Raw genomic sequence first — 70,044 nt, 5'->3', positions numbered from 1 at the left:
TCCACCAGTGCATTTTAGAAGCTTCCAGGAAGAAATGGAGGATCTTAAGAGAAAGTCATTCATGAGTAGAAGAAAGGGCAATCACTCCCCTGTAATTAGGAGAACACCAGCCTCGTATTTCACACTCTCCTTATTTCACATTCTCTTTCATCTCTGCCCCTGCCCAAGGGAGAGAGGGAGGGGACATTTCCGGGGGTGGGGGGCTTGGAAGTGTAAATGGGGGGCCTCTCTCCAGCACATCCCCAGAGGATGTGCTGAAGAACTAAAGGGTTGACTAATTTAAAAGCAAACTGTACAACTACTAGAAAGCAGGATCATTACCTTCTCTGGAAAGGGAAGGTTTTCAAAGCTGGAAACAGTGGACAGCACCATAAAAGAGAAGGTGGCGAGTATAATACATCCAAATTTCCAAATGTAAAACAAAACAAAACATAATTGAGTGAAAAACAATGTCTCAAAAGCTTTAGAAATGCTTTCACCCTTTGAACCAGTAATTCAGTTTCTGGGAAGTCTGTGCGGATGCATAGCCTTGAAATATGGACTTAGGTTATGCATGAAGTTGTTTATTGCAGAATTATTCAAGACAGTGAAAAAAAACCCCAGAAAATAACCTAAATTTGTAGTGATTCAGAAATGGCTAAGTCCATTTAAAAGAATATTATGAAATCATTGTAAATGCTGTTTCTAAAAATACTCACTGAGAGGCAGTCATACACAGCTTTAGCTATGTATTAGGCTTGTGGCCAGCCAGACCTGGGTTAGACACCCAGTGTCACCTGTATAACCTTGTGACTTAATCTCTCTCTAAATCTTAATTTATACATCTGTAAAATGGGGATGAGAATGGTACAGACCTCCTGGGGTTATTGTGAATATCACATGAGATAATATACGTAAAGTACTCTGCACAAAGTAAGCCCTCAATTGTCACGTATTATGATTAGTACTTATACATAACATAGGAAAATATCTACGTTCATTCTTTCATTAATTTAGCAAATATTTTATTGAGGTCCTATTTGTGCCAAGTACTGCTCTAAGTACCAGAGCTAGAGCAGTAAATAAGTTAATTAATGCTCAATGACAAAAACAGAAGGTATGGTTGCAGCATGAGCACAGATATGTTAAAAATAAAAAGCTGCCCCAGGGTAAAAAGACTAGAAGGACACAGACCAAGATATGAGACGTGGCTGTCTTTGCATGGTGAGGCCATTGGGTGATCTGTCCTTATGTCCCAATTTGCTTTAATGAGTATGAATTTCTTATATGAGTAGTAAGAGGTTTCTATAGATGTAAAAAGTCAGAGAAAAATGATAGTGTGTATTGATTAGCCTTTTATGATCCAGTATCAGGCTGTGATATGGGTGCTGTGAAAAGCAGGGCACCGGGGCCAGCCCGGTGGCTCAGGCGGTTAGAACACCGCGCTCTTAAGGCCGAGGGCGCCGGTTCGATTCCCACGTGGGCCAGTGAGCTGCGCCCTCTACAGCTAAGATTGTGAACAACAGCTCTCCCTGGGGCTGGGCTGCTGGGGCTGGGCTGCCGTGGGAGGTTCGCGTGAGTGGCCAGCAGCCAGCGAGAGCTGCCCTGAGCTGCTGTGAGCCAAGTGCAAGGCTCATAATACCAGCATGGGCCAGGGAGCTGTGTCCTACACAACTAGACTGAGAAACAACGGCTTGAACCAGAGTGGGGGGGCGGCGGAAGAAGGGGGATAAAAGAAAAGCAGGGCACTGTGGTCAAGCGCGTCTCTGAGACCCCAGCACAGGGTCCCTCCTCTATCAAACCAGCTTCACCGTCACAGGGAACAACGTGGGGTCATGTGTTGATTTGACTTGCATACCCACATTGGAAAAAAAGGTGTCGTTGCAGAAAAAGGTGTACAAAATCAAAATAGAGAACAGAAAAGCAAAAAAGGAAAGACCCGACCCGGACCCAAAGGGGTTGCCGCTGATGGTTGGGTCTGCAGCACCCTGAGCCATGAAATACTTCTTGGCGGTATGACAGTGAGGAGACAGCCTCAGTGGTTGGGGCTGGGGGAGGCCCTGGAGTTTCCTCCTGGGGCTGCATGGAGTCCCTGGGGCCTGCAGATGGACAGGAGAGCATCGTCTTTCTCTCCTACAGGAGTGGTCCTCGGGGGCTGGCTCCTGCCTCCCGCTCTGGCTGCCTTCCCAGCACCAGGGACCCTCTCCACACCCCACCCCACCTCCTGTTTGGAGAGGCTTATGGCAGCACCTCTGATGTCACCGCTCCTTCCAAGCTGTGGGGACACTTACTGAATCTCTTGCTTCTCTGTGGGTACCCCGTGGACCTCCTACCTGTGTGTCTGTAGTCACACAACACCCAACCCTTTATTAACCAGGTTTCTCCTCTGCACCAGCAGGTGGCTTTTCAGGTAAAACGTACGCCTTTATTCCCTTCTTGAGACCCACTTAGGTATCCAAGCCGTCGTTCCCTGGGGAGTTTTCAGAAAAGCAGCCACCCCACTGCTCTGGGGAGGGGCAGGAGAAGGGCTGCAGGGCTCAAGGGCAGTATCTCGGTCACCCGCATTGCTGGGTCCGTGCATTCACCCCTTCCCACTCCAGGCCCTCACTTCTGATTTCTAAAGGTGTGGGATGTGTTGGGGTGGCTAAGATCATTGCCGCAGCTCTAACAGTGCAGCCACAACACAGGCCATTTTCATCCTCCGATGAGGCTACGTGGTGTCTTCATCATTACCCCCACTTCACAGATGAGAAGACCAAGGCCCACGGTCATTAAACCACATGCCCAAGGTCTGTCCACTCGTAGGTGGTAGAGCTGGGATGAAAAGGAAACCAGGTGCTGTTGGCCACACTGTTGATAGTGCATTTTAGGAGACCAGCATAAGTTTTGGGGGAAGACCTCCTTCTATTATACCCTGGGGTGCTATCCAAAGGGACCCAGAACTGGGAGGTATGCAGCCTAAAACTGGGAGGTATGCAGCCTAAGTTCTGGCCTTCGCTTAACCCCTTTAGACCTTGGGTAGGTCCTTCTATTTCTGGGTGTGGTAGGCGGCGTAATGTTGCCCACCTTCCTGAAATGTCCTCGTCCTAATTCCCAGAACCTGTGAATATGTTCCCTTAAGTGGCAAAAGAGACCTCACAGATGTGATTATTAAAGGATCTTGAGAGAGAGCGCATTTCCTGGGTTATCCAGGTGGGGCCAAAGTAATCACTAGGGTCCTTTAAGGGGGAGGCAGGAGAGTCAGTCAGAGGAGTTATGACAATAAAAGCACAGGTCTGAGGGAGATTCGAAGAAGCTGCGCTGCTGGTGTTGAAGAGGGAGGATGAGGTCATGAGCCAAGGAATGCAGGAAGCTTCTAGAAGCAAGAAAAGACAAGGAAATGGTTCCTCTTTGGCCCTCCAGAAGGAATCAAGTCCTGCTGACACTTTGCTTTCAGGTCTTGTGACCTCCAGAACTGTAAGGTAATGAATTTGTGTTGTTTTGTCACTAAGTTTGTGGTAATTTGTTACAACAGCAACAGGAAATGACTATACGGGGCTTTAGCTGTCCCCTCTGTAAACAAGGGGGTGGCTGCCCAGATGGGCTCTGCACGCTGTGCTTTCTCAACAGGTATTGTGGTTCTAGGCCAGAGGAGCCTGGAGCTGCTTTGACTGATTTTGTGGACTTTCTCTGGGAATCTTGATCCCTGGACTGTTCTTCCTCCTCCAGGGAAGGAGCTGTAGCTTTGTCTTCTGTGGCCCTGGGGCGTTTGGTCTGTGATGAGTGAGGCTGGGGACGGAAAGAGTGGAGCTTTGCTGGACGGCCTTGTTGGGGGTTGCTGGGCCCCCGGGCTGGGCCTTGTCTTGGGACCAGCTCTCCAAAAGGCCCAAACTGCCCTGTGGCTCCCGGGCAGAATTCCAGCTCCCTGCGCAGACCTCCCTTCCCCAGAACGGCCGGGGAATGCCTCGCACGGCGATGGGTTCTGTGAGGACTCTGAACTCCATGCGGCCCGTCCTCTTGTGTGTTCCCAGCCCTGGCCCAGGGACGTACGTGGAGCAGGTGCTTAAGAAATGTGTATGGATGATGTGATACAGAATTGCACACCTGAAATCTATGTAATTTTACTAACAATTGTCACCCCAATAAATTAAAAATAAATTAAAAAAAAAAAAAGAAATGTGTGTTGAATGAATGATTCAATGACACAGACACACACAGCTTGGCATATCACACGGCCATTTCTGTACCTAGACACACACCTAGATAGGCAGCTGCGTGCAAGTGCACACACACAAACACACACCCGCATAGGCATGTCCACACAGACATACAGAGCTGTGCACACACATGGGCTGTTGAGCCCGTATTCTGAAGGAAAAGAGGACACTTCTGTCCCATCGAGGGAGCTGACATGTCAGCTCGCACAGCAGGGCCTTGGAAAGTTTTATGACTCCATGGGCAGCGGGGGCTTTCCTGTGGGGCCCAGCACCAGGAGGACCCAGCAGGAAGGAAGGAGCAGATCTCCCACTGATAGGAGGCGGGGAGCCAGATGCTGGCTGCCGTTGGTGGGCATATACACCTGCGTATGACTGGAGCTGGAGCTGGCACAGATGTCTGAGTCTGCGCCCTGCAAGGGGGGATGAGCCTCTGAAGTTAGGCCCTGAATCACAACCCACCCTGGACCCTGGGGAGGCCCAATTCTGGGGCTGACGTAGAAACGAGGACATGCAAGCTACAAATGCCACTGGTGAAGCGAGAGGGGTGGGATGCAGGGCCCCTGCGCTGGGAGTTGGAAAGGCCCAGTCTGCCACGTATCAGCTGTGTGACCTTGGGCTGGTTCATTAGTGTCAGCTTCATTTCTGAGCTGCGCTAATGAAGGCACCTACTTACCAGGGCTGGAGAGAGGATTAGATGAGAGCCAAGCATTCAGCTCATTGCCAAAAATCCAAAAAATGGTAGTTTAGGAGAATAGAAGCACTGAGTCCAAAGTCTGTCTAATCTATCCTGGGCCAGAGTAACCAGGAAGGAGGTGAGGAGTCCTCTCAGCCACCTCCCGTCGGTCAGCTCCACAGTCTGGAATCCTCTTCCGTGTTCCCTGCGCTGCTCAGTGACTGACATGGAACAGCGCTGGGTGCGATGATTCCTAGGAGGGGTATGGCCCCATGCTGACCTGGTGCTGGCTTGCTGTGTGACCTTGAGTAAATTGGTTTGCTTCTCTGAACCCCAGCTGCCTTATTCTCTCCAGCTTGGAGAGCTGTGAAGCTCAAATGAGACTGCATCTAAAACTATTAGGAGAAGTGAGTAATCCTCACTTAGCTGGACACATCTCTGGCTATCTCTGGCCATTCCATATTGATGATGTCACTCTGCAGGCCAGCTGACCCACCATTCATCCGTGAGTCCCCGACCACGGTTCTCTTGCCACCTCTTACACCTGGTTCATAGATGTTTACGGAAGCTGTTGACAGGATTCAATAGCACCAGCAGAACTTCTGTGGTCAGCCTTCAGATGCCCCCATTCCCTCCTCCAAACTCAGAAAAAGGCCCAGGTGGGGCCCCCTCCCAGCATATCTCATGGCCCACATACCCTGGGTGCCAAGAGGGGAACCTCCAAATGCCTGGAGTGTCCTGGCTCCTGCCTTACTGTGTGCTCCCTCCCAGAGATGGAGGCCTGGGGGAGCCCGGCTTCATCAGGAAGCATAAATCTAACAGGCAGGTGACACAGAGCCTGGGCAACCCCCACGACAGCACCCAGCGATCAGTGAGACCCTACTGTCTCACTTGCTGGCCAGGAGCTCCCATGGGACAGGGCCCAGGTCTGCTGCTCCTTGTCCTGAGCTCAGCACGGGCCTGGGGACTGAAGGGATGCTAAGACGGAGTGGGAGCTGGGGCTGTCGGGTCCAGAGTCCCTGGGTTTCATTCCTATTGCTGGGCTCCGCCTCCCCACCCCTCCACGCTAAGGGAAGAGGTCCGGGCCCCTATCAGAGCCTCGTCTCCCACCAAGGGCGATTGTGGGGTGGCCATGGCCTAGCCCACTGCAGCGGCTGTCTGCCCCAGGCCGGCAAGAGCCGGGTCAGTGGGCGGCCCTGTTTCTGAGAGCACCACACCCTCCTTGACTCATTCTGAGATAGCTTTGCCACGAGGGTTTCTGGCCTCTGAATTCACCTTTGGTTTGGTTTCTGCTCGGGCAGCTCAGAGCAGTTTTGTTTTTAAGTGCAAACCCACAAAGCTGCTTTCCCCTTTCTTATTCCCCAAAACAAACAAAGGATGTTGGTCGCATTTTGGTTTGTTTTGAAGCTGAGAGGAAAGTAAGGGAAACGGGTCACCTCAGGAGCTTTGAGGGTGGCCAGGCCAGTCAGGGAGCGTGAGGGTGCCTAGGGAGGGGTGGGTGGTGGCAGGGATGGCGTCTCCCTCCCTCGGAGGACAGGCTGGCCAACCCACCCTGGGTGGGCCTTGCACCCATGGAGTTCCCCTATTGCCAACAGGGATGCTTGGAGCTGGGGACTTCTCACAGGGCCAGGGGAAGCCCTGAGTGGAAGGCAGGAGGCCTGGGTCGGAGGCACGGCTCTGAGGCCCTTTGCTTTGTGACATTAGGCAAGGCCTACCCCTCTCTGAGCTTCAGTTTCCTCCCTGGTAAAATGAGGCACTGGGCTCTATTTCACCAGGTTTCTCCCTGTCCCGGTGACAGGGTGGGGGAGGCACCACCGAATCCAATGCCACTCGTGGCACTGACTTCCAGGCCCACCCGAGCAGCCAGCTCTAGGTCCATTGGAAAAGCCCTTTACATCCTGCTGGGACCTTGGCCATGAGGCTGGGTCTCCCCCAGCCCCAGCTTTCCTCCTCCATCTTTCCTCTGCTCAGGCAGTGGCCCCACACTGCCTGGGGTCCATGATTTACGATGTGCCCCCACTGGGCCTGTGACCCCTCCAATAGTGTACTTCAAAGCAGGAATGATTAGTTCAAGGAATTTTCAGCCCGCAGGCAGAGAGGTCTCTTTTCTGTCACCTTCCAGGGAAAGAAGTCACCTGAGCAAGGTGAGCTCCATCAAGCCCAGAACCTGCGGGTGACCAGGGGTGTTTAGAAGGTGGCCCTGGGCTGGCCAAGTCCTTGAACCACCAAGGAAAGGGGCTGGCAGTGGGGTGAGCAGTAACTGGATCCCAGACATTTTGAATTTCTTTATTGAAGTCCATCTGTTCTGACAGTTCTTCTTCATTTTAATCTTTCTAATGAAAGCTATGGACTCTCCTTGGTGGGGTGTGGGGTGGGGGAGAACGCACACAGAATTTTGCACTGGATTAAAGGGGTTCATAGCCCTCTATGTTGAACTCTTCAGAAGTCAAGCTAATTCAGGGAGAAATGACTTCCTAGAGTGCCCCTCTTTCTCTTTGGGGATTAGGCTCTGTTGGGTAACTGCGTTTTTCTTCCAAGGGCATTTTGGGGAGATGTGGAACCAGTGGCTTCTTTTAAGGTGTGAGCGCTGCCTGCTTAGAGGTCTGTCTCTTGGTTGCCAAAAGGGCAGGTAACTTTCTTTGTGGACCCAGGGAACGGAGGCCGCCTACCCCTGGGTCCTGGGAGGGGCCTCTTTTCGTATTCCTGGAGCTCCGGCACCTGAAAGGGGTGGGATGGCACCCCTTTTGTTCCCTTCGTTGACCAGATCATAGATGCATGGAAGTTTGCTCTGTGTGTGGGGGTGGAGGCACTGCTTCTGGGACAGGGCAGTCTAAGGCCCACCGCTGCTCCAAGCAGGAGCAGCCTGGAAAATTTGGGGGAAACGCCTCTGGGCCAATATCACACACTCTTTGGGTGAGAAAAGTCCCACTGGTGCCTGCACCCCGAATTCCGAGGACTCCTCTTCCTTCCAGAGACTGGAGTTTGGGAGACCCGCAGCCCTCCATGGTTCTTCTTCGGTCAGTTTGTTGCGCCACCTGGTGGCTAATTCTCTAATAGCAACCGGGCCTCCATGAGGCCGCAGAAGGTTCTCAGTCCTGGCTGCACGGTAGCATCTTCACCAGAGGGAGCTTTTCAAAATACTGATATCGGGGAGGCCATCCCTGACCAAATAAATCATCATCTCTGGGGTGCGGCCCTGTATCAGTGCTTTTTAGAGCCCTCCCAGATGATACCGACGTGAAGGAAGGGTTGGAATCCCTGTGACACCAGTGGTTTGGTCCCCTGGTCCTCTGCCAACAAGCAAGGAAGGGTGGGCGGGGTGGAGAGGAGAAATTCCAGACGCTTCCTGAAGAACATGCTTCATTTCCCTTGTGAGGGCCAGCTCCAGTGTCTGAAAATTCAAAGGTACACAGATCAGGGAGTCGTGCCCATGACAATGGAGAAAGTTGTAAATAAAGAACTGGTCTGTGATTGGGCCTTTACATTAGTGTCTGTGCACATTTCATTGGGGTCCACATGCTTTCTATGGGCATTTGCTTATTTTGTGTCTTATCTCAGTCATACTATTGAAAAGTTAACATAGACACGCCTTGCCTACCTGGAGGGCTGTTAACTGACTCTCTCCCAAGGTTTTGGTGTCCAAGGTAGCTTTGCAACTTATTGATGCCAAGCAGAACTACTTTAATTGTCAGGGGCTAATTAGCAAAGGGTGAAAAGGCTTAATTGGTGAAGGATGTGTCTGAACCAGGCAAAAGCTCAGAGAACATTCCAGAACATTGTACAAATGAGGGTTTTATAGCAGTTTGAATTAAGAAAGGGCTTGGGAGAATTGAGTCATCTTTTCAAAAATCTTTTCATGTTTGCAAAACAACACTAGTTATTTCGAACTCCTAAGCATCTGCTGTCTCACACATATTCACATTGTGAGTGATGTTTGGTGGAGGTGGGGAGGGCAAGGAGGAGCGATTGGCATTTGGACAAGAAATAAAGTCTCCATTCCTGAGCATGGCAGGCAAAACCCTGTAGGCCCTGCTCTGCCCTCCTTCCAAGCTCCTCTCTCACCACGCCAGCCACACTTGACTTTTTCTGCGTCTCAGACACGTCAAGCTTGTTCCTACCTCAGGGCCTTTGCACTCGCTGTTTGCTCTGCCTGGCCCACTCTTTCCCCAGATATTTACATGGTTTGCTCTTTAAGTTCTTTCAGGCCTCAGCTCTAATGACCAGCCTAACTAAATTAGGACCCTTGCCTAATTCTTTCCCTTGTTCTGTGTTCTCCACCACGCTTTTTACTATTTGAAATGTATCCTTTAAGTATTTTCTTGTCTGTGAACCTCATCCATTATAACTCCTTGAAGGTGGAGGCCATATCTAGCATTGACTTCAAGGCTATCAGTCTCTGGCACAGTCCCTCTGGTATATAGGTGTGACTTAGGAAATACTCTTTAAAACAAACAAACAAAAAAATCAAGTCTTTTATTTAAAAAAATGTTTAATTGTAAAAATACTACCGAGAGTTCAGCTTACTCTGTCAATATCACTATAACCACAGTACTGATATAGGGAAGAGGCCAGAGGACTATTTTCACAGAAGCAGGAACTAGGAGGTTGGATTGAAAGCTTGCTGCCAGACACAGAACCCCGGCGGATGTTAATCACACAGAACAGACCATCCGAAGTCTATTGAGCAAAGAGTTTCCATTGTAATGGCCATTCCCATAATTAAACCTATTACGAATTAGCCACAGGCTGTACCTTATAAAAGGTACAGGTAAACTTGCCCTCATTCTTCTTGTACCTTGCAGAAGTTCTCCAAATCAAGAAGTTTTCCACGGAAACAAACACATATAAACCCCAGGCCAACAGAAGAAGGTGGGATCTGTCTTCCACTAGTGATTAGAGACTACCAACTCTGTTTGTGGGGTGGCCTTACTGTTCATTTCTTTCCTTACTTACTCTCCGCTAAATAAATTTACTTTCACTTTAAACCCTATATCAGCTTACATTTAAATTCTTTCCTGTGTGAAGTCAACAACCTTCTTAGCCCAGGGTTTGAGTCCCCACTCTGAGGGGGATTCGCCCCTCTCTGGCACTGGTACAAGGATCCAAAAAGGAATTAACATTGATCCAGTACAATTCATTCATATGCAGATCTTTGACCCCATAATGTCCTTTTTGTTTTTCTGGTTGAAGTTGCACTCCAGACATTACAGCTTGCGTTTAGTTGTCATGTCTCCGGTTTCTTCCAGTCTGGGACAGTTCCCCAGTCCTTCATGATCTTGACACTTTGAAGGAGTACTGTCCAGTTGTTTTGTGAATGTTCCCCAATTTGTGTTTGTTTGATGATTTCCACAATTAGACTGCATTTGGGCAGGGGTGCCACAGTGTAATGACGTCTCTTCTCAGAGAAGGAGCACAGGAGGCACGTGTGTCCGTAAGTCTCGTTACTGGGGACGTTAACTCTGATCACTTAGTTAAGATACTGTCTTCTGGTTTCTCTACTGTAAAGCTATGATTTTTACTCTGTAATTAAAATATATCTCATGAGGAAATACATCGAGACCATGTAGATATTCTATTTCTTGTCATAGTTTGGCTTCCTAATTTTAGCATCCATTGACAATTCGTGCCCTGCAAGGATGACTATGGTGTTTGGCAAGTGGTGCTTTTCTATTTCCGTCAAGTTCTTCTACAGGTAGTAATTGGAATTGTAATAGAAGGAAGAGTTGTCCCTTCTTCCCCATTTATTTATTTAATAGATTATGTATTATATCAGTATGGATTCATAGGCATTTGTTTTATTCTGTGAGTTATACTCTATTCATATCATGATTTATTTTGTTGTTCAAATTGTCCTATGTTTGGCAATCGAGAGCTCTTTTAGGTTGGCTCCTAGGGGCACCTATCCCCCCCTCCCCCCCAGCAAACCTGTGATTTCTGGAAACACCAGATATACCAAGCTCATCTTGTATTTTCTCTTCCTCAGTCCTGGGGCCCGCCATTTCTCCAAGGAGCCCTGGTTCCTTCAATCGGAGCATGATGCCTAGAAACCAAGATCTGGGTACCAGGTGGGCTCATCGTTACTGCAGCATCACTGCTTCTACGCCCTCTAGTGGACAGAGCCAGGACATACATATAGCTATGGACACATCACGGTCTATTTCTCTTCCAAAAAAATAACCATGAATTTAAACTGACACCTCTGATCCCAATTCAATACTACAGGGTTTATTTCCCCCCTCTCCTCATTTGTAACTCCTTTCTTCAAAAGTAAGAAACCTGGCCCTTTTTATCCACAAATATTTACTTATTGGCTCAATCCTGATATATTAGCTTCCTAAGGTTACCGCAACAAATGACCACAATCTGGGTGATTTAAAACAATGGAGTTTTATTTTCCCACAGTTCTGGAGACAGGTAGTCCAGATCGAGATGTCAGCAGGGTTGGTTCCACCTGGAGGCTCTGAGGGAGAATCCATTTTATGTCTCTCTCCTGGTTTCTGGTGGCTGCCGGCAACTCTTGGTGTTCCATGGTTTGTTTCCACATGACCTTTTCCCCTGTGTGTCTCTGTGTGTCAAATCTCCCTCTCCTTTCTCTTATAAGGACACCAGTCATTGGATTTAGGGCCCATTCTCATCGTGATATCTTTAACTTAATTACACTGCAGAGATCCTATTTCCAAATAAAGTCACATTTGTAGGGTTAGGACTTGGACATACCATTTTTGGGGGACACTATTAAATCCAGTGCACACATAAAGCAGTTTTCGAATTGCTAACTGATACTCTTGTGAAGAACAAATCTGCTAATTAAAATATATGTGTATAGTTCTTTTTTTGTCTTTAGTCTTACCATGTATATCAAAATAATGTTTTCCCAAGTTACTTAGACAACCTCTTTTCTTCCCCACTTCTTTGGTGTGGCTGGACCTGTTATTTATTTCTAATATAGTTAGATTCATTTATTACTATTTTTATTCCGTTTGGAGCTCCTCCACATCTTGGTTGGTTTTAATGAATTTATTTATTGGCATGTAGGTGAAATATTACCATGGTTTTACAAAAAGAAGTCTATGGAAAGATACACCCAGAGAAGTGGCAGGCCCCCGTCGTTAGGTCTACCCAGTCTCCTTCCCTCTTCTCACCACCTCGTTCCCACCTTCCCCTGTCGGTAATCCATCTCATTAATTAATAGTTTCTCCTTTCTCAGTTTCTTTTTGCACAATAAGCAGATACATGTATGTTTTCTTAAATTCCCTTCTTCCTTACATGAAAAGTAGCATACCTAGATACTCTTTTGCATTTTTCCTTTTTCACTTAATATCTCTTGGGAATCATTTTGTATCAGTTTCCTCAGTTTTATTTACAGCTGCGTTCTACTCCATTACGTGGTCATACCACACTTATTCAACCGCTATACATGCACACTTGGATGGTTTGCTAAATTTTGCAATCACAAACAATTCTGCAATGAATAACCTTGCGCATGCGTATTTTGTATTGTTGGAGGTATATCTAGAAGTGGGTTGCTGGTTCAAAAGGTAAGTGCAGAGGTAGTTTTGTCAGGTAATATATTAATTTCCTAAGGGTGCGGCAACAAATGTCCACAAATTGAGGGGCTTAAAACAGCTCAAATTTATTGTCTTACAGTTCTGGAGGCCAGAAGTCTGAAATGGTTTCACTGGGCCCAAACCAAAGTCTTGTGAGGGCCATGCCCCCCGCCAAGCTCTAGGAGAGAATCTGTTTCCTTGCCTTTTTCTGTTTCATTGCTTTCTTCTGTATAGAATCACCCTCTGTCTCTCTCTTTATAAGAACGCTTGCGACTGCATTTAGGATCCATCCGGATAATCCAGGTTAATCTCCCCATCTCAAGATCCTTAATTTAATCACATCTGCTAAGTCCCTTTTGCTGTGGAAGGTCACAGTCACAGATTCCAGGGATTAGGACCCGGATATCTTGGTGGACCGGGGAAGGACATAATTCAGTCTACCACAGGCAATCTGTGCTATTTAAAACTGACTTAATCCCTACAGATTTACTCCAAGTCTTTATTTTCCCATTTAGAAAAGACAGGGATAAGACCAGAAGGTCTTTAAGATTCCTCCCTGTCTCAAATGCCTGGGTTTAGTTTTTTCTTGCTCATCTGGACCGGTCAACAAAAGTCTGCTTCTAAAGCTGATTTGATCCCCACACGAGGTGGTTATCCAGGGCTTCCTTGGCACAAAGTGCGGGGTCTTTGTAGTCTGTCTCATGAGTGACAAGTGGTGGTAATGGAAGCGGTGGCTGGAGCACTTTTCGTGTTGGGTCCCTTTCATGCGTTTAGCACAAATGGAGAGCTGACGGGAAAATTTTTCTACCCTGAAAGCTGTTTGTCTGAGCTTCCTTATTATTAGAGCTGTCAAACAGAACTTTGTGAGGTAGTGAGATCCCCGTCACTAGAAGTTCTGAACAGATGCTAAATAACCAGAATTTATAGCGGGGGCGATCTGTGCATTGTTTAGGGCCTCATTATCCAACATGGTTGGCACTAGCCACATGTGCTACTTGATGCTTTAGGCTTATTTCATGTTTTGAAAACTTCTAAAAAAACTTTTAATATGAAATAATGATACAGTTACAGGAAGTACCCTTCATCCAGTTTCCCCCAGTGATGACATTTGACATTATTGTAGCAAAATATCGAAACCAGGAAACTGATGTTGTTACAATGTGTGTATAGTGCTGTGTCATGTTCTCACTCACTTAGATTTGTGTAACCACCACCATAATCAAGATACAGAACTATTCCATCACCACAAAGATCTCACATGCTACCCTTTTATGATGCCACCTACCAGCCTTTCCATCCCTAACTGCTGGTAACCACTAATCTGATTTCCTTCTCCTTAATTTTGTCATTTTGAGAATGTTACGTAAATGGAATCATACACGTGCCTTATTTAAATTTCAAGTTTAATTTATTAAAATTAAATAAAACAATTTAGTTCCTCGGTTATACCAGCCACATTTCTAACACTCAGTAGCCACACTTGGCTAGTGAGTGACTATCATATTGGGTAGCACAGATGCACGGCCGCTCCATTGTTGAGAAAAGTTCTTTCTGTAAGCCAGGAGATCAAGACCGACGCAGCTGTGTGATTAGGGCTCAGAGCTTCTTAAGCACTTGCAGTGAAATATTGGGCAGGGCTGCGGTCATCTGAAAGCTTGTCTGGGGCTGGGGATTGGCTTGCGAGCGGCTCATTTATGTGACAGGAAAGTTGGTATGCCTGTGAGGGTGGCCATGTGTCTCCGTTTGCCCAGGACTGAGAGGTTTCCTAGCAGGTGGACTTCCAGTATGAAAACCGGGGCCGTCCTAGACAAACAGAACAGTCATTGGCAGGAGGATTCAGATCCTTCCAACACGAGCCTCTTCCGGGGGCTGCTCGAGCGTCCGTGACGCGGCCACGGGCTTCCCCCAGAGTGGGCGATATGAGAGAGAGCAGGGCAGAAGCCGCACTGCTTTTCTGACCTGCCTGGGAAGTCGCTGGCATCACTTCTGCATTTTTTCATGAGGAGCAAGTAACTGAATCCTCTGGTCCACAGTCAAGGAGAGGGGAACTGGGATGTACCTTTTGAAAGATTGTGAGAGAAGAAGTGGACATATTTTAAACCCTGCACACTGGCCTGTGCCTGAGATCTTGACTGGGCCAATGGGGCAGGGCCCCAGAATTTGTACTTTATCAAGGTTCCCTGATGACCCCTGATGTGCAGTCAGGTTTGCCCACCACCGAGTTGCCTGGTGGTCATCGTCATTAAGCTCCCATAGGAGGGAAGTGGGGAGGGCACTCCAGGCCATAGAAACTGGTGAGCTGCGTGTGATTCCTGGAGCTCTATCAGATTACACGGATGTCCCTTGTCATGTAGAAATGAACAACAATTGGGGAACCATTTAGATAACCCTTGCCACACTGAAACATTGAATGCTGTTACAAATGATCATCACCAAAGTACATAGCAACATGGGAGAATAAAACTTACGTACATATACCAGGGGTGCCAAAAAAATGTATACCCGTGACTTGTATTCATCTTTTGTTATCCGTATATATTGAGCATGACAACTTTAATACCGTTTTTTCCTTTCTTAAAATGTGTTTACATTGTTTTGGCACCCTCTGTACTTAAGAGATGGTTGAAATGCTGTAGCAGTACAGGGACAAGGCCTGGAGATGAATTTATTGTACAAAAGAGCAAAGTTGCAGTTGTGGTAAGTGGGTAGGGAGAGGACTCTGAGTAACTTAAAGAAATGCATGTTACTGTCGGTTACATGGTCTTCTCAGTAAAAGAGGGCCATTCCTTCTTTGTACCTTAGCTCAACTCTTATCTCTTCAGAGAGCTTTCCATCCTTCTTGGTCAAGGTTGGTCCCCTCGGCATTATGTGGTATCTTAGCGTCTTGTTTGTCCCCAAATACCGGGCCATTGACTCTTGAGAATCTGATTAAACCAGTGTTTCTCAGCCTCAGCACTGTTGATCTCTGGGGATGGATAATTCTGTTGTGGGGGCTGTCCTGTGTAAAATCCCTGCCCTCTACCTAGCAATTGCCAGCGCCCATCCTTCCCTGTGGTGACAACTAAAAATAGTTCCATATGTTGCCAAATGCAACCTGGGGGGTTGTCCTTGGGGCTGGATCAGAAAACCAGCCCAGCACCTTATTGGGCCTGAAATCTTTGCATGAAGATGTAAATGTGGGAGGCGGATGCCTGTCCCACACACTGGAAAAGCCCTTGAGAATGTATTATTCAGAGCCTCTGGGCGACAGTCACGGAGAGTGCTGCCACCTGCTGGTAAAAGGTGGGAGTGCACCCATGGCCGCATCCGCCCAGGTTCCCAGTTGAAGCAACTTGCCTGGCAGGTTGGCTGCATTTGGGTGGGCGGAAAGGGCCTCTCCCCAAGGATGGGCCAGGGAAGCTCCAAACAAGGCTAGCCAGGGTGTGCAGCAATCAGGAGAGTCAGTAGAAGGCGACATTTTCCCGTCATTTTGGTCAAATGTTTAATGATGTACTTGTTGGAAAAAAATCAGGCCGACTTAATTTATTTCCCGTTCCCTTTTTCCTACAGACACTCTGGTCCCTCTTCCTCAGACTCTGCCTGATTTGGGGCTTCACCTTCAAGAGTTTGTGTCAGGACAGGGACCCTGTGAGTTGGGGTGATGCCCAGCTTCTCGCTGCTCAACTACTCCCCTTGGCCAGGCGGGAAGCAACCCTCTCCCCCAGGCTGGGCTTGGGGGAAAAGGCAGAGGCCAGCACCTCTAAAGGCCAAACCCAAACTCAGCATCTTTCCTGCCCCTTTCCCTCCTCAGTGCTCCCAGCTCGGTAGGGACCGCGACAGCCCCCAGTTATGCAGCCAGAAACATCACCTCTATCCTGCAGGCTCTACTTCCTCACTCAGTCTGCTTCATGCACTCTCCCCAACTCCACTGCTGCTCTCACCACTGTCTGAGCCACCCTCCTCTCAAGCCTGGGCCAGTGCAATGGCTCAGTTGTTCCTCGTGGTATTGCCTGGGGTCACAGTTGTGGTTGCATTTAGCTGGGAGCGTGGCCAGGGCTGGAATGTTCTGGATGGCTATACTCACATACCCAGTACCTAGCTGGCTGGGGGTAGGGGTGAGGGTGAGGAGGCAGGTGGGCCTCTTTCTCCAGCAGGGCAGTTGAACTTTTTATTTGGGGGCACTCGGGCTACAGAAGACAGAGAACAGAATGGAAGCTGACTGGCCTCTAAGGTCTAGGCTCACAATTGGCACAGTGTCCCTTCTACCACATTCTGTTTGTCAGAGCAAACCCAGTTGTAACAGGAAGGGACGTAGACTCCACATCTTGATGAGAGCAGTGGCTGGGCAGAATCGATCGCCATCTATGCAGACCACCTGAGGGTGGTCGCTCAGGTCAGGGCAGACCCTCCATTAAATATCCGCTCACTCACTTCATTCATTTCTGCTCAAAAGTCACCTCCTTGGAGAGGTATTCCCTGACTGTGCCCCACCCTGACTCAATTTTCTGCAGGACACTTAGCAACACTTGACGTCACAGTCCATACATATTATTTGCTGTCAGTCTTGTTCCTGAGATAGTGAGCACCAAGAGGGGAGGGACTATGTTTAGCTCACTGCTGAGTTCCCAACACCTAGAAAAATGCCTGGCCCTCGATGGGAGCTCAATGCCTATTTGTTGAATGAATCAGTGTTTCTAAGACTTTCTTTCATAGCACTTATCAAAGTTCATCATTACATGCTTATTTGTATGATGATTTGAACAAAGTCTGTCTGCTCCACAAAGAGAAGGGACGGTGTCTGTTTCCACCCACCATTGTATTACATCCCCAGTTCAGAGTTCAGTGTCTGGAAAATAGCAACCTGCAGTGACTATTGGCTGAATGAATGAACTCTGAGTGGGAAAGACAGGATGGAGGGCTGAAAGTGAGGCATCCTAACACTGACTTATTCCTCTTCACAACATACAGAAGACGCTGGATCTTGGAGAAGAGGGGTGTAAATAAAAATGTTCTCAATTGATTTTTTTCTAACCCCTAAGGGAGCTGGTGTTCAGAGCGCTGAATTTCTTTCTGTGAGGCTATGTAAGGTCACATAGCCTTTCTCCGAACCTGCTGCTTGTGAAAAATGCAGGTCTCGGACCCACCCCAGACATACTGATGGGGAACCCTGAGGGGCGAGGCCCCCACCACCTGCGTGGCCCACCAGTCCTCCCCGTGAGTCTCATGTGCACCACATTTTGAGAAATATGGCCTTTCTGTCTCTGGGTTCTCAGTTTGGATTCTCTTGGGTTGCTCTTTCCTTCAGACACCTTGGGATTCCTAAGACCATGGTAGCTTTATTTATTCATTTCCCTCAGAAGGCTTTGTAAACAAGCAGACTGCTCTCTAATCCCTGCAAAACAAGATGTGTTTCCTTATCTTTTGGGGAACCTGACGCTTAGCACCATGGAAAGGTCGTACGGTCCAGTCCCCTGTGGTTGGACAGGATCACGTTTAAACACCAGGCTGGGAGGAAGCAAACTGGGTTCTCTCCTTCTTCAGATTTACTGCGTGGAATTATGAGGTTTGTGTTTGGGGCTCAGGGAGAGAAGAAGTGGGGTCCCTGATATAGGGGAGCCTTTACACAGTTAAGGGGAAGAGAGCATTTCCCCCGGGGTGAAGAGGAGGTGGGGAGAGGTAAGGGAGGGAAGAAGGGCCTAATCTTCTTACGTAAGAGTCATGGAAGAACTTGTTTTGTAATCCCAGGGCAGCAGGGCTGCTAAGTTTAGATTTTAACCTGAAACTTCTGAACTTCGAGAGGCATCTGAGGCGGCTGCCGCCTTGGGCTATGCTGGCAGGGGCAGGAAGGGCTCTGTCTGCGGCTCCACAGTCTCCTGGGCAGCTGGGGGGGATGGTGGGCGTTAGAGGAAGGGGGCACCTAACAAGTTTTAGGGGAGCATTTCCAAAGAAAACCCTAGGGGTCAGCTCCCCCTTCCCCAATCGCTCCTCCATCAAAGACCAGAGTCAGTCATGGACGGAGTGGGGGGGGGGCAGGTATGAGAGGTGAGAGGCTGGGGTAGGGAGGAAGACGTGGACACTTGGACTCAGTAGCCAACTTGGCTGCTGATTCGTTCTGTCTACCTGTCACTGCCCACATTGGAAAGAAAGTCCTTCCCATCTGCCAGGACCGAGGAGGAGGCACTTTTGGTGGGGCCACTGAGGGAGCAACTCCTGGAAGGGGCCTTCGGGAACTAAAAACTAGTGGGCAGTGTGGGCTCAGCCAGGACCGGTGCCGCGTCTGACCGCAGGCCTCGGTCAGCGCGGAGAAATCAGGAGAGAGTTGTCCTGGTACGGGAGTGTGTGTGTGTGTGTGTGTGTGTGTGTGTGTGTGGTACTGCAACACTAGAGGGAGTGCAGGCAACAGGCCGCTGCTGACACCAAAGGCAAGTTTGGGCATCTCCATGACCACCCTTAACTTGATAACTCACTGGCAGGACTCGCAGAACTCACTGTGATACTCACAGGTATGGTTTATCACAGGGAAAGGGGACAGATTAAAATCAGCCAAGAGATGGGATGCATGGGGCAAAGTCCAGGAGGCTTCCAAACATGGAGCTCCCTGATGTCCTCTCCCAGTGGAGTCCCAGACAGTGTGAACTCTGGCAACGATGCATGACACGACACATGGGGTATTGCCAACCAGGGAGGTTCACCAGAGCCTTGGTGTCCAGAGATTTGTTGGGCTCCGTAGTCAATTGTCCACGTAGCTGACATCAGCCTCCAGTCCCTCTAGAGGTCCGGCTATTACTGTGTGACTCAAAACCTCCACCCTAAGTCACATTGTTAGCTTATCCCGTGGTCAGTCCCCACCCTCCATCATATTGTTAGTTTATCCTGCGTCGTCAGCCCTCACCCTAAGTAAAGATACTCTTATCTGGCATGACATTGCAAGGGTCAGAGATTACTTCCCAGAAGCTGACATTAAAGGCCAGACCTCTCTTGGGGTGCGGTTCAATGTTTTACTGTGCCAGCGGATTAAACAATCCCCAGCCCACACCAGGGCTGTGCTCTCCCTGTGTGCACATGCCAAGAAAGATCACGTGAGGACATCACCAGGAAGAGGGTTCTCCCCTGAGAACCTGACCCTGATCTCAGGCTTGCAGCCTCCAGAACTGTGAGGAATACGTGTCTGTTGTTGAAACCACTCAGTCTGTGGTGTTCTGTTATAGCAGCCGGAGCTAAGACAGCATGCAAACAAATCACTAGTAGTATTGTCCTCCGGAGATTTGCGCACTAGTTTCCTATTGGTGCGATAACAAACTACCACAACCTCAGTGACTTAAAACAATATAAACTTATTATTGTACAGTTCTGGAGATCAGAAGTCCAAAATCAGTCTCACTGGGCTCAAATTAAGGTGTTAGCAGGGCTGCTACCTTCTAGAGGTTCTGGGGGAGAATCCTTTTCCAGCTTCCATAGGCTGCCTGTATCACGTGACTCATGGCCTCTTTGTCCATCATCAAAGCCAGCAGCATATTATCTTCCGATCTCTCCCTTTTTCTCCAATTTCTGTTTGTTGTATGGCCTCTCACTTTCACCCCCCGGTCTTCTTCTTATAGGAAGGACCCTTGTGATTACACTGGGCCCACCTGGACAATCCAGGTTAATTTCTCCATTTCAAGATCCTTTACACAGGGGGCCAGTCCCGTGGCTCAGGTGGTTGGAGCTCTGTGCTCCTAACGCGGAAGGCTGCTGGTTCGATTCCCACATGGGCCAGGGGGTTCTCAACCACAAGGTTGCCAGTTCAACTCCTCGACTCCCGCAAGGGATGGTGGGCAGAGCCCCCTGCAACTAAGATTGAACACAGCACCTTGAGCTGAGCTGCCGCTGAGCTCCCGGATGACTCAGTGGGTTGGAGTGCATCCTCTCAACCACAGGGTTGCCGGTTTGACTCTTCGACTCCCGCAAGGGATGGTGGGCTGCTCCCCCTGCAACTAACAACGGCAAGTGGAACTGGAGCTGAGCTGCGCCCTCCACAACTAAGACTGAAAGGACAACAACTTGAAGCTGAACGGCACCCTCCACAACTAAGATTGAGGGGACGGCAACTTGACTTGGAAAAAGTCCTGGAAGTACACACTGTTCCCCAATAAAGTCCTGTTCCCCTTCCTCAATAAAATCTTAAAAAAAAAAAAAAAGATCCTTCATATAATCACATTTATTAAGTTCCTTTTGACATGCAAAGTAACATATTTATAAGTTTGGGTGATTAGGACATGGGTATCTATGGGAAGTCATTATTCTGTCTACCATGGTTTGTCTCTCTCATTTTTAATGTTGTGGTTGCATTAATACTAAATATATGGTTGCCCTCAGTTAGCATTGTAACAGAAATATTTCCCCACAGGAAGTCTTTGTAACCTTCTTTCCTCAAGGCTCTGAATCTATAGAGGGGATGTGCTTCAGTTTGCTGAAGCTGGAAACCAGGCTATGTTCCATTCTGGGCTGCTATACATCTGCCTGAAGCTAGGCTGGGATTATTGCCATAGCATAGGTTCCCAGAAACAGTCAGAGGGAGTAGGTTTTAGGTTTTGATTCTTATTACATGTCACCTAAGTGCTTTCCAGGATTGTGTCAGTTTACACAGCCTCTCCTGATCAACCTCGTTTGGCTTTCTTAAAAATTTCTCTCTTTTTATAGTAAAGGTATTGTATCATTAATAGAATGGGAAATATAGAAAGGGCCAAAGGAAAAAAATCATAGTCTCCTAAATTGAAACACAATTTTCTCTAACACTTAATGCATTTCTTTCCACTTTTCTCTCTCTCTCTCTGTAAAAACATGGATATGATATTAGAACTCCTTGGAACTATTTTAGATCTAGGACACCTCATATTTTGGGGTACGCAAGAGAAATATTTTTATTATGCTCATCTTGGGATGGTTTTCATCCTGTTTTCCCAGCTGACTACTGCTCTCCATGTCAGTCAGAACCTGGAGGCCAGGCTAGGTCCTTCCCTGGAAGATGAGTGTCAGGGCACAATGTGGAGAGTACACCCTGAGATTCTTGACCACACATCCTCAAGCCTAGCTCCTACCTAGACTATAGTCTGGAATATGGTTAGAAAGGTTAGGTTTTATGACAATTCAGTTTTATATTCTAATTCATTCATGCTGGTTACAAGCAGAATATTTTTCTCTTTAAAAATTATATATATTACATCTTCCATTTCTACTTTCATAGACCTTATCTTTCTGTTCTGATTACTTGGCAAAGACGGTATTAAGAAATCTTATTGAGGTACATCTGGCCCTGAAAAGAAGTGTGGAAAGTGTTTCAACATAGGTTCTTTGTAAATATCTATATACCTATATAGTAGAAACGTTATGCCTGTAAGCTAGATATAAGAATTTCCCTAGAATGAAATATTCTTACACCAGTCAACCATTCCAGCATTAAAAAGAAAAATCTCATCTTCTCTGGATGTTGAAGGGAGGAGTGGAACTGAATTAGGTAGGACCTGGAAGAAAACCTAATCCAAACAGGACTAAGTAAAAAGGAATTTGTCAGCCCAGATAGCACAGAGGGTGGTGTGAGGCCTGGCTAGGTCCAGGACATGTTGTCCCCAGGACCTGGTGTCTCTCTTTTGTGGGCCGAGTTCATTTTTAAAGTATTTACCTCAATAGCCCCAGGAAGTCTGACTGGGTCTCACTGGTCCATCCCTGTGGCCAGGGGAGTACAGTGTATTGATTGGCCAGGGTGAGTCACAGGGCTACCTCAAGAATGGCCCTGGAGTCAGCTGCATGAGGATTGTGTACTGAGAGGAGAAAGGTCATTCCTCCAAAGAAAAACTGTTACACCTTACCTGGGTTTCTTACTTCAAATTTACGAGAGAGGACCTGATTGGCTGGTCTCAGGTCAGGTGTCCATCCCTGGCCCAATCAGCAGTGGCAGCCAGAGTGGAGGTGGGGCTGGGGTCGGTAAGCCTGGTATGACAAATTGCCTTGGCTCAGCTCTTCCCTCAGGACTACAGTGGTGAGAGGTCAACACTAGGGTCTGAGGGCTTCTATGTCCCAGTTGATTTCTTCACCGTTTTCTGAGTGCTTACTTGTTACATAATCCATTTTAAACTCACAACAACCCCCTGAAGTTGAAGCTGAGAGGTTAGGCCCACAGTGCAGGGTCACACAGCCAGTAAGTGACCCAAAGGGTGCTCAGGTGATTAATCTGAAAGCGGCAGGTAGGGGAGTCCCAGAAGGGACCCAGAGCAGGTGGGGCATGGGGAACTCTCCTCAGGTTGCGGGTCCTGGAAGGGGGATTGGCAGGGAGGTGCTGGTAGAGGGGAGGGAGCAGCTTGGACATTTGGTCTAAGCAGCACATTTGGGCTTCCCTGACCCAAGGTGTGGCACCTGCTCCTAGATCATGTGAGATTTCCAGAATCCCCTCTCTCGACAGAACCACCTGGTCCTGCCCTACTTCCCGAGGCCTGTCCTCCCAAACTGCCTCATTGCACTTGTGGGTGACTTTGTGACTTTCCCTGCCTGACCCTGTCCAAAAGTGGGCTGGGGCCTTTGTGTGTGGGGTGGGGACAGCCAGGTTGGGAAGCCCTGAGTTCCCAGTCAGCCATGGAGAACCTTATGGTCCTGGGGAGAGTTCTAGCATAGGTCCTCTACTCTCCAGGGCCTCGAGGGGTTCAGGGGCAACTCCTCACATGTTCAATCAGACCTGAGCCCCCTACAGAGCCCAGGGCCCCCTGTCAGCACCCCTTCCCCCTCTTAAGCTCCCTTCTTCAACAGCTGCCTCCATTGGAACACCAGTTGCCACTTGCTCATTTAAGTTTGCCGACTCTTTCCAGCAGCCGGTCTGATTGCTTCTTGGGACGCCCCAGAAGCGTGCCTACTCCTTTAACTTGTGCCACAGCTGGTTGTGAGCGAGTGTTCTCTCTGTAGTCCGGAGTACGGGGCCCTAGACGCCTCAAGACTTGAAGAAAATTGGCTGAAGGCGAAGGCTGTGCAGAATCTTCACGCCACGAATTCCTTAATTCTTGAAGGCGGCTTGGGGAAGTCGGCTTGGGATGGCCCTCGCGTGGGATGCCGTTGACACTCAGTGGTGATGGAGACCACCCGCGTAGGCCTAGCGGGGTGACTCTAGGCGCTTTATCCGAGCTCAGCGAGGAGGCAGGGCCCGGGTGGACGCGGTTCCGGGTTCCCCAAGAGGCCATGGGCTGGTTGTAACCTGTGGTACCTCCCGAGCACCATGAGACCCAGCAGATGTTCTTGCAAAACGCAATTTGCTTTTTTCACTTCTCAAACGCTCCGAAAATGACTGCTAGCAGCTTCGCTACCGGGGAAAACTGCTAATTTGGACTGCAAACTTGGCGCACAGGGGTTTTCTGGGCGCTGCCCCCTGGCACCGCAGGGCTCTACGAGCCGGGCCCGGCGTAGAGAAGGGTCCGCGGCGCCGGAAACAATGTGTCGGGAGCGAAGAAGTAACAGTCGTGGCCGCTACTCTGTATCTGCGCTGCCCGGGCGCCTGATCCCCAATCGGGGCCTGGGAGCCCGATTTAAAGCCCCGCGCTGGCTTTGCTCTGGGGTACCCGCGGTCACCTCGTCCACCCAGGCTGGGTCCGGGTCCAGCGCCACCCGCCAGCCACATCAGCTCCTGGGGGAGAGGGGTTGTCTCCCAAACGCAAGGCCGAGCACGAGGTCCAGGACCCCGCGTGTCTGCGTTAGCTCAGAGGATCCCTGGCCGACGCTCCGTTAACCGGAACAGCCCCCCGCCCCCCCATCCCGGATGCGTCAACCCGGCGGGATTTCCAGCAGAGACTGGCGGGCGCCGGCGGCCGGCACGCGTGTTCCTGCGCACGCACACACCGCGCGCACGTCAGCCCCGCCGCCCCGGGCCCGGGCGCACGCGGGCCCTCACGCAAGCCCGCGCACGCCCGTGGGCTCTGGCGTCCGCAGCGGGCACTGAGGGGCGCAGAAAGGTGCGTGCGGGGCTCAGGACCCGGACCGGGACCCGGCGTGGGCCTGGGTGGTGTCCGGGGCGGGCCCCGGGGCGGAGCTCGCCGGGCGGGACGCGCAGGGTCGGGGCGGGTCCGCGCCGCCGCCGTCCGCGCCGCTCCGCCCTCGGCCCCGCTGCTCTCCCAGTTCCCAGCGCTGCAGCCCCCTCCGCGGCCGCCGCCGAGCCCATCGCCACCGCCTCCGAGGTAGGCGCAGCCGAAGGGCCCTGGCTCTGCCTGCGCCCCGGGCTGTGCGCCTCGTCCCTGGGGAGTCGGGGAGGAGATGGGGGACGGACCGGCGAGGGCCGGGGAGGGAGCGGGAGCGGCCCGCGGGCCTGGCGGGTCAGTGGCTGCAGAGCAGGCCGCGCGGGCGGGTGGCGAGCGGGCCGGGGTTGGGGAGCGAGAGGCCGGGCATCCGGAGGTGCCTGCGGCTTGGGGCCAGAGCCCGCGGGGACTTAGGGCGGAGGGACACGGGCCGCCGCGTGGAGGCCCGGCCGGCTGCAGGTCTAGGTGACCTTTCCCGGCGGCGCCCTCTGGCCCTCGATGCCGCCAAGCGCGGGTCGGGCAGGGACCTGTTTGTTACCCAAGCTCGCGGGGCCGGGCCCACGGACGTATGCAGGTCGCGCTGTTGCCGCGGGGCGACCGTGGCGACCATGGCCCGGCGCCCCCAGTCCCTCACGCCCTGTCCGGCCTACGCCCGGAGAAGCTGGCGCCGGACACTGTCCGCGCGTGCCAGCGCCTTCGGGGCGGAACGGGAGGCGGAGAATTGACTTAGGCCGCGGGGTCTGGGGCTGGGCCCTGGGCAGAAGGTTAGGCCTAGGAAAAGGAGGCCCCGCGGAGCGATGTGGCCGGTCTCTCGGCCTAAGCAGGGGTTCCTGGTTCCGGCGCTCATTCATTACCCAAATGAGGCGGTGCATTCTCGAAACTGGTTCACCGCTTTCGATTTGAGGCCCGCAGCCCAAGTGACTTGTCCAAGGTCACACAGCTGGGAGGATACCACACCTCAGTTTTCCCATCTATAGGTTGGGAGCAATTATACCTCTCCTTCGTTGGGTTTTTGGGAATAAAATGAGTTGATGGACAAGAAGCCTTCAGAACAGTGCCTGGCAAGGAGAAAGCCTCGGTAGAAGCCTTGACAAGCCTTTTTGGGGAGACTGGTTTGCTCCACGTGGTGTTCTGGAAAAGATTCAAAAAACACTGCCCCTGATATTTTACATATTAGGTAATATTAAGCATTTGTGTGCTAGGCATTGAGTAACTTTCATGATAATTCATGAAAAATCCCTGAAGTTTACAGACAGGATCCAGGTGGAACTGGAAGTCGAATGTGGGTGCAGAGGTAGGCCTGTTCCACCTGAGGCCCCTATCCTCTTGACTACCCTCTCCAGAGGAGATGGGGAAATGGGCTCCTTTGCCTAATATGCTGTTGGCAAGGCCAAGGTAGACTGCCCAGGGCCTACCTTCTTTCTGTCCACCTTAGCTGTAGACTGAGTTTCTACACCCTCAGGCATAAGCCCTATGTGGCTTTGTTTTTGGTGCCTGTGGTGCTACCTGGCACACAGTAGGTACTTAAGAAGGGTCTGTGGGGTACATGCACTTTGCTTTTTATCTAGGAGTTGACTCAAGCTTATGGACAACATAGCTTTTGCTGTTCCAACATGTGGCTTATAGTAGTTGCTCATTAAGGATTTGTGGAGTTATTGAATGGGCGTGTGGAGCGACTGCAGGACCAGACCATAGCGCCTTGATCCTGGACATCCTTTTGGAGGGACACATGCATCTCACTCACTTCCAGGAAGTAGCCTTGCCTAGCAGAGAGTCACACATAGTCAGGTTGCCAGGGTTTATACAGCCCTAGAGCAGTGAGAGGCGAAACTTCCCTCATTTGAAATAACTCCTTCAAAGGCGTTACCTTCATTCTGTGACTTTCCAAGTCCTGTGGGAAACTTGTTGAACTAGTGTTTCTGGGTTTGCAGGGCGGGTGACACGGGTGGCTGGGATGCTCCTAAAGGCCTTGGGCTGTCAACTCGTCCCTCGTACGGTGAATGGGCCACGGGCTTCTGCTGGAGTTGACCTGAATGAAGTGCTTGACCCTGGGGCCAGGGGCTGCTCTCAGTTGATTAGTTTTATTTCTGCTCTTCTAAAGCGATAGGCAGGGCTCTTGATAGACACAGACATGGGCTCACGGGGCCCGTGAGCTTCTGGTCCGGCGGGACTCTAGGCGGATGTGGACGACCACTGCGTAGTTGGTGTTGACAAGGCACATTCACCCCCACCTTCCCTGGTCAGATGCCCCCTAGGTGCTGAAGTCCACGGTGCCCTGGATGGCGTTGCTCTCACAGTGTGATAGCTTTGATGGTAGAGACTGAGAGGTATGTGTGTGGCTGAGGGCCAGCAAGCCTGCAAGCAGCCCCTCAGGGCTCACAGGGCCTGTGACTCGTCTGGTAGCCCCTGAAGAAAGGTGAGCAGTGGGGTCCTCAGCTGGGCCTGGGCACAATGCTCCCATTTCCTGCTTGCTCTCAGGAGGGTGAGGGTGAGTGGGAATCTAAGCGCTTTACCCAGACTGTACTGGAAAGAGTCCTGGAGAGCAGATGGAGCTTGCAACACAGCCGTAGGGTCTAGTACAGATCTAGTCACTGTCCTGTGCCTCAGTTTCTCCAGTATGAAAGTGTCATCATCATCACAGTCACTGTTTATTGAATGCACGCTCAGCACCCTCCTGGGGGCTTGACATATGTTCTGTGACATTGAATCCATCATCGTACGAGCCCTGGGAGAGAGTGACTGTTGCTTCCATTTCATGGTTCAGAAGGCTTGAGCACAGAGAGGTGAGGTAAGCATCCAAGGTCACACAGCTCAGCAGCAGTGGAGCTGGGGTTCAGGGTCTGGTCTGGCTAGTTCCAGTGCTGGTGCTTTCAAACTGCAGTTGTCACTCCAGGGGGCCATTGCGAGGAGCTAGTAGATGGGAGTGCTTTTTGAAAAGTAGAATTTGCTGTTCAGAGGGGAAGCGCTATTTGTTCACACTGATCAGAGTTAGCCAGGTCCATAGCAGGGTGTAGGCCAGCTGTCAGGGGATAGCGGTCAGGGGAGTCACCCCAATTTGTTGCAAGGGCAGTGGCACTGGGTTTCTATCAGAAGGGCCAGTTTTCCTGGGATAAGGTGGGAGGTATTCTTCTAGGACCTGGCTGGACAATATTCAACTAAACAATACCTCATTATGGTCAGGGAGGACTCTGGACCCTGTGGCTCAGGGTGACCTTTCGGCTACCTGCACAGCAGCCATAATGATAAGAAATACATAAAGTGAAAACCTGTAACAAAATGCTATCTGTTTGTTGCATGCTTCCCAGGTCCTAGCCACTGTACCTGTGCTGTATATTACTCTGATTTAGTCCTTACAATGATGCTGAGTCACATACGCTTTCCCCGTATTAGAGCTGAGGAAAAATGAGGTGCAGCTAGGTTGGGACTTGCCCATGGTCACATGTCTAGAGGGTGGTGGAGTGCGATTGGAACCCAGGACTGCTTGACTCCTAGCACGGTCTGTGTGAACCGCACTGGATCAGGCAGGAGCCTTGGGTGCACCTGGGACCCAGACCTTGGCACGCTGCCCTTGATGGGTGGGTGGGTAGGCGGCCCCCAAGTCAGCTGCATTCTCTTGAGGCTTGTGGAAGGCTGTGCTGCTGGTGGCCCAGCTCCCAGGATGTTTTAAAATAGAAGCAACGCCTGGAAAGCGGGGCTGCCCTGTGTGAGACTGTCGCTGAGGGGGAGGGGAGGACAGCTGTACTGGGAACACAGACCTGCTACCAGAGCAAGGGGCATCGGCTGTGCCAGCGTCCTGGACTCCCAACCAGGGGCTGTTCTCCTGGGCTGCCTCTTCTGGGTGAGAAAGTGTGGGGTGGCTCCTGATGGTGGTGGCCCCCATAATGGCTGGCAGAGCTGGGCTGGCCTCCTGCTGGGGAAGTTGCTTTCCCTGGTCCTTGGAGTTAGGGGAAGGTGCTTTTGCTCGAATCCTTCGTTTGCCTGATTCTCCTCCTCTAGGCTGGCCCTGTTCTGCCCTGACGAGCCACCTAGGGTGGTGGTAGAGAAACAGAGCCAAAGGCTTTCCTAGAAGTCTCCCTTGGTGAAGGTACTCGTGATGACTGCTGTGTGGGTTGCCGTCCTTGCAGGAATCAGATCCACACTCGTGTGGGGTAATCCAAGAAAACACAATGAGGGATCATTTGCAAAGGTGTGGGTAGAGTGTGGAGCTCCAGACAAGGGGTGTCTGGGTCCTTTGGATGTGGGAAGAGGCCCTTTGCAGGAGCCGTGGGCTTGGGTAGTGGAAAGTAGTCGCTGGCCTCCCAAGGTCCAGCAGGGAACAGGCTTGGGTTGGGGATGAGCGCCCCATCCTTACCCCCATATTCTGCTGATGCCCCCTCTTGGCCAAAGCCAGCCATAGTCCCTTGATAACAGTCTATATGATCAGGTCTTGGGGCACAGAGCAGGATGGAGGAGGAAAGGGGAGGTGCGAAGACTGTCCCGCGCAGTGGGTTGTGGTTCCCACTCCCACTTATTGAGCGCTCTCCGTGTACCAGACGTTCCTCTGTGCTCCACCTGTTAACGCACTTAATCAATCCCTGCAGCCAGTCCGGTGGAAAGGCACAATTGTTAGCCGCATTTTATAGATGAACAAAATGAGACTGGGAGTAAAAGTTACACGTGGCTTGTCCACAGTGACGCAGCTAGGAAAGGCTGGCGCCAGCTAGAAGCTCTGCAGGCTTGTAGCCCCCTCCAGCAGTCGCTGTGTCCTGCAGCCTGGGCACCGGATGGGCTGGGAAATGCCGCGGCAGGGTGGTCCTAGCCCTGTGATACCCTTGCCCTTGGAGATGTTGTCGCTCAACCCATTGGCTGTTACCTGTGTTCAGAAGACTTTTCCTCCCAGCTGAGGTTTGGGGACCGAGGGCCACCCTGCTCCCTGTGTCAACCATGGCAATGGCTGTGGGCTCTCTGAGGGCACCAAGGCTCCCCTGCCTGGATCCTTCTGAGGGAGCCTCGGTAGAGAAAAGAACATACTTCAAAGTGGGGGTTCTGGGGTGGTCCTTGGTGTGGGGTGCGTGCCCACTCTTCTCAGTGGCCCATGAGGACTGCCCTGCCTGTTTGTCAGGCAGGGAAAGGCCGAGAGGGAGGGAAGGAAGCTTTTGAACAGGTGCCTCAGGCGATTGTCACACACACTGAAGTCGGGGAGCTCTGCCCTCCTCCTCCTTCTGGGCTGGGGGGCCAAAGCCATAAGGGGTCACCTGCGAGTAGAATGTGCCCCCTATGGGCCTTGCTTGTTAATCCTGCCGTCTCAGTGTGGTTTGACTCTCTTCTTGGAACCAGTGTGGCTTTTCCTCCTGGCACCCCTGCTGCAACAACAGCCTTTTACAATGTGACTTCTTGTGGCATTGCAAAGGCAGCATGGCTTCATTTCAGACACATTGGTTGGATTTTTAAATTTTCTGTCCTTAAAAACAAAAACAACATACACAAACAGCTTACAGAATGAAGAAGAATGAAAAATGAAAATCCTCTTTTAACTCCATTCCCCAGACTCCCCTTTTCTTTCCAGAAGCAGTGCCGAGGCAACCACATTTACAGCTTGGCTCATATCCTTCCACAGCCTTTTCCATTCATTCACACATGTGAACATAGGAAGATGTGTATGTAAAAAGGGTTTCCTCTAACTCCGTGGAATTGCTTTTTTCATTTAACTATAGTATAGACAGCTTTCTATGCCACCAAACATGTATAAATCCACCTCATTCTTTTTAAAAGATTTTTATTAAAAAATATAGCTAACATACAATGTAATATCAATTTCAGGGGTATACCATGGTTGTTCCACCTCATTCTTTTGCTCATCACATGGTATTTCTTAGTTCGCAAGTACCTTAAATTTTATTCATTTATTTCCCTATTGATGGACAGTTAGGTTGCTTCTGGGTTTTGTGTTACAAATAAGGCTGCAGTGAGTGTCTCTGTGTACCCACCTTTGGGAGCCTTGGGGACTAGGGTGGGTGGGTCCCTAGCAGTAGAATTGCCCCTAGGGTTGGTTCGTGTATGCCCACGTAGGACTGCCAGCAGTTGGCTCCAAAAGGGCTGTACTGTACCTAACACGCCCACTTGGCGTGGATGGGAGTGCCCTTTTTCTACACCAACAGTAGATATTATCATTTACATTTTTGGCAATCTGTTGGTTGAGTGAGCTTCCCGAACAGGCGTGTCACTCACCCTCAGGGATCCCCTTAGAATAAAGTCCACACTTGGTTCTGAGTTCAGAAGCGGCAGTGCCCACTTTTGAAGGCACTTGGCCTCCTCAGCCTGAGTTCAGCTCTCCTTAGGCCAGGGTGGGGGTGAGGGTACTAGTGGGGGTCTCCCCATTCCCCTTCCCTGGTGGCCCTGCGGTTGCCCTGCAGGGAGCTCCTGCTTCCCGCTTACACTGCCATCTACTTACTCTCTGTTTCCAGATACTTAGTTTCTAATTTTTTTCCTATTATAAATACATTTTGGTGCTCATTGCGCATACACTCTTTAAATAGACATTTACATTGAATACCTACTATGTGCCAGGCCTTGCCATCTTTGTACGCATAGTGTTTTCCATGTTTTGGATAAATTTATGCATGACAGGCTCTGGGATGCTTTGAGTTCAAGGGTGTGATTTGGGGGTAGGTGTGTACTTGTGGGGGTAGTGGGGATGCTGGGGGTGCTGGGAGCAGAGCAGCTGTCACTGCTGTGCAGCTGATGAGTCAAGGAGGATACCTCGCCCCAAGGCTGAGGTTATGTAAGCATTATGCCAACCACGCTGGGCGATATACTGTCCCTCCCCTCTTAGCTTCCAGTATGGGCTGGATTTTCGTTCCTGAGCTGGAGTGGAGCTTGCATAAGCTGTTCAAGGTCAGCCAGGGAATGGCTGGGTAGGTACGCTGGCACGCAGTGGAGGGGAACCAGGACTCCTGCCTCCTGGTGTGATTTATTGGTCCTTCTCAAAGTCACCAGTGACGGCAGCCGGCCCTGCCTGTCCCTCGTTTCCCACTTAGCCTGGGGAACCAGGCTCCCAAGGCTCTGCCTTGAAGCCATCCCCCAGGCACAACCTGTGCTCCTGCCTTCTCCCACAGGCTTCGGGTCTGCATCTGTCCGGGGCTGGCTGCTTTGCCCATGTCAGCGTGCCCTCCTTCATGCTCAGCACCTGGAGGCCCTTCTGAAGGCTCGTGGGCTGCAGGCTGTGGAGACAGATGGGGAGCGGATCCGGGTGGAGGGGGGGCCGGGGTTCAGCCTCCGAGTCAGGGCGGGCAGCAAAGGGAAGGAGAGCAGAATGCTGAATTCTCTTCCTTCCAGTGCTGGCCTGAAAAACAGGAATGGAATCATTATTTCTACCAAAAAAATTGTTTTTGAAGCAGGTGCTGAGAACTGTGTAAAATGGGCATTTTCTGGGTGCTGTTTGCAGTTGTAAGAGAGCTGAGCTCAGAGAGGCAGTGACCTGAGGCCCTGCCCCGTCCTTTCAGATAAATGCAGCAGGAGACCCAGAGACGAGACGGGTGGGGAACGGGAAAAGTGCACACAAAGCAGAAGGGGAAGCTATTAATATACTACAACCGACGGCAGTTGGGGGCCTTAGTGAAGGGGAGTCATCCTCCTGCCCCCTGGGTGGGTGTTACCTCAGGTCCAGGAGGGGTTTGGCTCCTCAGCCCGGTGCTGAGCTGGAGCCGCAAGGAGCCTGGCCTTACCTGAGGTCCCTGTGCTGTCCCAAGTCCCTTGTCCTTGGAGGGTAATCTCCTTAGTGGCCACGTACTTAGTGTGATGTTTGCTGTGCGGGGAGTGGTTTTTGACAGGTGGCTTTGTCCATTTGCTTTTCGGGATTAGTGATGAGGGCATTTGGGGAACGGTACATAGTGAGTGTTCTGCCTTTTCCCTGAGGGACGGACCTATCCAGATGTGAGAGCTGCTCGCGTCTGGTGAGGCTGGTCCTGGAGCCAGGGGAGGGCACTTGGGAAGGCCCTGGCCCCCAAGGTGCAGGGAGGTCTTAGCTGACCCACAGATAATGCCACTGGACTGCTCTCCCCCTTGCCCTGGGGCTGAGTTTGTGGCCCAGTTGGGGAGCAGGCAGCCCTGAAGAGGGGTGCTTGGTCCCGTGATACGTATTAGTGCTGGTTGCGGGGGAGAATGTTCTGGGCTCTTTGCTGAGCTGCTCTGCAAGTTTGCTTGGGGCTGCCTTACCTCAGCCTTCCCTTCAGGGTTGTTTCATTGCTTCTCCAGGGAGGGGGCCACACTGGGGCATATATATGTCTTAGGAAAGGGGTATTTCTGGAGGGCCTGGTGTGTGGTTTCCTGGTCTGTCCCCATGGCGGGTGTGCCTTTGGGGTTTGTTTTGGGTGGAAGGGGAGAGCCCAGGCTTGAAAGAACCCGCGGGGGCAGCCTAAAATGGATCTTTCCCACATGTTCTTTGTGCCCTGACCCTATGTGGACTGAGCCGCCCATGGTTCCAGTCTGATCATGTGTAAGAAATAACCGTAGACAAAAATTCCGTATACAGCTCACTGGGCTGCTTCTCTGCTCAGACACAAAAGTGAGTAGGAGCAGAATGAGCAAAACCTCTGAAAAAAGTAACCTAGGACCTGGACCATAATTCTTATAATGTAAAATCACGCAAGTTGATAGTTGTTTCTTTTACAACGTGTTCATGGGTTCTCTGGGCTCCCTGCAGTGTCTTTGAAGGTAAGGCTTCGGTCAGGAAAGGGACTTCCTGTTGTGGTGGTGTTCCCCTGCGGGCCCTTACCAGGAACGTGCCATGCAGGAGTGTATTTGTGTGAGTACATACATGTGTGACTGCAGATAGGGAGTGTGCAGGTGTGGTTTGGTGGTTTAGGGATGCTGTATCTTACAAATTAACGGAACCATCCTCGAGTTAATTGAATTTCTGGCTAATTGAGGCTAATGATTTTGGAGATGGGGAAGACACAGAAGATGGTGCTTTCTCATGGCCCCTCTGCTCTTGGATGGAGCACCCAGCGTGCACCGTCCAGGATTGGGATTTTAATTCTGTGTACGTAACGTGCCCAAGCAAAGCCTCCCAGGGACGCAGTGTGGTCTTTGAGGCAAGTACCGTTTGAATTAATTCATCTTTGAATACCGAGGAGCTTGATACGTGCTTGCTGACTGACTTAGTGACTCTCAACAATCCCAAGCAGTACTTTGATAGTTGGTTTTAAAAATAGTCCCCCTAGAGCTCAATCAAGGTTTGTTTGAATTAAATTTTGCGGGGGGATGTGCTTGCATTGCCTTTCATGTGAAGCGTTACCCAGTTGGTTAAATTTTACTGTATTCCCTGAGAGGAATGGGATGCTCTAAAAGTGAGTTCCCCTAACAAGCAGAAGTTCTGTGAAAAGTTGGGTCCATTCTGGCACATAGTAGGTCCTCCGTAAATATTTGTTGAGTGAATGAAATCAGGACCGTACGCAAAATAGGTTGCCATGAAAAGTTCTGATTTTTCTTCAGTGCGTTTAATGCCTTAGCAGTCAGCATTCTTGTGAGAAGATACGTTTTATTGGCAAGAGGCCTGCAGTCCAGTCAAGTGGCTGGCTCATGGGAATGTGTCTTGGACAATTAATTCATTCAGCAAATGTTTACTGACTCCTGCTATCTGCTGGGCCTGTGCTCAGCCCTGGGGTTGCTGGTGAGAAGAGGTCTAAAGTCAGGGTGATCTGCTGTCCACAGAAACGTATTGGGTGTCTCAAGCTCTGGCCACAAAAAGAAGCGCGAGACACCGCAGGCTTCTCTGTCCACACCTGGGAGCAATAAGGTACCTAGACCTCAACGCTGCTGATGTTTATTGGTTGTTCATTATACCTAATAATTGTTATTGATGGAAAACGCATTTCCACAATTACCGATGTATTTAACCTGGTGGTTCTTTTATTGTAGCAGAAGATGGCTGTGCCTCCCACATACATTGACCTTGGCAAATCTGCCAGGGACGTCTTCACCAAGGGCTATGGTGAGTGTCGCATGGAGTGGCCTTTCAGCTCACAGACTGGAGTGGCATGTTTGCTCCTCACAGTTTGAGAGCCTGTGTCAGTCAGCTCTCAGAACTTCCACATCAGGGGAAGAGGACTGGCTTTTTATAGCTAGGAAAGCAGTGTGGGTTGTGTCCCCAGTAGGGTGCTGCAGACCAGTGGGCATTTTGTGCCCTCTCCCAGGCGTGGGGCAGCTCTGGGGAGGCCGCTGCCGTGAAGTGCGAGTTCTAAATTTAGCCCGTCCTGAGGCACATGCCCACGCCCTCGTGCACCATTTTCTCAGACTCCGCTGGCAGTGCAGGTGGGCTCCAGGTGGGGCCTGTACCTGTGTCGCCTGCCGCTCTGCCATGGCAACTGATTCCGTACACAGGCGGCGGTGGCAGAGACAGGCGCCCTCTGTACGAGTGGCATTTTGAAACAGCGTAAGGGAGGCAGAGATGCTGCTCTCGGGTTACTTACTTAACCTTTTCACAGTTCCTATCTTCTTTCTTTAGGATTTGGCTTAATAAAACTCGATTTGAAAACAAAATCTGAGAACGGACTGGTAAGTTGCCTGACCCACGGAGAGCGTGGCTGTTTGTTGTGGATGAGTAAATAACTGCCATGTCTTGGGTGGCAGAGTCAAATGAAGGGAATTTTCTGATTGTGGCAGTTGGCGGTTGTCACAGTCATGGCTTCCTGTGTGGGATGGGTGGTCCAGGGGAACCGTGCCAGTAGGTTCCCCAGTTCAGAAGCTGTTACTAGTCACAGGTATAGGAGGCCGGCATCAGTTTTAGTTTTCCTTGTGTATCTTATTTCAAACCTGACCTGTGTTCAATGCTGCATAATTATTAAAAAAAAAAAATCTCAGTAGCCCCTTTTAGACTGTGCATGTGGTAATTGTTGGAAGGAAGAAGTTTTGGGGTTGAATTACTGCAATGTCAGCTGTAGCTCAGTGCTTTTTCTCTGTACTAGGCTGGAGGCAGGATGGAAGGAAGCGTCCCTTCTTGTCCAGAGTAAAGAGTTACAGGGGAAGAAGGAAGCTGTCTCCTGATACAGAATTCCCCATGAGATTCCTTTAAGCAGCCGACTCCTTCACCCTGCTCTGTGCTTTACATATCTCATTGAATTATAGAAGTAGCTTTGCCCCCCACATTCAGAGTCTCACCCTAATTGTTTAGGGGTGGTTTCTGGTGAAGCGCTGGTGGGCAGGCTGTGACTCTCTCTCTCCTTGAAAGGAATTTACAAGCTCAGGTTCAGCCAACACTGAAACCACCAAAGTGAATGGCAGTCTGGAAACCAAGTACAGATGGACCGAATATGGGCTGACGTTCACGGAGAAATGGAACACTGACAACACACTAGGCACGGAGATTACTGTGGAAGATCAGGTAATGGTCGCCTGCGAAAAGACAGCGTTTTAGTACTTGCCATCTGCTGGCCTGCTCATAACTAAACCTACTGGCACATTTCTTTTATGTTCAGCTTGCACGTGGACTGAAGCTGACCTTCGATTCATCCTTCTCCCCCAACACTGGGTAAGAATCTCATGTTTTCTCCACAAGGACTTGTAGCAGTAAGATTCTGCACTGTTAGTTGTTCTCCTGTCTCGGCTGTGGAGGCTGCAGGATTTCTGGTCCAGTTACGCTCCGTTCCACGTGAGTGAGGCGGCTGCTTATGTAAGCGGCAGAGGTGGTGGGGAAGCAGGCAGCCTTTGGAAGCAGGGCTGACCGGTCACCGGGGCCAGGGCCCTTCCCCAGCTTCCTGCTTAGGGACACTGAGAGCGTCCCTGATTTCACCGTGGCTCCAGAGGCTGCACTTTTTACCCCAGGCTCTCCAGCCACAACCAAATGAGGCTGGATGGATGGTTACTGGAAACATCAGGAGGCAAGATGGCGTGTTGGTCGGCCTCAGCTCCTGGGTGCTTTTCAAAGTGGTCAGAAGGAATCGTTCTTTTCTAGAACACACTCACGTTTCTTTCTGCCCACCGCAGTGAGTCTCCTAAACTCGGAGACTCAGATGGCTGGCTTCAGGGCAGGTAGCCATTCCATATTATTTTTCTCTTTCCCTCTCCTTCCTTTCTTCCCTTCCGACAAGTGTTTATTAGAGTGAGGGTCTCCTGGGTTCTGACCCTGTACTGGGGGCCGGGTGACCACAAGGGGCTGGGCAGACAGGCTCCTGTCTCTGGAGGTTGTAGTCTTTTTATAACTTGGTTATGGATGACCTGAGATCCATTGGCCAGGAGCTGAATTTACTCTTGTTCTCATCTTTGCTGTAGTTTCTTCTGCGGGAGCATTGTCTCCTTGCTTGTCTACCTCTCTATCCCCGCCCCACACACCCGGCCTGGATGAAACAAGTTATCCAGAGAGAGCCTCTGCTGGGACGAGGCGCTGGAGGATGTCCCCATGGATGAATTTGCTGCTTAGGACTTTGCTGCCCTACATGGCACATTTTGCAATTTGTAAGGGATTTTCTGCTACCTTTGGGAGGTTTGCAGAGAAGTCTCCAGGTCCTGCAGTAATATCCATAAGGGGAAATGTTTTTAAAACATTTTGACCATTTATTTTGGAATATTTCAGACTTCACATGGACAAAAATGTTGCACAAATAGTGTGTAGAGGTCTCATTTATTCTTCACCCAGCGTCTCCTCACGTTAACGTCTTACATAACCATAATCCAGTTATCAGAATCAGGAAAGTATGTTGCTATCCTGCTGTTAATTAATCTATTGTCCCTTGATGTCTTATTTCTGGTCCGTGATCCAGTTCAGGACGCTACCTGGCATTTAATTGTCGAGCCTCCTTTGTGTCCTCTGTTCTGGAGCATAGTCTTCCTTTGTCTTTCATGACCTTGACGCTTTTAAAGAGGACTGGCCAGTTATCATGTAGAAGTCTTCAATTTGGATTTGTCTGATGTTTCCTCAGTTAAACTCAGGTTAGGCAGTTTTGACAACTACAGGAGTGAAGTGTTGTATCCGTTCTGTTGCTCGACAGCAGGAGGTACATGTCAATATGCCTCATTACTGGCGACGCTAACTTTCCTCACTGGATTAAAGTGTTTGCCAGGTTTCTCTATAAGGCTTCTGTTTTTCTGTTTGTAAACAATAAGTATCTTGTGGGGAGATACTTTGAGACTATGCAAATATTCTATTTCTTATACTTCGGCTCACAAATATTAGTGTCCATTGGTGATGCTTGCCTATAACAGTTATGTTTGGCAAATGGTGATTTTTCTGTTTCCATCATTCCTTTTACATTTATTAACTGGGATTCTACTGTAAGGAAGATCGTCTTTCTCCTCCGTTTATTTAATCATTTATATCAGTATGGATTCGTGCACGTTTATTATATGGGTTATAATCCATTACTGTAATTTATTTTGTCACTCCTGTTGTCCCAGGTGTGGCCATTGGGAGTATCTGCAAGTTGCCATCCTGTGTGTGTGTGTGTGTGTGTGCGTGTGTGTGTGTTTAAAATTTTTAGTTTTCAATTACAGTTGACATACAATATCACACTAGTTTCAGGTATACAACATAGTGATTAGGCATTTATATAGCTTATAAAATGATCACCTCAGTAAGTCTAGTACCCATCTCACACTGTATATCGTTATCACAATATTTTTGATTATGTTCTTTATGCTGCACTTTACATCCCCGTGACTATTTTTATAACTGGCAGTTTGCACGTCTTAATCCCTGCTCCCCTTTCACCCCCTGAACCCCCCTCCCATCCGGCAACCATCAAAATGTTCTCTGTATTTATGAGTTTGTTTCTGTTTGTTTTTTATTTTGTTCTTTAGATTCCATATATACGTGAAATCATGTTATTTGTCTTTCTCTGTCTGACTTATTCCACTTAGCATAATATCATCTAGGTTCATTCATGTTGTTGCAAATGGCAAGATACTGCAATGAACATACCCTTTTTGAATTAGTGTTTTGGGTTCCTTTTAATACCCAGAAGTGGAATTGCTGGGTCCTTTTTTGTCTCTTATTATAGCCTTTGTTTTAAAGTTTTTTTTGTCTAAGTAGTGCCACCCCAGCTTTTTTTCATTTCCATTTGCGTTAAATATCTTTTTCCATCCCTTTACTTTCAGTCTGTGTGTGTCTTTCGATCTGAAGTGAGTCTTTGGAGGGCAGTGTATGTAAGGGTCTTGCTTTCTCATCCATTCAGCCATCCTGTCTTTTTATTGGAGCATTTAATCCATTTACGTTTTATTATTTATAGTTTTGATCTTTCTTTCTCTCCTCCTCCTCCTCCTCCTCCAAGTCCCTTTAACATTTGTCGTCATACTGATGGTGATGACGAACTCCTTTAGTTTTTTCTTTTCTGAGAACATCCTGTGTGTTTTTGACAAGCCCCTATCATTTTTATTTCTTTTTTTTGAGCACTTCTTTAGAAGATGTACCAGGTTCATCTTCTACTTACTTTTCCTTAGTCCTGCTGTCAGCCATTTCTCCAAGGAGCCTTGATTCCTTTTATTGAAGAATGGTGTTTTGAAACCAAGATTCGGGGTTCAATGTGTAACATTGCTGCCGGGTATTTGAGGACAGTTTGGATGACTTGATGGAGATTGGAAATGAGAGCTGGCTTTCCAAAGCAGCTGAGGGGTATAGGCTGGGAAAGCATCCCGGTTTCCATAAGGAGCTGAGTATAACCACATCTGGATGAGGCTGCAGACCTCATTTAGGGACCAGCACCCATCCTGAGTACCTACCACAGATAAAGCCAGCTTGTTAACCACAAATCAGTCCTGCCTCTCTCAGGTGCTTGTCAAATTAATACCACTGTTTAAAGAAGAAAATCTTACAAATATCTGAAAGAACAATAGCTCCAGAGCCATGGAATGGTGAATTAGATCAGAAACCTGGAGAGAAACCTGAGCCACTGTTCCAGCACTGCCCCATTCTCTGGGAACCTTGTGTCCCTGGCCAGAACCCAGTGAGACTCTGTGGAGGTGCTGTGTAAACTGTCCAGTGTGGCTGGTGTACCCCACTGGTGGGAAGACCTGCCACAGACATCACACTTCGTGCTCAGCAATAGCTTTTTACCTAGTAGTTGTAAGATGCTCAGTTTTTACATTTCTTGGTCTCCCTCTCTTTCTAAATGTCAGCCTCTGAGCAGCTGTCTTCATCAATCACCCCACCCACCTTGGTGCCAATTGGATACTTGGCCAAAATCCAGGCTTCTTCCCCGAGAGAGCAGGCAGACCAAAAGAGGTTTATTTTGAGTCTTCTTGAGAGAGAATTTGGTGCTTACGCCTTTCCTTTAAAGCTTGTGAAAATGTACAGAAGCAACTTGAACAAAAGTTGCAAGTTTCAGTGTCACTTGAACACAATGTTGGCTTTATTTACAACTATGACCTCTGAAATTCTTGTCTCATTGAGGACTTGGGGTGTTTCACCTTAATAAAATTTTTTATTATGGAAAATTTCAAACGCACAAAAGGATGCAGAAAAGTATATTAAACCCTCATCATGTTCCCATCACCCAGCTTTAATAAATGTGACCACGACCAGTCATGTTTTATTTATACAGTCATAATTAATGTATCCCACCCTCAGATTATTTCGAGGTAAATAACAGATATCACATAATTACATCTGTAAATATTTTAATATGTATTTTTAAATAATAATTCTTAAAAAGTATAACCACAATATCATTACATTGTAAAAACAATCATAATTTCTTAATATTTTCAAATCTGTAGTCTGTTCAGGTTTACATGATTTCATGAAAAATTTTTTTTTTTTACAGAATCAAAAATTGTTCATGCAGAATTGCAAAAAATTGGTTCCTATGTCTCCTAAATCTCTTAATTTTTAGATTCTCCTTCTCTCTCTGTTCTCCCCTTGCCATTTATTTGTTGAAACGAGATCATTTGTCCTGTAGAATTACATACACATTTTGCTGTTTGCATCTTCGTGGTGTCATCTAACCCATTTCCCTGTCCCCTGTACTTCCTGTGAATTGGTGAGTGTAGAGGCTTCATCACATTTCAGTTCCATTTAGAGGAGGGCTGTGCTGACATACTCCTATGCTTGTAAGTGGTACTGTCTGCGTACACTGGGTTGCACGTAGAAGGCCTGCTTTTCTCTGTATGTTAGTGCCATTCAGGATCCTTCTTCATTTATTAGCCTGAGTATTTCAATAAAAGGAAACTTCTCAGCAACTATTTGGTTACCTTGCAACCTAGTACAGGAAAGGTGGGATAAATGTTTGATTCCTTTTTTATTTACTGTTTTCAAAATTACCAATGGGTACTCTCATCTATAAAGGGGGCTGATTTGTGTGTATTTTGTCGTTATGAGTTCATAGATTTAGACATTTGATATGTTTCAATCCATGGCCGACATTTTCTTCAGGACACTCTCGTCGTACCGTGTTTGAAGCCCTTGGGAGCCTCTTTGGGGTGGCTCCAAGTCCTTCTGCCCCCGCCCCAGTCTTTGACAGATGCTTCAAGCTCACCTTGCACGTTTCCTGCCCCGACCTGGAGCCTAGTATTTTTCCACGGAGCACTGGTTCCTTTTAGGAGGGGATGGTGCTCAGGGCCGGCAGTCTGGGTGCCGGGATGAAGCTTTCACCTCTGTGAATGGAGCTGGGGTGGACATGGCTGTGTAGTCCTGGGCCTCTGAGCAGATCTGGCTCCCATGGGCACTCTGCTGAGGTGGCAGCTGGCTCTCGGTGGGAGATGTCCCCTTTGTAACTGAGTGACAGAAACACTCAGGTGCAAATAGTCTCAATTTTATCTGGTAGATGTGATCTTGTATCCAGGATTGACTTTTGGTAAAAGGCTTGGTGATACTATTATTTGCAGGTGACACCACTCACCTACTTTTCCTGAGGAAGGCTGGGTCTTGTACCTGGTCATACGTACAAATCTGGGGTCAGCAGACTAGACCTGGGGTCTTCCTGGCCCCCATGACGTCAGGGCCCCAAGTTCCATATCAGTACCCAGTTCTCTGAAATATATACTCACTGGAGTCTCATGCATGCTGAATTAAAAGCTGTCTAACTTTGTTGTATTTACCTAGACGGGCTCTAGTGTTTATTTCTTTTTTTACTTAAGTGAGTCACAAAGTAAGAAGACGTCCATCTCCTTAAGAGCTGCTGCGTAGATAGTGTCTTCATGACACGGATAATTACACGGTGGCGCTCCACCTAACCAATGCCTGCGTCGGCCCCTGCATTAAATACAGAGAGAGGATCGTGAGAGAAAATAACTGAGCGCGTTTGTGTCAGGCTTGTGTTCTCACTTTGTCATTGCGTCGTTTCTGCAGACTGGATGTGTCCTGCCCCTTGTGGCATAGCAGCTGCCTAAGGGAGGTCTGGGACCCTGACTTGGGCCCCCCATCTCCTGATTTAAGCTGGGATTCTTTATTTAAAATGCATTTCTTGGCCTGGTGCTCTCCATGTGAGTTGCCTTCTGATTCTAATACAATTTCTTTTCCTTAAGGAAAAAAAATGCTAAAATCAAGACAGGGTACAAGCGGGAGCACATCAACCTGGGCTGCGACGTGGATTTCGACATCGCCGGGCCTTCCATCCGCGGCGCTCTGGTGCTGGGCTACGAGGGCTGGCTGGCGGGCTACCAGATGAATTTTGAGACCGCAAAGTCTCGCGTGACCCAGAGCAACTTTGCAGTTGGCTACAAGACTGATGAATTCCAGCTTCACACTAATGTGTAAGTACGGGAGTGTGGGCGTGCGAGGGTGTGCAAGGGTGTGCGGGGTGGGGGGGGCGGGGATTCTGCTTCACGATTGTTTCCTCAGCTCAGTTTTTCATCACTGTCAAGTGAGTTTGTTGGACTCAGACGAACCAAATGGCCTGCTGGTATTTTTCTGTTTCCCACCTACTCATTTCCTGGTGTGACTTAGGTTCTTTCTCTTCCGGGAACAGTCAGCAATGTCACTGGGACACAGAGAATGATCAGTGACAGCAAGGGCGTGATGTCAGTCCAGAGAGGTTCCCCTCCCTGCAGCTTAGTGGATATTAGAGGGCCTTTCGGTTTTAGTTAACAAAACGGGGGACAGGCAGCTCTCTCTCTTTCTCTCTCTCTCTGTTGTCTATGGGGATCAGCTTAATGGAATGTAGACATGGGAGACCAGTCAGGAGATGCTTAGCTCGGTTAAGTACAGAGCGTCTGCTCTGCATGACGGAGCATTTAAAAGTTGATTAACTCCTGGACAGTATAGTGAAGGGAGGAGAAAATGACAGCTTAGGTTAGAGAGAGCCCTTTGTAATCCAACTTGAGTTGAAGTAGTGCTGGTTTAGGTGAAGGGAAACAAAAATTTCATCCGTAAAATCCCAGTGGACACAAGGAACTAACCTGTGGCACAAATGAGGACAACTTTACCACATTTCCTTCTTTCCACTAGAGGTCACTAAAGAAATGACTTCTTAAACTGAAAGACAAGTAAATGGTGTTAGTGTCTCAACGAAGCACATTTCTGTTAACAGAGTTTTTTGAGGAAATTTCTATGATTAATAAGTTAATATAATAAATGGATATCATTAATAAATTTAGAGTCTTTTCAAACTAAAACGTCACAGGACACTTAGAGATGGACAGTCCAGTGGTTCCCGCAGAGGGGGCGGGGGAGGGTGTGACTACAGAGGGGTGGCCCGGGGGAGTTGGAGGTGGTGGAACTGTTCTGGGTCCTGATTGTGGTGGTGGGCACACAAATCTCTACTTTGATAAAACACTCAGAAATGTACACCAAAAAAGGGGCACAAAGGTCATGTAAATTCAGAGCAAGTAACATACAAAAAGTCATAGGAAAAACGTCACAAGCATAGAAGCGTTTTTTAATGTAGAGTTTTGACTGAAATGGAAAGTGCTTTCTCGGTTTGGCATTGGGAATTGGCACCCATTTAGGAAGAACAATGGTGGTTAACTGCCCCCCTGATTTCTCCCCCATACTTGAGCTTCAAATTTTTTTTATATATTAATTAAAGATCATGTTTACTAATCGAACATCATAATTCCAGTCTTAGGACCTCCCAGGCGGCTGGAAGGAGGAAGGGAAGAGGTGAGGATGTTAGAAACGCAAGGATAGTTCTTCACTTGTGGCCCCATTTGTGCTCTAAGGCAACGCAGGGTCTGGCAAAGAGGAAAGTCGCTGAGACTAGACAGGAAGGTGAAAGCTTTGGTTCACATGGTAAAGGAGGCTCTCGAGAAGAGCAGACTTGGTCTGTCCTGGAGGTGATCTCATGAACTGTGGGGTTTCTTCTTGGCTTCCAAGTCCTTTTTAATTTCCTCAGGTTTGTCAGCCAGGTTTGGGATGTCATCATGCTGAGCCAGGTACATTCCCAGCAGGTTGCCAGAAGTAAATCCAAGCTGGAACCGGAGCTTGCTGTTGGCAAGGAGGGCACGAACAGTGGTGGCCGCTTCAGGGTTTTTAAGAAGTGGACATGGTTTGTTTAGGGAACTGGCGTGGAAACAGCTGGCACAACTAATCTGGGTGGCCCCGGGGCTTGCAGAGGCCCCGATGTGTAACAGACGCTTTTTGTGCTTTATGTCGATGAATTTCAGTGAGTTCTCCCTTGTTATGGTTTCGAGAGCTCAGTACAGGCAGGCTGTGTTGCTGGTTTTAGGATATATTAAAAAAATGTGTGGGATGGCCGGTTAGCTCGGTTGGTTAGAGCGTGGTGCTAATAACACCAAGGTTGCCGGTTCAATCTCTGCATGGGCCACTGTGAACTGTGCTCTCCTAAAAAAAAGAAAAATTTTTTTTCAAAAACGCTTTGAAGCCCAACACAATTTCCCTAGTTGAGTTATACCAAAGCCACTCAAACATCTATTACTTTGACGAGCTGCTGCTTGGGACTTCTTGAAAAAGTCAGGATTCCCTATGAGTCAGGTGGTACCTGGGCTCTCCCTGTACTTTCTGGAAGCACAGTGTCTGCCAGGGGAGAACTTGAGAGTTTAGAATATATTTAATGAGCATCTACTTTAGGGAGAGTGTATTGGTGAGAAGCACAGTTTGCAATGAAACAGTAACAATTTGTTCTTGGTTTAGTGAGTTCTAAGCTCTTTTGATGGATCCCAAAGCACCTGGGCTCTGCCTTAACAGTTTCTAGTGCCATTTGCACTGGAAACACCCAAAATGATGAGGCAGAACTTGACATGGTTTTTTTATGTTGAAAATGTCAGGGAGGGGAGGGTCGTATTCCCAGAGGCTGGAGTCAGTATGATGTGTTTGGAAGAGAGGAAGGAGTTTGGCCAGCTGGGTTTCAGTCCATTTTGAGCAGAAACATTTTGTAATGTAGCAGGTAGCTCTTTCTCATGTCCCACCAGGACCATAGAGGTTGCTGCATGGACCAACAGAATGCACAGGTGGACGAGTCTGAGTTGTAGGTTAAGCTCTTTTGTAATCGCTTCTCCTCCAAGGGGCTGGGTCAGTTCTGGCTGTGTCCCCCCAGCTGTATAGCTGGTGGAGCTAAGGGCCATAACCTGCTTTCTGAACATGTGGCACAACCTTTCTTGCCATTTCTGGCTGTGTTCTCTTCTCATTTGCTTCCCCTCTCTTACCATTTCTATGATACAAGCATTTATTTTAAACATAGTAACATTAGCAGCAGAAGAAAGAAATCATTCAGAATTGTGAGTCCCAGTGCTCTAGTTATTGCATTTTTTTTAAAGAATATTTTGGAAGCCAGTTTCACCTTCCATGCAGCCTGAGTGGTTGACTGAGCTGCCTTTGGTTGTTCCCAGGGATGGCTGAAATAGCCTTCCCTTCTTCCCCTGAGCCTTCCCACCTCTGGTGTCTGCTCCACTCCTGTCAGGCTTCCTGTAATTTGGTGCCTGCTTTGGATCAGTTCAGTCCATTTACAGCATCCCTGTCCTGTCAGACGTGGGCAGCCCTGTCCCGCTCCAGCCTGTCTTCCTGGGCGGCTTGGCATTTTGCTGTGCTTGTTTGCAGAAATGATGGGACAGAGTTTGGTGGCTCCATTTATCAGAAGGTGAACAAAAAGTTGGAGACTGCTGTGAATCTCGCCTGGACAGCAGGAAACAGTAACACTCGCTTCGGAATAGCAGCCAAGTATCAGATCGACCCCGATGCCTGTTTCTCGGTAGGTACCTCTGGAATCGTGCATCGCCCAGGCCCCAGCTGACCCCAAGCTTGGAATCCTTCTGGATTGCTGGAGTTCCATACTTTGGCTAGAGATTTTCTCACTGTGAAAAGAGATCAAAATGAGTAACATAATACTAGTAATAGTACTTCCTGTGGGTGCCAGGCCCATTACATGTGGATTACTATAGTTAATTCTTACATAACCCATTGGAAGTAGGTGCCTTTCCCACCCTTCTTTTAAAAAAATCATTCATTGGGGTGGCCGGTTAGCTCAGTTGGTTGGAGCGTGGTGCTGATAGCACTGGGGCTGCTGGTTCGGTTTGATCCCCACATGGGCCACTGTGAGCTGTGCCCTCCTTAAAAAAAAAAAAAAAAAAAAAAAAAATCATTCCATCTCTGTTATCACAAATTAGGAACTGAAAGCTTAGAGAAGTTGAGTAACTTGCCCAAAGGCAGCCATTTGGTAAGTGCTGGGGCCTGGATTTGGCCCAGACTGGCTTGCTATGGCACCTCCTTCTCTAACCAGTCCCTGTGCCATGCTGCAGACTGTAAAGGGGGTTCCCTTGAGCCCTAAGGTTTTAAGTGTTCATTTCCCCCTCATTTGTTACTCTCTTGCCCAGCTCCTATGTCACAGAGTAAGAAAACAGGCCCTGGCATTGGGCAGTTGGAGTCTCATCTTGCAGACCCTGTAGCATTGCTCATGGACCCATCCTTGGGTTGCTGCACAGTTTTTGTATTAAGTCCTGTCAGGCTCAGTCTCTGACGTCACAAGGCACTGCCAGCGGTACCCCTTTTGGGGTGGAATGAGGAAATCTCATGTTGCAGGATGGTTTCTGGGCTGGTTTGTGTAATTTACAGACAGCCGGTTTTAAGTCTCCTGAAATAGGAACTGAATTTGGCTCCTTGAATGTCAAGCGTGTAAAAACGAAGGAAAAGGGGCCTCGTTACTTGGATGGTATGTGCAAAAAGGAAGGGTTAGACGGGTCGCTGCCTGCCAGGAGGCTCTCCTTAACCCCTGCTCTGCTCTTCTGATGGGAGATGTCAGGTCTGAAAACAGCCTTCGAGCAGAAAAACAAACAGCTCGGCAGCCCAGCTCTCACCAGGATTTAGTGTTCTTGTGCCTTGAGCTTATTATGTCACCAGAAAGGGGTCAGGGAGAGGCCCAGGGTTCCCGACGACTCTGGCAGAAGAATGAGGGCAGAATGGTTATGGACTCAAGCTGCTTTATTGAACTTGATGATTAATCCACATTGACTAAGTACTGAAATTTAAGTGATTAGCTGAGTCATTCTCTTGCTCCAGTAGACATTTTAAATTCGTTTGTCAGTGCTGAACTTTCTTCATGTCAGTGGGATTTTCGCTTCTCTTTTTCATGATTAAGAAATTCTAACAGTGTTCTGCCTTAAAAAAAAAAAGCCTCAAAACCCTGTCTGACATTTGCTCTGTCTTCCCTCATCCAAGCAATAGATCTTTAAGAAATCCTCCATACTAGAAAGCCTTTTATCTCTCTGGCCATACATGAAAGTGTCCTCATATGTTATAAATGAAATACAGACCTACTCAGTATACATGAAATTGGGGGAAAAAAAGAAAATGGGCATTCATACCTTTAGGAATCAAATGTAAATAATTTCCTTTTAATTGAAAGGAAAATTATGTTGACTCTTTGAGTTTCCCTTCTGAGACCAAGCTCCCAAATTTGGTATATTTCATACTGAATTTAATGAATCCCATAAACAAAGTGGTCGTGAGAAAAGAGAGAATTTGATTCTGAAGTCCAGAGTTGGTTGGTTAAAAAGCCCTTATTCATTTTGGACATGGAAGCGTGAAGTACTAAACATTTTCATTCTGTCTTCTCTTTTCCTTGACTAGGCTAAAGTGAACAATTCCAGCCTGATAGGTTTAGGATACACTCAGACCCTAAAGCCAGGTATGTGTTGGTTGTGTGTGAAATTAGTTCTTCGTCTTAAAAAAAATGATGGTGCTGGTTTGCTGCTTTATGTCATTGCTTATAAAATGCCTGTGTAGTACATTGTAAATGAGTGTCTATAAAGTTTTATAATGATGTGTTTATAAAGGAGTGCAGAGGCGTTATACAACGTTTGGAGAACAGGAGAAGTAGCAGATAGGAGAGGAAAAGACCAAGGCTAACAAACATGTTACATTTTTGGTTATTTGCTTCCATCCTTTTTTTCCCCCCCGTACATAATGTTTGAAACTAATTTCCAGCAGGTTCTTAAAACTAGCCCGTAAGTCATCCCCACAGTAAAACTGGTTTGCAGGTTTCCTCTGCACAGTTGGTTAGTCCCTGGTATTTAGAGCCATAGGAGATGATACCAGCTTGGGGTTATTTTGGACAAGATGGGCCTTTGAACCCTGGAAATCTAAGATTACATGTCATAATCAAGCTTTTCTAGGGAAGATATCAGTTGTGTGTGTGTGTATGTGTGTACATGTGTACATGTGTGTATGCATATGTGCATGTATGCATGCTGTGAATGTGGATGTAAGACCTCAGTGTCTGGTTCCTGATTGGGGTTTCATTTCAAGGGGCTATTGCTGAAGGAGCTTACTGCTTGGCGCCAATGGTAGAGAGATGAATTGTAGCAGGGGACAATGAGAAGAAAAAGGAAAAGGGAGTCTCTAGAGTGGATTTGGGGAGGCTGTGGAATAATACTGATTGTTTTATAAGCTCATTCTGGGCTACTTACTAATTAATCAGATGGTGTTAAGTAGCAGGAATAAAAGGGCTATGTGATTTTTTTGCCCCTGCTGGTCACACACAGCTAGAACAGGTTCTGAATTGGGTGTGGTTTTGCTAGTGTGCTCCAGCATTCTTCCGTTTTTCAGTCTGTCTTCTCCGTGTCAATCTCTCTTTGCCCTCTATGTGTTAACGTTTCTTCTCTTTTCTTTCCTCTATCCCTCCCCCTTTCCTCCTCCTGATTTTCCCCTTGCAGGTATCAAACTGACGCTGTCAGCTCTGCTGGATGGCAAGAATGTCAATGCTGGTGGCCACAAGCTTGGTCTAGGACTGGAATTTCAAGCATAAATGAATACTGTACAATCGTTTAATTTTAAACTATTTTGCAGCATAGCTACCTTCAGAATTTAGTGTACCTTTTAATGTTGTATGTCTGGGATGCAAATGTTGCTAAAGATTATGTTAGACCTCCAGGTTAAAGATGATTCAGCTTTAAGGTGTTACCTTTTCAGAGGTATAGAAGAAACCCAATTCCCAAAAAGGTCCTTTCAGCTGTAGACTTGGGGGAAGCTTGGCGGCCCCTCTAGAGATGTCAGGTTTCTTTTTTATCTAGAAATGGCTGCAAGTGGAAGCTGATGATTTGTAAGCACTTTGTAAATTTGTATTGCATAACTGAATGAAATTGTGACTTCCTGAGAATTGAACCTTGGTTTCGTACCCTAACTGAGTCTCACTGTTTGATGTACTGTACAAACTCATCGATGGGACTTTTTTAGATAGATCTTCATGATCTGCTTCCACCCGGGTCCATCACCTCTTTTACACCAAAAGTAGTCTGCAGGGTGTAGTAGTTTCTTTTGTGCCATTTTGGGGTGGAGAAGGTAGATGTGACGAAGCCAATTATTCAGGATTTAATTCCCTCTCATGTTGTGGTTTTTTGCCCTTGCACCAGAGTATGAAATAGGTTCTAAGAGCTCCAGCTGTAAGCTGGGAAGAGTCTCAGTGACTGTAATCACATGGTGACAACACTCAGAACCTAAATTAGACTTCTGTTGTATTCTCGCCACTCAGTTTATTTTTTAGCAGTTTAATGGGTACATTTTAGAGTCTCCCATTTTGTGTGGAATTAGATCCTCCCTTTCAAATGCTGTAATTAACATCACTTAAAATAAAACTTGAATAAAATATTGAAACCTCATCTTCCTCTGTTGTCTTTATTAATAAAAGTGTAAATAAACAGGGCATTTGGTCCCTTGCTTGGTGTGTGTGTGTGTGTGTGTGTGATATTTTTAGTTTTCTACTGCTGCATAACAAAGGACCACAAATGGAGTGGCTTAAAACAACACTCATTTCTTTCTTTCACAGGTCTGTAGGTCAGAAGGCCAAGTCCAGTGTGGCTGGGCTCTCCGTTAAGGTTCTCACAATGCTGAAATTACGATGTCAGCCACACTGTGTTCTCCTACGGAGCTTAGGGTCCTCGTCCAGGCTCACATGGTTGTGGCAGAATTTAGTTCCTTTTGGTTGTAGGATAGTGGTCCCCAATTCCTTGCTGGCCATCCGCTAGGGGCCACTGTGAGCAAAGGGAGCCTCCTGTGTTCCTTGCCACGTGGTGCCCTCCGTCTTCAAAGTTGAACAGAAACAATCTCAAGTCAAATCCCTCTCACACCTCAGAACTCCAGGAAGAGCTCTAAACACTTTAAAATTTTTATTTTATTTTATTTTTTAATTGAGAAGTAGCTGACATATTACATACTAGTTTCAGATGTACAACATAGTAATTCGATATTCGTGTACACTGAGAACTGACCACAATAAATGTAGTTAACATCTGTCACCATACAGTTACAATTTTCTCTTGTGATAACTTTGAAAATCTATTCTCTCAGTAACTTTCAAGTATACAACACGGTACCATTAATTATAGTCACCACGCTGTGTATTACATCCCAATAACTTATAACTGCCCCACCCCTTTCAAGGGCTCACCTGGTTAGGTCAGGCCCACTGAGGATAATATCCCATTCTTAAAGTCAACTGTGCCATGTAACAAGCTTATCACAGGAGTGATCTCCCATCATACTCACGGGCCCCTCCCATACTCAAGAGCAGGGGTTCATACAAAGGCAGGGGTCACTGGGGGTGGTTTTAGGATTCTGCCATATATTTATATTTTTAAAAATGATTGTGGAAATTTCCAACACTTATAAAATAGAATACTAACAAACTACATACACATCCAGCTTTAACAAGTGTGAACTCTTTTTAATGATACATGTTTTAGGTAGAATTCCTTTTTACGGATGTTTGGAAGTGATTAAATTCCACACAGGTATCAGATTTACTTCTAGCATTTTGTGTAACTGATCACTCCAAACCTGCTGGCCTCAGTATTTGTCATACTGGTCTTCACCAGGTTCATAAAGATATGCAACTATTTCAAAGTGAACTTTACTGAATTTGTCCAGAGATTTTTGTACATAATTAGATACTGGGTACATCCAGTCAGATGCCAGGTACAGTACTGGTATTTTGAAACATAAAGGGCCCTCTGAGTATGAGGGAATGTCTTGCCTGTTGTATGTGGCATGTTGGAATATTGTGCAAAATGCCTTCGTATCTCACCAGTAAGAGAATTGAAACGATCTGGGATGGGGACAGAGGAACAAAGTAGACAAGTGAGGATTGAAAGTGTGTTTATGACAGATAAAGGTCTGTTTAAGTCTGAATCCCCCAACAAGCAGCAGCTAGAATTGAGGCATACCCCTTAATCTGCGTGATGGTTTCTGTCCCCAGGAGGGAAAGCTCCAGGGGAACTCCGGAAGACTTTGTTGTACCCTGGCGACCTGGAAGGTTTGCGGCAAGGGCACCATTCAGTCTCTGGGCTGGTGGTGGACTCGGGGAAATGAACAGATGAATGACCTCTTAGTTTTCCTAACAAGGTAGAGTTTGTGTGTTTCCCTGTCACCAGGGAAACCAGATTCAGGAGAACACAGGCCCTTCTCTCTGCAGACAGCTCAGCTGTGTCTGGGGGATAGCAGCAACATTCTGAAGGAGTCGTGGAGACCAGAGTGGTGAAACCGGGGGTTTAGTAAATGTCTTGCTTTGTGACACACTGATTTTCCTGCAATCTGATCAAATGGAACTTTTATTATTTGAAGACTATAGATGTTTATTAAGGAAACATTCACAGCACATACAGACCAAAGCACTGTGCCAGGCCGTTAAAGGAACTCCCTGCAAGTTTCTAAGTTTGCATTTTCATATAGTGGGGATTTTAAGTTACAAAATTTAAAAAGTAATAGAAGTTTATTGTAGGAGATGTGGAAGCTGTTTGAGCCTCTAGTTCCCAGCCTGCTGCCCAGCTTTCCCACCAAAAGACCTTTTCCATTTTATATAGTGTGTATGTTACACTACAGTCTCCCTCACGAGGAAATAACCTCCGTAAAGGTAGGGGCTCGTTTTGTTCACTGCTGTGTACTGAAATTTGGAGAGGTTCTAAATGTTTGTTGAAGTAGTAAATGATTACGGGGAAAGAAAAAGATAAAACATTCACCTATAATTCCACCACCCGGATATGACCACCGTTACCGTTCGTGTTTCCTTTGCCTTTGGGGATCAGTCTATTGCACACTTGGTCCTTCCTTTTAAAAACGTTGTCAGTCCCTTTTCTTAGCCGTAGGGTAGCCCATCTCGTGGGAGGCGGGGAGGGGCTCGCTCTTCCCACCCCCCACCTTACACAACACACCCTTACACAACCCCCCCCCTTACACAACGCAGCCGAGTTGGGGGGGCTCCCCTTCGCCGCAGCTCCCACTCTCCTCCCTTATTCCCTTCCTTTACCAGAGCCTCGCTTCAGGCTGCGACGTCATCACGCTGGGACGTACGGATCTAGGGCCGTGATGCCTTACGCAGTGTCTGACGTCATGTCGTAGAGCCTAGCAACAGCGCAGACTCCCGGCCGAGTCCGTTATGGCCGCTGTCGCCCTGGGGAGGATGAGTGGGGTCGTGCAAGCGAAGCTGCCGCCCCGGCTGGGCGTCCAGGCCCCCGGGGGTTTGGCGCGGCCGCTGGTCCTGGCGTTCCTGCTCGTGTCCGCCACCGTGTCCAGTGGTAAAGGGGGCGCGGGCGCGGGCAGTCGGGGAGGCCCGGGGCGCGGGCCGGGGGGCCGGCAGGGCCAGCGACAGGGCGCTTCCTGTGTCCGGAGCAGAAGGCGATGTGTGGATGGGGCAGGGGTCCCTGCGGGCCCGAGCGGGGACAGTAGGCTGTCTGAAGTTCGGCGTCTAAGGAAGTGGGGTGTCTGAGCGGCCCGAGAAGTGAGGTCGAGTGCAGGACCCAGGGAGCAGGGAGCGGAGTGTAAATGGGCGGGGGGGGGGGTGCTGGTGTCTGGAGTCCTGAGTGGGTCGCCACAGGGAGGGGCGGGGAGGACCTCCGGAAGTGAGGTCCTCTGACCCCTGCAGCAGTAGGCGGAGGGGTTTGTTAGGAGCGTCTAGAAGATGGGGCGGCGGAGACAGGTGCCGAGGAGGTGGCCGCGGTTAGGAGGTGTGGTGGCTAGAGAGGGGCCGGCTTGGGAAGGGGCACCCAGGGCTCTAACAGGGCCAAGGCAGCGTGGGGAGGTCAGTGGTAAAGGCCAGGGTGGGCAGGGGCAGTGACCCGACTGAGCTGATGGAATATTTTGGAGAGCGAAAGGGAGGGGGAAAGAGCTGTGTCTTCCGGTTCTGGTGCGTGTGTCAGGCCTGGGAGGTTCTGGTGCTGGTCAGGACCAGAACACTGAGGCCTGGGGCTGCGGAGGGGCTGGGGGGGAGGGGGGAGGGACAAGAAAGGGGCTTTGTAAACATGGCCCCCTCCCTGAGTCCTGGCTTAACTGACAACCCTGCTTCCTTTTAATGGACCCATAGTATTTTAAAATTTAAGCTTTTATTATTATTTTTTACTGAGGTATAATTAATCTAGAACATTATATTAATTTCAGGTGTACGACACAATGATTTGATGTTGGTGTACACTGCAAACTGATCACCCTTAGGAGTCTAGTTACCATAGGTCCTCAGACATAGCTACACATTTTTTGTTGTTGTAATGAGAACTTTTAGGATTTACTCTCTCTTAACAACTTTCAAATATGCAATACAATGTCATTAACTATAGTCATCGTGCTGTACATTACATCCCCATAACTTATTTGTTTTATAACTGGAAGTATGTACCTTCTGACTCCATTTAGGACCCCACCCCCTTCACCGCCCCCAGCCACCAATCTATTTTCTGTAACTAGAGCTTGGCCTTTTTTGTTTGTCTTGTTTTGAGTTTTTGTTTTATTTTGTTTATTCATTTATTTATTTGTTGGGGAGGGGGAACAGGACTTTATTGGGGAACAGTGTGTACTTCCAGGACTTTTTTCTAAGTCAAGTTGTTGTCCTTTCAGTCTTAGTTGTGAAGGGTGCCGTTCAGCTTCAAGTTGTTGTCCTTTCAGTCTTAGTTGTGAAGGGTGCCGTTCAGCTCCAGGTCCAGTTGCCGTTGTTAGTTGCAGGGGGCGCAGCCCACCATCCCTGTGGGAGTCAAGGAGTCGAATTGGCAACCCTGTGGTTGAGAGCCCACTGGCCCATGTGGGAATCGAGCCGGCAGCCTTCAGCCTTAGGAGCACGGAGCTCTAACCGCCTGAGCCACCGGGCCGGCACTTGTTTTGATTTTTTAAAAAAAGATTCCACATATAAGTGAAATTATATGGTATTTGTTTTTGACTGACTTATAGCATAATATCCTCAGGGTCCATTTGTGTTAACGCAAATGGCAAGATTCCGTTCTTTTTTATGGCCGAGTAATATTCCACGTATGTACTTGTATCTCACATCTTCCTTATTCATTCATCCATTGATGGGCACTTAAATTGTTTCTATATCTTGACTGTTGCAAACAATGTTGAATGAGGAAGTATTTCTTTTCTTAGAAATGTTACATTGTGAATCAAGAGATTGAAGGCTTCATTGAGAAATGAGGAAGTCTGTAAACCAGGACCTGAGACTTAGGGGGAACAAATCCACTACTAGGAACTTATAATGATTAAGCAGCATTTTGTTTAGTAGTCCTTTTTTCCTTTCAGGCCAAAACTCAATCCTGCTTTTTTCTGTAAATCTTTTTTGAGTTTTGAGGTGAAAAATAGCCTGAAAGGAATAGTGTTCTCTTATTTGTCAACAGGGGCTGTCTAGCCATAAGTTCCTCTACTAAAGTGCTGTGGTTACTTAGGTTTTCCCAGCAGCACTGAGGGCAGGGCAACTGGACCATCCTCCCAGAAGTGTATTTATGTCTGTGGGGAAGAATTGTGGTCAATTTCCCCGAGGCCCTTTCAACATTAGTAGACTATAATGAGGATTTCCCTAGCTAACGCAGCTGGTGCCTGTTCTTAAAGTGCTTAAGAAGCATGATTGTTTTGGTCATTTAATTCTCTAAGAAGAAACTAACATTTAGACATTTACATTTTTTGCTGGGCTTTAGTCGTGTTTAGTGGGAGGAATAGGGAATAGTATGTCTGCTCCATTTTCCTGGAAGCCAGTCAGAATTCATTCTGCACATATTAATTTGAATGTCACACATCTAAGAGGAGATTTCAAGTAGGCATTTGGATTTATGAGTCTAGAGTTCTGGTAGTTCATGAAAGTCTTTTCTGATGACTTCATTTTCCCCAGAGAAGTTTAGTAAGTGATGTCATTAGTTGAAAATGAGGACAACAGAGAAGCTGTTGGAAGTTTGAGGTCAGAAGAAAATATGAATGGTCTCCTAAGGGAGCAGGAGGCTGAATGGCTTAGGGAAATACAATATAATTGCCAACAGCATTGCATGTACACATGAATTTTTGGCATTGAATTTAGAATGAAATAAAAACAGTGGCATGGTTGTGTATTTCTGGCCATGCTCAGCTGCTTGGTGCAGATAGGGAGTAGTCAGAGGGTTTGATTTAACTCGGGACGTTGCCTTGCCAAGTAAGTGGGACAAAGGGAGCAAGGGGGAAGGGGATTGAAGGGGTGTATGTAAGAGCGGGATAATAGCTGATCACACAGTTGAGTCTGGGTGAAGAAGGAAGAGAGTGCATTGGGCGAGGTGGGTCGTGTCCATGGAGGACTGAAAAGGTGGTAGGATCAGAGAATTAGGTGCTAATGGATTTAGAATACCGGGAATGAATTAGAAGGCTAGGAGGTCATGTTGAAATTGAGATTCTGGAAGAATTGTGATGGTAGATAATGACCGTGGGAGTGAGAGTTTAGGGTAAAGGGGAGAGCTGGCTCACCAGAAGAGGGAGGTCGAAGATTTTAAATCAAGATGGGAGTCCCTGGGTAGAGTGAACTGGATCCAGGAGCTAAAATCATTGAGAATTAGGGACTTTGACCAGGAGTTGGTGGACAAAGGTGAGTGGGTGATAGCCGATGACAGGAGAAGCAAGGCTGGGGACACGTAGGGAGGGGAATGGGAGAGTGGTCTGACAGGGGCTTCACCTCCTTTCCAGGAGGATAGTTCCCGCTCCTCCAGACTCAGTGGTGCAAAGACGTGGGAGAAACAAGAACTGTTAATGAAAAGAGCTGCAGGGAAAGTGTGTCCTTAAGGGAGATTCAAGTTTCGGGCACAGTGAGACGGTGAAGGACGGCTGGGAAGAAGGGATGTGCCGTGACTGCCCAGAGTGCGCAGTGAAGGGTTTCTGGACGTGGAGAGGGTGGGCGATGGCGACAAACGATGGTCACTCCACCCGTCAGACTGTGTCCTTTAGCTTACGTGGGTATGCTAAAAGTCAAGCATAGAAAAACAATTTTTAAAAAATTCAAGGTTGGTTTGTTGGCTCCCAGTTTAAAATGGTTATTTTAAAACATGTTTCCCCACACTTGGGCAGGAAAAATTAAGTATATCAGAGAAATAGCAATTTGTAAATGCCTGAATCATAGCTAAGTTGAGGTGATAAATGTAAAAATCCTGTTAAGAACGTACTCAGTTGTAGTCCCTGTTTCTTCCAGTGAAAAATTTCAAGGAACCAACTATGGAAAATGTTTTATGAGAGTTTTACTAATTTAATACATTTTTTATTTTTATTTTTATTTTTATTTATTTATTTTTTATTTTTAATTTAATACATTTTTTTACTAATTTACTAAATTATTTTTTTCTGAGAGATTCTATTCAGTCCAATGGAGACTTTTAAAATTTTTTCTACACAAAATACATGTCAACTCTGATACACACACCAGAGTGTATTCACATACACAGAGTTGTCTGTTAGCTCGTTCGTTTGTGTCATGCACGCGTGTTGGAAAGCGCAGGAATGATTTGGTTTAATCTTACCCCTATAAAATACTTTACTTTGATAGACTTTAAAATATTATATGAGTATTTTTAGATCTCACGTGACAGTTTTTTAAAAAGTATGTATATTCTTGAAGTAGTTCAATACTACATTAAGTTAGAAATTAGACACACTGTTAAATTTCAACAAATATTACCCTGCACTTTTGGTATGGAGAGTGACTTCTGTAAGTAATTGAACTTTTACTTCAGTAACCCGTGCTGAGTGGGTAGGAATGTAGGGAAACTAGAGCTTTACGTTTCGGTGTCATCTCCGTACCGAGATTGCTGCCCCCAATCTTTAAAATAGTCTAGTTCATGCTTAGTTTTTTTAAGTTCCAGTTTCCAATTCTTTTCCTTTAGAAGTTTTCCCTTTCTTCTCCCTAAGAATACTTTTTTTAAAATTTGGGAGAGGAGGTTTTCCAGTTCTAGTGTCACTTAGAAATGCTGTCTACATTAGCTTCTCTAGAATTTGTTGTAGTGTGTTGGAAATGTTTAAGTTCAAATTTCATACCTAGTTTGTGACCTTCTTGAGCTAGGATCAGCCACCTCTCTTTCTGTCTGGCATGGGGTGGAGTCTGGCTGGGCAAAGCTTACTGAAGTCCAACCTCTTTGCGAAACGAAAACAGAAGGGGTGGGGAGAGCTCTGTGTGAACTTTGCCTTTGTGACTGGAAGTCAACCCCTCTCTGTTTTTCCTTTTTTTCTCTCGGTGGCCGGCTACCTAATGCGGTCGGTCTTTGCTGCGTTAAGTTGTTACTGTCTGGCAAGGCAGTTGTTATCTGATGAATAATGGACGAAGAAGAAAGGTAACTGGTTGCTGGCTATTAATATAGCAGGGTATAGGAATTTAGCAAAGAGAAATGCTCAGTGACACATTTAGGTACATATGCTTCTAGCTTGGTGGAGATAAAGGAGATTTCACTTTGATGTTCTTTATTCACTTATTTTAGCTCAATCGCCGTCTGACTCACAGAGCCAAACTGTATCCCAGCCAGATGTTTCTTCTTCAAATACAAGTGCTGCTTTAAAACCTGAAAACCAAACCAAACCTGCCATTTCCCAAGCCAGCACCACTCTCCCTCCCACAACTAGTACAGAGAAGAGTGGAGGGGCCTCTGTGGCCCCTCATCCCTCCCCTACAAGCGCCCAGTCTCAAGAGGAAGCCGACAACAATGGCGATGCCAGCGTGGAGGAGGAGGACCTTCTCACGCTGAACAGTTCTCCGTCCACTGCCAAAGACACTCTGGACAATGGTGATTACGGAGAGTCAGAGTACGACTGGACCATCAATCCCAGGGACGAGGAGTCCAGCGAGGCCTTGGAAGAAAAAAGGGGCTACATGGAAATTGAACAGGCAGTGAGATCTTTTAAGACCCCATCCTCAAGTGTAGAAGAGGAAGACAGCCATTTCTTTTTTCATCTTCTTATTTTTGCTTTTTGCATTGCTGTTGTTTACATTACGTATCACAACAAAAGGAAGGTAGGTTTGGGATTTTTCAGCCCCTCTAGTTGCCCTTTAATATCTCAGTTGTATTTCTTATCAGTGCTTTAGATGAGTCAGTTGTTTTCTTTCGTCAAGTTTAAGTGGGTGGTAAAATATTGAGATGTCTGATCTGTTTATAAATCTGGTGTATTTTAACAAATTACAGACAGAATGCTTTACTGCATGTACTTTTAAGAAAAGGAATCAAATTGCTTTTTAATTAGCAAAACCAAAACCCAGCGATTTTTTCTTAAAAAAAGGTTTTATATCTTAGTTTAGCATTGCTACTTCAGTGGGAATACTTGTGGAGAAAGAGTGTGAATTTAGTACTTTTAATTATTTAAGCAGTGATATTTTAATAAGTGTTTTTCCTGGTTGTAAAAGTATTACATATTTATTTTAGGGATTTCAGAAAACACAAAAAAGCAAAGAAAAGAAAATACAAGCTATCACCCCAAACTGAGCATTGTTAACATTTTGGTGTGTTTCTGGTCTATAAATATGTATATAATTCGGACAGATATGTGTACGTTATAATTTTTAAGTGAATTTGATCTCGTGGAGTTTTGTATCTTTTTACCTGATGAATCAGCATTTTCCACTATCATTAATAGTCGTTAAAAATGTGATTTAACAGCTATTAATACATGATTTATTTAGCTATTTTCCAGTTGACATTTAGATGGCTTCCAATTTTGGGTTCAGAAATAATGTTGTGATGAACGTTTCGGTACTGGAATCGGTTTGTTGGATTCCATGAGGCAAAGGAGGTGTAAATAGGACTGAAGGGTAATTGAGTGTGAGGGTACATCTTGGCACTCTTAGTTCCAGAGCGGCATAGTTAAGCTTTTCAAATATTAAAGGGAGATCGAATACACAATGACCTTTTTAATACTTACTGGTCAGAAAAATCTCGGTTCTTGACTTTATTGTAACTCGCTTTGTGATTTCTGGCCAGCCATGTTCCCCTTCAGGTCTTGATTTTCTCACCCGAGAAATGACAAAACTGGACCAGATAATTTCAAAATGCCTTATTTGTGGTTTTGAGTTAGAAAACAAGCACACAAACAAATCCTTTTGGTTATTTGCGGTTTAGTGGTCTATCACAGTTTCTGTAAATATTTGTAGGTGTCCGAAACTTTGAGTGCCAGGGATATGCTATCCCAGTGCTCAGTCGTGGGCCATCTCTATTATAAACACCTAAGCGACTTGTGCAAACAGGTAGGTTCCTGGACTCCACTGCAATCCATTAACTCATCTCCGAAGGTAGAACCCAGGAGTCAGTCTTGAATGGACACTCTATGTACATTAAAATTCGAAAATCACTGTCTAGCCTTGTTTGCATGACGGAACACAAAACAACTGTTATTGTTGATATTTTACTTTTTTGTATTTGGGAACCTAGGAGAGAGGTATTCCACTTGTTATAAAACCTTTTAACATCTCCATTTTGTCTTTTGTATATATATAAAATTTATTTTGTTTTATTCCAGATTTTCCTTCTGGTTCAAAGCAGGAAATGGCGTGACGGTCTTTGTTCCAAAACAGTGGAATATCATCGCCTAGACCAGAATGTTAATGAGGCAATGCCTTCACTGAAGATTACCAATGATTATATTTTTTAAAGCACTGTGATTTGAGTTTGCTTATTATGTAATTTGATTTGCTTGACTTTTTATACGATACTGTGCAGATGTTTGCCATAGGCATTTGGTATTAAATGAGAGGTGGGTCTCTCTTTATTTGCCTTGGTGCTTTGGAAATCAAATGTCACAAACAAGGAGTATATAATTTTTTATCTACATTTTTAGAGGTGAATTCAATCAGGTGTCCAAAATGTGGAGCTAAGCATTATCTGTTAGTTTTTATTGTTTTAGTTTTCTTTATTGTATTTCTGGCAGTATTAGTAATGCTACTTCAAAAAGTTCCCAAACTTGTAACTAAATTCTAATGTGTCTGGTACTGCTGACTCAGATTCTCTTTCTGCCATCCAAATACTTTTTTTTAAGGGCACATTTCTTTGTGCTCCCAAACTATAATCTCTAAGGATGTATGTAATAATACTTTGCATATAAGGAACATTTTTTTCTCCAGGAAAATTGCTTTGGATAGTTTGGGTAATTTAAACATAATTTAAGATAAAGATATTACTCAATCTGAACACAATTTTAGGTCAATTAATAAATGTTTCTAGAAATTCTGGCAATAGAGACTCGGTAGTTTGCAGTGGACATAGACAAAATGTTAAAAAGATAATCACTTTTTGGTTTCAATTACTGAGTTCAATTCAGAGGTAGAAGTTGTGGTAAAATATTAAATACATGTACAATTGCTTTTCATTAGCAATTGATTATAGCACGGATTCCTCCAAGCTTTCAAGCAAGGGGTGGAGTTTAAAATTACATCAGATTTTTTTCACTTCGTTAATTATTTTATAGTAAGTTTGAATAAATTTTAGGGGCCGTTATCACTTAAGTATTATTATATCCAGGTCTTTCAAATTAAAATTATACCTGAATGAAGTTGTATACATAAAGAATATATGTATACGCTGACTTTTTCTCCCCCTGTATTTGTTTTCTTCCTTTTTTTAACAGCAACTGGAAATTATTTGCTGTATTTCATTTTAGCCTGTCTATCACAAAGAATTGATCAATGTGTAAATATGTGATTTGAACCATGGTTGACTTACAAGTGTCACTACAATTTTTTGAAAAACATAACCCCTAATATATGTTAAACAAAGCCCAGGTGAGCAAGTGGGCATGTGCTTTGGGTAGAGATGGAAAAAGCAGGGCAGTCCATCATTTCGGGTGGACAATTTAGTGTCCTAATAAGGAAGGGAAACACAATGGAAATACACCTGAGCTGTTTTATTCCAGTAATTTTTTTCATATCTGAAATTGTATTATTTAATATTTTGAATAAGATTTTAAAAAATAAATGGCAAAGATATCAACCCATGATTTTATTAGTGTGTTTCAATTTAATGATGGCATGGGGTCCTTCATTTGGGTGGTGACAGAGCGTTCGTGCTACGTCTGGAGGAAGCTAAACTGACTAGCTTGCTTTTTGTTGCTGTCAACAGTAGAACTCTAATTCCTCTGACTTCCACCTTAGTCCCAAACCCTACTTTCTGTCCAGTTTACAGCTAAGTACTGAAGTTGTAAAGTGTAGCAAAGAAGGATTGCAAAGAGCAGTAAAGCAGCTAAATCAGTGTGTGCTTTCTAGGATTTGTCTCCCTGTCAAAGGCACCCCCATCCTGGAGGATTCCCCCCTGAGGGGATCCAGGGTTCCTGGGGACATCCGATGGCACAGTCTGTGCTTCTCACGTCCCAGTGCTGAAGTCGGAGCCTCTGACTTTTAGAGATCACATCGTAGTTCGATTGAAAATGCGCCCAGAGTCACAGAGCACCTCAGCTGTTGGCCTATAAATATATAATTTGGACATTTATGTGTATGTTATAATTTTTAAATGACTTTGATCTCATGTAGAATTTTGTATCTTGCTTTTTTAACAGATCATGAACATTTCCCATTTCGTATTATTCTTTGAAAACATTTAATATCTACCTGATTTATTTAGCTATTTTCCTGTTGTATGTTTAGATGGTTTGCAGTTTTTGGTTCAGAAATAATATTGTGATGATCGTTTCCGTGCTGGAATCAGTTTGTTGGATCCCATGAGGCGAAGGAGGCGTAAATGGGGTCAGATGGCACAAGTAAGACCCACATTTGAGTCTTAAATCAGTGATGTATCCTTCTCACGTGTGGAGTCTGCGCCTTTCTCCTTGTGCCACTTTCTGGATAGACCAGGAGCTCTGCACCAAATGTTGGTCCTAGTGGCATAATAGGTTACCCTTTAGCTCCCGTTTCTGTTCTTACTGAAATGGAATGTGTGGAAACTTGTGAGGCAGACAGAAACATATTTAGAATTTGTGTGGGCACGCATGTCTTGACTGGGGTTGTGACTTTAGATGTGCACTCACGAGGGTGAGTGCAAGCTCTTTTGTGGAATGTGTGCGTGCAGGAGGTGACCCTCTCTATAATGCCCGTAAGAGTGTGAGCTGGAGAACAGAGACCGGTCTGACTCGTCTCTAGCCCCTTATTCAGCACTGCCTGGCACCAACTAGGCCCCTTGAAATGGTTCAGTGGCATATTTGTGAAATTAGATGGGGAGAAAACCAAGGCAGGTCAGGCTCTGCACGGACTCGTGTGGTTGGCACACAGTCTAATTCTGCTAACACCCGGGGCCTAGGACTGCGTCGTCGGGGAGAACCAAGGTGTGGTGTGTCAGCTTTACCTGAACGTCCACGTGAAGCTAAAGCCCACGTTAATTGCGTGAGATCTCACCCTTCCCCCAGATCCCAGTTTCTCATCAGAGCAGCTGCTGCCCAGGAGGCAGAGTGGGTGGAGAAGGTGACTGCAGGCACAAGCTGCCAAATGCTTCAGTTCTCCCTCTGCCTCTCTCTGGCTGACTGCCTTTGGCCTTCTCTCAGCCTGGTCTGGTGGTGCCCTTCTTCTAGATTCTGCGGTAAGAAGCTCCGTTCTTCCCAGCAGAAGTTCAGGAGGTTAATAAAAGTATTCTTCTGAGGGCCGGACGTCTTCCAAAGGAATGGAAAAGGAGGCTGTCCCATGGTTTGAGTCCAGTCTGCAGTGGAATTGTATTCACCTGTGTTTTTACTGACCTTGACACAAGGTGGGGAAGTTGCTGGGGCACATTCTGGAAATGGAGCTGGGGCCATTTCTGACTGCCATCTCAGTGGCCCCGTGTGGTGGTGACCTGTTGTCTAGGCTACCGAGTGCCTCCTGGGGGCCTGATTTTGGACCAGTAAGTAACAGCCTCGGCCTCAGAAGCCCCAAGCCCACCCATCTTCCAGCTCCGTCCTAAGCAGTCCCAGACTTGCCACTAGGATGAGGCTGCAGATTTACACGCCTCTGCTCCTTAGGGAGCCTTTCTCTGCCTGACACCCTGCTGTGTCTGCCCTGAAGCCCTGTGCTGCTTTCTCTCACAACCCCTAAACTGCCTCATTTCTCGGCTGGGAAACCCAGAGATGCCAAGTTCTGGAGCCCTTTACTTCCTGCACGCCCTGCTCAGAGGGCCCTTGTGCTTCTCTCCCAGGCCAGCCCGTGGCATGTGGAGTGGGCACCATTCCCATCCGAGCCCCTTCCAAAGGAGGCAGGAATCTGACCGTGCATTAGAACAATGGGTAGCCCCGGAGTCAGACAGGTCTGGGGTGGGTTCCCACTCTGGGCTTGACCTCTGGGCTCAGAGTCCTCCCCACAGTGGTTTGCAGCCCCCAGGGAGAGGCCAATACATGTCCTGATTCCCTCGGGAGTGAGGAAGGGTCTGGGTTCTCGAAGCCTAAGTGGAATGTGCTGGGCGTTGCTGGGGCTGAGGCCTACCTGGCCCATGTTGTACCTAGCGGTTATTCTAGGAAGACAGACCTGGGGAGAAAGGGAGGGGCAGGAGGAGTGTGGGTGAGGTCTGAGCTTTGTGTTTGTACCAGCCTCCTTGTAAAATGGGCCATTGATTAACTCACAGTTTTGTCAGCAAGCGAAAATGGATTTATGTCTGTGAAAGGACTTTGTGCACGGAGAAGAGTTTTCAATGTGTCACTGACCACAGAAGAGCCCGCTTGAGCCTTGGGCTCACCAAGGAGTGAGAGCCTGAAGGAGCTACCCCCGCAACCCCCAGTCCTGGGACTGCCTTCCGGGCTCCCCCAGGGCTCCCCCAGGGCTCCCTTGAGGCTGGCAGCTTGTCACAGCGGGGTTCATCCTGAATCATCCAGGCATGTATGACCTGCTGGGTGACAGATGGGGTTTCCTTGGAGCCTCCCAACCCCCTTGCTTGTTCCCATCCTCGAGGCCAAAGGGTCCTTCCCATCATGCCCTGGGCCGTTCCCAAGAACCTTTGCCTAGAAGCAGTGGGACCCAGGACTCCAGATGGAGCTACTTTTAGGCTATTTAGCATACCTGAGCTAAGGGACCTTGCTACACTGGGGGAGCACAAATGGAGGCGGGGCTTGGGCTCTGCGGCTCACTCTCAGGTGTCCACATTCTGCCATTACTGCAGCACCCATTTAAAGCAAGACACCTGGGCTCCTTTCACGCTGGCCTTGTGCCGCGAGCTGGGGATGACAGTAGGTCAGGACAGACACGGGCTCTGTCCCCATGGTGCCCACTGTCAGGCAGAGAAGAATTGAGTGATCACAGTGAGGTGATGAATGTTATCCGCCCAAAGCTGGGTTTCACTTTTGTTTCTTTGTGGTAAAGGTAATTTAGACTCAGTAGGATAGCAGCTAACACTTAGTGAGGACATATGACGGCCCAGGTACTCACTGTTCTCTGTGTGCCCCCCAGCCCAGTATAGACAGCCCCTAAATTAAGATGTTTTGCCTTGTGTTTTTGACTTTATGATGGCATGAAAGTGATACAAACTGAGTAGTCGCTGCCCTTCGAGTTTTGAAAACTGATCTTCTCTTGGGTTAGTGGCAGCGAGCCCCAGCTCCCAGTCAGGCACGCGGCCACAAGGGTAAACTACTGGGGCACAGAGCCCCGGAGAGCAGTTTCCAGGCTCTCAGCCTCACATGGAAAGGTGCTGGCTCGGGTAGTAGATGGCCATCAACTGTGATTGGATGGCCATCAGCTGTGGCTAGTTGGCCGTCAGCTGTAACCAGTGAGTCACTGGCCACTAATATAACTGCCGTGGCTACGTTAGCAGCAAATGGGGGCTGGCAAGAAGCTGGTGGCTGAACTAGCAAGCGCGGATTGCAGTTAGCAAGGGAGGTTGGTTGGTGGAGAAACGGATGGCAGGTTGAGGACAGTGTGGCTCCTGCTTCCTGTGTCTCCACCCCAGCCGCCAGCGAGAATATAGTGTGACTCTTCTGTCTGTGGCTCTGTGGGTGTTCCTTTTTGGCCTCACCGTATCCTGCGTTCTTATGTGGGGAGCGGGACCAGAGACCCCGCATGCCACCCTGCATGACAACAACCCGTACTCTATAGGGTATGCATGTGTGAGATGTTTCTGCCCACTGTGGGCTCCTGTAGGTGTCTGAGCACCTTTACGGGAGCGAGGCTAACCTGTGATGTTCAGTAGGTTAGGTGTATTCAATATCTTTTCCACTTATGATATTCAGCTTATGGGTTTAGCGGGACATAACCTCATCGTAAGTCAAGGAGCTTCTGTATCACCCCATTTCACAGATAAGGAAACTTTTTATTGCTGAGTAGTATTCATTGAGCGAATAGACCACAATTTGTTTATTCATTCTCCTATTAGTGCACATTTGTATTGTTTGTAGATATATACATCTGTATCTATATCTGGGTTTAATATATATTATACATATATCAAATACATTAATTATATATTTTAATAATTTAATGTTTTATAATTAATACAGTAAATATATATTACAAATATATACATTAAACTTTGAATTTTGAGATAATTATCAATTCACAACTGTAGGAAATAATATAGAGATCCTGTGTATCCTTTACCCAATTTCCCTTGGTAACATTTTGCAAAACTATATAGTACACTATAACAACCAGGATATTACGTTGATACAGTGAAGATACCGAGTTTCCACTCTTACAGGGATTCCACTTGTTGCCCTCTTACGGCTATTCCCACTTCCCTCCCACTCTCAATCCCTCCTTCATCCTTGGCAACCACTAATCTGTTCTCCATTTCTATCATTTTGTCATTTCAAGAATGTTATGTAAGTGGAATCATATAGTATATAACATTTTGGGATTGTTTTTTACATTCAGCATTATCCTCTGGAGATTCAGCAGGTTGTTGCAAATATCAGTAGTAGTTCCTTCCTTTTTACTGCTTAGTAATATCCCCTGATAAGGATGTACCGCATATTCTTTAACCCTTCACCTGTTCAAGGACCTCTGGTTGCTTCCAGATGTAGGCTATTATGAATAAAGCTTTTATAAACATTTGTGTACAGATTTTTGTATGAATGTAAGTTTTCATTTTTCTGGGATAAATACCCCGGACTGCAGTTGCTGTGTTATGTGATAGTTGCTGTGTTATGTGATAGTTTTTTAAGAAAGAGCTAAAGTGTTTTCTAGAGTGACTACCATTTTACATTCCTACCAACAACATATGGGTGATCCAGTTTCTCTGCATCCTCGCCAACATTTGGTGTTGTCATTTTTTAATTTTTTTACTTTAGCCATTCTGATAGGTATGTAGTGATGTCTTATGGTTTTAATTTGTATTTCCCTAATAGATAATGATGTCCAACATCTTTTCATGTGCTTGTCATCTGTATATCCTCTTTGGTGAAATCATCTCTTTTGCCCATTTTGTAATTGGATTGTTTGCTTTTTTGCTGTTGTTTTTTAAAAAACTTTTTTATTGTGGTAAACAATAATATGAAATTTATCATTTTAACCATTTTAAGTGTACAATTCAGTGACATTAATTACATTCACACTGTTTTGCAACCATCACCACTGTTGACAAAACTTTATAGAAACAGAAACTCTGCAATCATTAAGCAATAACGCCCCCCCCCCACGCCCCATAATCTGCAATTTACTTTCCGTCTCCATGAACTTAGCTATTCTGGGTATTTCACATAAATGGAACCAGGCAATATTTGTTCTTTTGTGTCTGACTTATTTCACTTAGCATAATGTTTTCATATCGTAACATGTATCATTCCTTTTATGGATGAGTAATATTCCATTGTATGTATATACCACATTTTGTTTGTCCGTTCATTTATTGATGAACACTTAGGTTGTTTCCCTTTTGGCTATTGTAAATATTGCTGTAATTAACATTGGCATACAAATATCCATTTGAGTCCTTATTTTCAATTTTTCTTGGTATGTACCTAGCAGTGAAATTGCTGTGTCTTGTGGCAATGCTGTGTTTAGCTTTTTGAAGAATTGTCAAACTACCACAGTAGCTGCATTATTTTTACATTCCCACCAGCAATGTAAGAAGGTTTTAGCTCCACATCTTTGCTGACACTTGTTTTCATTCATTCATTCATATCCTAACGGGTATGAAGTGGTATCTTACTGTTTTCCATGGGTATTTCCCTAACGATTATGAATGTTGAATGCTTTTCCTTGTGCTTCACAATCACTTCTTCTATTTTTTGGAGAAGTTTGAGAAGGAATGATGTCAATTATTCTTTAAATGTTTGGTAGGATTCACCAGTAAAGCCACCTGGTTCTGAACTTTTCTTTTTTGAGAGGTTTTGATGTCTGATTCAGTCTCTTTACTTACATGTTATATGTATTACATACTGTATTCTTACAATAAAGTAAGCTAGAAAAGAAAATGTTCTTAAGAAAATCGTGAGGAAGAGAAAAATGCATTTATAGTATTTATTGAAAAAATCCATGTATAAGTGGACCTGTGCAGTTCAAATCTGTGTTGTTCCAGGGTCAAGTGTAGTTAGATCATGCTTTTAAAAATCCATTCTGCCAATCTCTGCCTTTTCACCTGGAGAGTTTAACCATTTACATTTAAAATAATTACTGATAAGGATGGACTTCTGCCATTTTGTTATTTGTTTTCTGTATGAGTATGTCTAATACTTTCTTTGTCCCTCGTTCCTCCATTACTGCCATCTTCTGTGTTTAGTTGATTTTTTGTAGTGAACCACCTTGATTCCACTCTTTATTTCATTTTACTTTTTATTTTTATATTTTTTTAATTTATTGGGGTGACAATTGTTAGTAAAATTACATAAATTTCAGGGGTACAATTCTGTATTACATCATCTATAAATCCCATTGTGTGTTCACCACCCAGAGTCAGTTCTCCTTCCATCCCTGTATATTTGATCCCCCTTACCCTCATCTCCCACCCCCACTGTTTTTTTTAATATAAATTTTATTGGGGGAATATTGGGGAACAGTGTGTTTCTCCAGGGCCCATCAGCTCCAAGTCATTTTCCTTCAATGTAGTTGTGGGGGGTACAGCTCAACTCCAAGTCCAGTCACCATTTTCAATCTAGTTGCAGGGGGCACAGCCCATCATCCCATGTGAGAATTGAACCAGCAACCTTGTTGTTCAGAGCTCCTGCTCTAACCAACTGAGCCATCCGGCTGCCCCCCTCTCTCTCAGTTTTGAAGGACAATTTTTCTGGATTTAGAATTGTTGGTTGACAGTTTTTTCTTTTAGCACTTTAAATATGTAATGCCGCTGTCTTCTGGCTTCCTTGGTCTCTCATGAGAAACTGGCTGTTAATTTTAGTGAGGATCCCTTGGATGTGATGAGTTCTCTCTTGCTACTTTCAAGATTCTTTCTTTGTTTTTCTAGAATTTGATTATAATGTGTCTCAGTGTGAATCTCTGAGTTTATTCTATTTGGAATTTGCTGAGCTTTTTGGATTTTCAGATTTGTAGATTCATGTTTTTCATCAAATTTGGGAAGTTTTTGGTTATTATTTCTTCAAATATTCCTTCTGCTCTTTCTCTCTTCTCCTTCTGGAATTTTCACAATGCATATGTTGGTCTGCTTGATGGTGTCCCACAGGTCCCTTAGATTCTGTTAATTTTATTCCCCTCCTACCCTGCTTCTACTCTCTAGGCTTGATAATTTCAGTAGTCCTATATTGAGGTTTGCTGATTTTATTTCTGCCTGCCCAAACTGATATTGAATCCCTCTAGTGAATTTCAGTTATTGTGCTTTTTAGCTGAAGAATTTCTAAATGTCTCCGCTGAGGGCCAGGAGTAGTAATAGGGTGTTAACGTGTGTTAATGAGATTTCTTCACTCTGGCAGGGCCATAACATCAATTTCCCTCAGCACTTTTGCTCTCAACCCAGTAGCAGCATCTATCTGGCAAGCCTTAGAGGGTCTCTTCCTACATATGTGTAACCGAGCCATCAGCCACAGATTTACAAGGAACTCCTATGTTGACCTATTGGGCCCCCTATCTGCACAGCTCTCTTCTCTCCAGTGCCTTATCCTTCAGATTATAGTTGCTTTTATCGCTCTCGGCCTTTTGGCTAAGATCAAGTGTGTATAGTTGCTTTAGCTGCTCTAAACTGTGGTCTCTGCTGCTCAGCTCAGCAATACTGCCATGCTCTATTTGAAACGTTTAGCTCTTTGAAACATGATTGGGAAATTGCCCTCAATCAGAGAGCTGGATGGTGGAGCGATTGTGTAGCTTACCTCATGAGTTTCCTTTTCTCTCAGGGATCATGGTCTTACACTGCCTACTGTCCCTGCCTGAAGAGTTGTCACATATAAATGTACCAGTCACGTATATGTATGCGTGCATATGTGTGTGTGTGTGTGTGTATAGTTGTTTATGGTGGGAGGGCTAGACTGGTGCCAGCTACACCATCATAATTAGAGGCAGAAGTTTCCCTCCTTCTATCTTGATGAATTGGGTTATGTGTTGGCAAAGATGCCGAAACAGAGGTCAGGCAGAACCAGCGACTCTGTGTGAGCCCCTGCTTTGTCAGGTCCCTGTGAGTAATGGGGCAATCATTTCTGAGGCTCTGCAAGTGCTTAGCTATGATATCTTGCATCCCCTTGTCCTTACTATACTTCAAATGAAGGGACTTCTACTACATGAGCACTGATGGCAAGAGTCTCTTGGATCCTGGAAGCCATACACCTTATTGTTACTAATAAATAGTTTGTTCATTCCCCATGAAAAACTCACTTGTGTCTGTATTAGCGTGCGTTTTTGCAGCAAGGAAGTTAAAAAGGTTGATGGTGGACGGGAACATAACACTTTCAAAGGTCTATCTGGCTTCTTTGCTGCTCTAAGTCATTAGCACATGGACCAGACTCCTGGCCTTGGGCCTGCAGGCAGAAAGCCATGTAGTAAACTGTGTTCCAGCAGAGGAGGACACACAAGGGAAGTCTTTCACCCCATTAGGAAGAAGGCGCGCCAAGCCAAACACCAAAACAGAGAAGTTACTCTGAGATGTGCTACGCCTCTTAAGGAATATGAAGCTTGGCATCTCACCCTGTTCCAGGGGCCCACAGGCAACTCATTTATTCAATAGACATTTAATGATTGCCTGTGTTGGGTTCTGGGAATGTAGAGCGAGGGGAAGATTCATCAAGAACATGATGCTTGAGT

General features: G+C 46.9%; 3 protein-coding genes across 5 annotated transcripts; 2 read left to right on the top strand and 1 right to left on the bottom strand.

Annotated features, from left to right (window-relative positions):
• The first annotated feature begins 24,224 nt into the window (after positions 1 to 24,224).
• On the top strand, positions 24,225 to 49,351 carry VDAC1 (voltage dependent anion channel 1). Of its 3 annotated transcripts, XM_033096233.1 has the most exons (10): positions 24,501 to 24,562; positions 34,091 to 34,175; positions 34,298 to 34,370; positions 34,884 to 34,933; positions 35,607 to 35,759; positions 35,854 to 35,906; positions 41,831 to 42,058; positions 45,300 to 45,450; positions 47,325 to 47,382; positions 48,410 to 49,351. In XM_033096233.1, the coding sequence occupies exons 3-10, from the start codon at positions 34,304 to 34,306 to the stop codon at positions 48,499 to 48,501; spliced, it is 852 nt and encodes a 283-aa protein (XP_032952124.1). In that variant the 5' UTR covers positions 24,501 to 24,562; positions 34,091 to 34,175; positions 34,298 to 34,303; the 3' UTR covers positions 48,502 to 49,351. The 3 variants fall into 3 exon arrangements, with proteins under 3 accessions (XP_032952123.1, XP_032952125.1, XP_032952124.1); XM_033096232.1 differs by lacking the exons at positions 24,501 to 24,562; positions 34,091 to 34,175 and adding an exon at positions 24,225 to 24,340; XM_033096234.1 differs by lacking the exon at positions 34,091 to 34,175 and having other exon boundaries at positions 24,426 to 24,562.
• Positions 42,138 to 45,214, bottom strand: LOC117016675 (uncharacterized). Its single transcript, XM_033096209.1, has 2 exons — positions 45,210 to 45,214; positions 42,138 to 43,919 (listed from the first exon to the last, which is right to left on the bottom strand). Exons 1-2 carry the CDS (start codon positions 45,212 to 45,214, stop codon positions 43,586 to 43,588), a joined length of 339 nt encoding a protein of 112 aa, XP_032952100.1. The 3' UTR covers positions 42,138 to 43,585.
• A 2,715-nt stretch (positions 49,352 to 52,066) lies between the features above and the next one.
• On the top strand, positions 52,067 to 59,592 carry C24H5orf15 (chromosome 24 C5orf15 homolog). Its single transcript, XM_033096842.1, has 3 exons — positions 52,067 to 52,261; positions 57,422 to 57,951; positions 59,448 to 59,592. Exons 1-3 carry the CDS (start codon positions 52,123 to 52,125, stop codon positions 59,577 to 59,579), a joined length of 801 nt encoding a protein of 266 aa, XP_032952733.1. The 5' UTR covers positions 52,067 to 52,122; the 3' UTR covers positions 59,580 to 59,592.
• The last annotated feature ends 10,452 nt before the right edge of the window (positions 59,593 to 70,044 follow it).

The sequence above is a fragment of the Rhinolophus ferrumequinum genome, chromosome 24 (genome assembly GCF_004115265.2).
Source record: "Rhinolophus ferrumequinum isolate MPI-CBG mRhiFer1 chromosome 24, mRhiFer1_v1.p, whole genome shotgun sequence".
NCBI classification, from domain to species: domain Eukaryota; kingdom Metazoa; phylum Chordata; class Mammalia; order Chiroptera; family Rhinolophidae; genus Rhinolophus; species Rhinolophus ferrumequinum.
Note: the sequence above shows the minus strand (reverse complement) of the source record. Positions and strands in the feature narration are given on the sequence as shown.

What these genes read in the sequence shown, in the direction of transcription:
- C24H5orf15 (XM_033096842.1), top strand. Translation starts at nt 52,123, where the DNA reads ATGGCCGCTGTCGCCCTGGGGAGGATGAGTGGGGTCGTGCAAGCGAAG. An exon ending in GTCCGCCACCGTGTCCAGTG is followed by an intron (nt 52,262 to 57,421) that starts GTAAAGGGGGCG and finishes CACTTATTTTAG; the next exon opens with CTCAATCGCCGTCTGACTCA. An exon ending in CGTATCACAACAAAAGGAAG is followed by an intron (nt 57,952 to 59,447) that starts GTAGGTTTGGGA and finishes GTTTTATTCCAG; the next exon opens with ATTTTCCTTCTGGTTCAAAG.
- VDAC1 (XM_033096232.1), top strand. Translation starts at nt 34,304, where the DNA reads ATGGCTGTGCCTCCCACATACATTGACCTTGGCAAATCTGCCAGGGAC. An exon ending in CGTCTTCACCAAGGGCTATG is followed by an intron (nt 34,371 to 34,883) that starts GTGAGTGTCGCA and finishes TTCTTTCTTTAG; the next exon opens with GATTTGGCTTAATAAAACTC. An exon ending in CAAAATCTGAGAACGGACTG is followed by an intron (nt 34,934 to 35,606) that starts GTAAGTTGCCTG and finishes TCTCCTTGAAAG; the next exon opens with GAATTTACAAGCTCAGGTTC.